Genomic DNA, 60009 nt, shown 5'->3' with positions numbered 1-60009 from the left:
ATTATGACATCATTATAGAACAAGAAAGTAATTATGACGTTCTAATGGAATACAGATCTAATTATGACGACAATGAGGACAAAACAAAAATGTCAGACTCTCATAATGATGGCACAAAGGTCTTAGAGTGAAGACATTAGGATCTCATGATGTGTCAATAATGACATCATAATGGAATAAGGATCGCATTATGAAATTCATAATGGAATAAGGAACTGATTTTCATATCATAATAGGATACGGAACTAATTAGGACATCATAATGGAATAAGGAAATTGCTATGACTTCATAATGGAATACAGATCTCATTATCACATCATAATACACTGAACAAAAATATAAACGCAACACTTGTGTTTTTGCTCCCATTTTTCATGAGCTGAACTCAAAGATCTAAAACATTTTCTATAAACACAAAAGACCATTTCCCTCAAATATTGTCCATAAATCTGTCTAAATCTGTGTTAGTGAGCACTTCTCCTTTGCAGAGATAATCCATCCCACATCACAGGTGTGGCATATCAAGATGCTGATTAGACAGCATGAATACTGTACAGGTGTGCCTTAGGCTGGCCACAATAAAATGCCACTCTGAAATGTGCAGTTTTGCTTTTCTGAGGGGGTCTGGGGGGGTCAGAAAACCAGTCAGTATCTGGTGTGACCACCATTTGCCTCACGCAGTGCAACACGTCTCCTTCGCATAGAGTTGATCAGGTTGTTGATTGTGGCCTGTGGAATGTTGGTCCACTCCTCTTCAATGGCTGTGCGAAGTTGCTGGATATTGGCAGGAACTGGAACACGCTGTCGTATAAGCTGATCCAGAGCATCCCAAACATGCTCAATGGGTAACATGTCCGGCGAGTATGCTGGCCATGCAAGAACTGGGATGTTTTCAGCTTCCAGGAATTGTGTACAGATCCTTGCAACATGGGGCTGTGCATTATCATGCTGTAACATGAGGTGTTGGTCGTGGATGAATGGCACAACAATGGGCCTCAGGATCTCGTCACGGTATCTCCGTGCATTCAAAATGCCATCAATAAAATGCACCTGTGTTCGTTGTCCATAACATACGCCTGCCCATACCATAACCCCACCGCCACCACGGGCCACTCGATCCACAACGTTGACATCAGCAAACCGCTCACCCACACGATGCCACACACGCTGTCTGCCATCTGCCCTGAACAGTGAAAACCGGGATTCATCCGTGAAGAGAACACCTCTCCAACGTGCCAGACGCCATCGAATGTGAGCATTTGCCCACTCAAGTCGGTTACGACGACCAACTGCAGTCAGGTCGAGACCCCGATGAGGACGACGAGTATGCAGATGAGCTTCCCTGAGACGGTTTCTGACAGTTTGTGCAGAAATTCTTTGGTTATGCAAACCGATTGTTGCAGCAGCTGTCCGGGTGGCTGGTCTCAGACGATCTTGGAGGTGAACATGCAATGCATGTGGCACCAGGACAGCCTAGGTCGCAGGTCAATGATTGACTTTGTAGTCGTATCATTTGACCTGCGGCCATATGATCTGGACACTCGGGTGAAGAGAACTGTCAACTGATCACCACCTGGTGGTGAGTTGGACCACCACCCCGGTCTGCCTCTGGAGTGGCAGACCGGGGTGGTGGTCCCCATCTTCAAGAAAGGGGACCAGAGAGTGTGTTCCAACTACAGGGAGATCACACTCCTCAGCCTACCAGGTAAGGTCTACTCCAGGGTGCTGGAGAAGAGGGTCCGGTCATGGTTGAACCTCAGATTGAGGAGCAATGTGGTTTTCGTCCCGGACGCGGAACCGTGGACCAGCTCTTTACCCTCACCAGGGTGCTGGAGGGGGCATGGGAGTTCACCCAACCAGTCCACATGTGTTTTGTGGATTTGGAGAGGGCTTACGACCGTGTCCCCAGGGGCATCCTGTAGGGGGTGCTCCGGGAGTATGGGGTTGGTGGCCCCTTGCTAAGGGCCATCCAATCCCTGTACGGAAGGAGCGTGAGTCTGGTTTGCGTGGCTGGCAGTAAGTCGGACCTTTTCTCGGTGAGAGTTGGACTCCGCCGGGGCTGCCCTTTGTCACCGGTTCTGTTCATAACTTTCATGGACAGAATTTCTAGGCACAGCCGGGTGGTGGAGGGTGTCAGGTTCGGTGACGGGAGGGTCTCGTCCCAGCTTTTTGCGGATGACGTGGTCCTCCTAGCCCCATCGAACAGTGACCTCCAGCTATTGCTGGGACGGTTCGCAGCCGAGTGTGCAGCGGCTGGGATGAGAATCAGCACCTCCAAGTCTGAGGCCATGGTCCTCAGCCGGAAAAGGGTGGATTGCCCACTCCAGGTCGGGGGGGAGGTCCTGCCTCAGGTGGAGGAGTTTAAGTATCTCAGGATCTTGTTCACGAGTGAGGGTAGGATGGAGCGGGAGATTGACAGGCGGATTGGGCTGGCATCAGCAGTGATGCAGGTGCTTAACCGGTCCATTGTGGTGAAGAGGGAGTTTAACCAGAAAGTGAAGCTCTCGATTTACCGGTCGATCTACGTTCCAACCCCACTGCTCCTCCACATCGAGAGGAGCCAGTTGAGGTGGTTCGGGCATCTGATAAGGATGCCTTCCAGACGCCTCCCTTGGGAGGTGTTTCGGGCATGTCCAACCGAGAGGAGACCTCGGGGCCGCCCCAGGACACGCTGGAGGGATTACATCGCCGACTGGCCTGGGAACGCCTCAGGGTTCCCTCGGAAGAGCTGACGGAAATGGCTGGGGAGAGGACTGTCTGGGCTTCTTTGCTGAGGCTACTGCCCCCGCGACCCGGACCCGGATAAGCGGAGGACGACAAGTATGAGTACGACGACGAGTATGAGTACGACGACGAGTATGAATTCATTGCAGTATGGACGTGACGTTGTGGGTTTTTCAACTGCTGAAAAAAAACCTGAAACTAAATGTGTTAAATAGTAATTGAAAGTTAGGCCTAATAAAATGCTACTTGAATTGTGTTGGCCAGAAATAATATTCAACCACATCATGATACAGAAATATGTATAAGTCAGAGGGACTGAAAATACATTTTATTAGGCTGTGCAGTGTAATGGAGGAAAAAAGGCTGAAAACAACAAAAGAACTTCTTTTAATGGAAGTAAATACCCAATTTATTGAGTTATAGTCCTGTCCATATTTATTTACAAACATTGAGGCCAACTGCTACTGAGATTAGACATTCACACACAGATGGCACATATATATTTTTGTACATAAAGAGAGATAAATGAGCCTTAATGATAATATGATACTAGACCGGCCTCTGGTGTCCCTACATCCAGTAGTGGGAGCACCATCGTTACTGCTAATCCCACCAGCAGTGGCAGGTTTGGGTTTCCTGTAGCAGACCTAAGAGGATGAACACCCTGAGCTGTCAACTCTGCTCTGTTTAGACTCCTTGTGCTGCCGTCTGTGGTAGCACCCAACCCTGCTGGAGCTGACCAGCCCAACCACAGAGCTCTTCTCTGAGGAAACCAAGAAACAGCTTGTGGAAGAGGAAGAAGCCCCAACTCGACCACCACAGCAGACCAATAAAAGACCAAGAAAACCAGCCCAGCTCTCATCATCCTGCCCCACCTCAGTCCCCACCTCAGTCCCCACCTCACAGCCTCCTACACCCCACACCGGAAGAGCTTTAAAGGAGCTATACGTAAGAAATCTAAAGCAAATAGTCGTAAAATCCTCCTAATATGTCACAGAGACTAAGGAATAATGTTCAGATAACATACTGATCTCACCGACAACAATAGCACAGCCAGAATAGTCACATTTTAAAAAAAAAATTTACAGTCCGCAAATCATGTTTATGTTTTGAATTTGTGTTTTGGCCTGTTGCGCCACCCACCGCCGTCTACCAGTCACACAGTCAGTAGAGTCTCAGCATCAGTTACAGTTACGACTGAGCTACAGCAGCACGGCAAGCAGCATTATCAGTGACCCAGTACATAGCATTAGCAGTCTCCTCAGCTGTATCCCGGCAGCAGCATTAGCAGTGTCCCGGTACATAGCATTAGCAGCCGGCTCCTCCTCAGCTGTATTCCGGCAGCAGCGTTAGCAGTGTCCCGGTACATAGCATTAGCAGCCGGCTCCTCCTCAGCTGTATCCCGGCAGCAGCGTTAGCAGTGTCCCGGTACATAGCATTAGCAGCCGGCTCCTCCTCAGCTGTATCCCGGCAGCAGCGTTAGCAGCAGAGAAGCCGGACTTGCTCGAACAGTCTGCTGGAAAACCAAAGATCAAGGACGCAGCGATGTGGCCCTGCCACGGCAGCCACCCATGGGCAAACAAATCAGTCTCCAGCATGCCGCTGTCCAGCAACCTCGAATCTGTAGGGGAGGGGGGGCGGACACGACTCGCGGCAGTATTTTGAATTTGAGTGCAGTAACCGTTTTGGCCACATTCTTACATACAGCACCTTTAACTGTCAGCAGAGCCCCCTCCCACAACAGCAGATGCCCTATGCTACTGCTTTGGCTAGACCAGCTCCTCAGCCTGCACCCCACATGTTTCAGAGCTGAAAGGAGATTAAGCAGATGCTACACACTCTGTGCAGCAGACTACTAGTAAGGGCCCTGACTCACAAGGCTGACATTGGTCAATGTTGGCCGTTGGTGAACATCTGCTGACCTAGTTTTTGTGGTGTGTCCTGCACCATTGGCACTAGTCAGCCTTTGTCAGCTTTTCTCGGCCGATTCAGCAGGTAGAAACACCATCGGAGATGGCAGAGCCCGTTAGTAAATAAAAAATCCCTCTGATTGGCAGTTCAGCTCAGGGCATGAGAAAGCAAACAGTGGCAGGTTTGGGCTGCCATTACATTGGTTAGATGCAGGACTGAGGGACCGTCCCCGGAGCCACTGCCGTCACAGTGAACGGTCAGTTCAACATGTGCCTGGTTACTTTGAGCTAACTTAGAAGCAGCAATTAACATCCAACTCTGAGCTGTTAAACAGTCCCAACAAACCAAACCGACAATGAAATGGCTCAACTCTGTCGTTAAACCCATTAACCGTTAGGTAGCGTTCACCTTGTGATGTTGTGAAACCTGTTAATAACCTTAAGGTAAAGTTAGCCTTGTGATGTCATTAAACCTGTAAATAACCGCTCAGTAACATTAACTTATACTAATAGTTAGCCCTGTCACTGTGCATGTGTGTATGCAGGCACACTGCTGGATCCACTACTATCTCATGATAAACAGAGAGGGAGAAACAATGAATCAATACACTGCTCTACAATAAAATCAGAGTTTACCCATTTTAAATAGTTAAAAAAAATGGCAGGTCAGTATTCACACTGTGGCAAGCTGTCAATTAAATCAATGTATGGGAAACACAAAGCCTATATATTTGTATTGAGGGATGCACTCACTTCATTTACTTGTGTATAACACATGTCTGGTATGACAGATTATGCCAAAACATTTCATTTGAAATTTTAGACAAAACACTTTGTAAAGCCAAAAAAAACAAAAAACAAAAACAGAAACCAGAAAGGAGAAATGTATATTCAATATTTTCTAATTTCATGATTTCACAAAGCCACCAAGATGGTACAATAACTCAACAGAATAATCAAATCAAAAGTTGCATAAAGCAGTAGCAGAGATGAAAAGGAACATTTTTAATATTTCTCAAAGATATTTTTCTGTCTTTTAATAATAAGAAACCATTACAGTACACTTCAAAAACATGTTGAAATTATTTTATTTTTGACTACAAAAAGGGATGACTAAATGTGATTTTAGGCTTTAAGGAGAACTGAATATCATGTTCAAAGATGGTGCCCCATTCATTCCTTTTTTTTTGTCTATCTGATTTTGTTGCGTTTGTTGTTATTTTGGCATTCTACTGTGCTATGTCTGTATTTCTTCACACTAACTGTAGCCAGCCACAAGTTTTTCATCTTTATTTTCTTATAGAAGATTCATCATTATCACACAGGAACAAGCATGCTCCATCCTCCCTTTCAGATTTATTGCCTTTCACAATGAGCATTCATTTATTTCAGTTTCAGAGCAACCATACATTGTTCTTAATTTGCTGGTGAATATGAAACACATCTATTCATCACAGCAAAGAAAATGACAACAGAAATTTCCCTCAAACATCTTACTATACGAAGACTCTCTCTGAAGTTTCTCCAGGATGTCCTTTCTTCATTTCTCTGTATATTTACTTTCTGATAATCTTGCTTCATTTTTGATTAAATAAACACATTTAAGTTATACATTACTCAGTTTCATTCAACAACATCCTATCAAAGGACTGCACTGAGATGCAGTCTGATATCTCTTGTCATTTGTAATAGCTAAGTGTGGACTCAAGTCCAAGTCATGTTACTCACAAATTTGATAACTTTAGACTCGACCTTAACACCAGTGACTTCTGACTTTATTTGGACTTGAACCTTTTGACTTGAAGATACCTGATGCGTTTCCCCAAGCCTAAGCTGAACAGAAACTTACAAAGTTCCTGCTGTGGTGGTACTGGTTCATAGTGCTGTATGCAGGGGCACTGCCAGGGATTTTGGGCCTGATGAAAAGATATCACATTGGGCCCTGCACTTACTGTACGATATTTACTAACAGTGAGTTGTGAAAATATGACACTGTGCAGACACACAAGCTACATTCTGCAAACAGTGGATTTCACTTCTTCATGTAAGACTGATACCTCTATAGAAAATATGCTAAAGTTAATCTCTTACAGTTTAATGATAATGATAAAACTCCTATGTGATTCACAATGTTACCACAATAAAATTAACATAAAATAGCTGGCCTGTTTCCTCACGGAGAAGTGAAAATCAATGAAGACTATTACTTTGCCACAGGCACCATCTAGTGGACGTACAGTACACACACTGTACTGCAAAAACTGCAGCCAGCCCCGGTGCCGCGGTGTATGGTGGGAAATATGGGATCAGGTAAGCTCCTCAGATGCGTCAATGCACGCGGACATAAGTGGACAAATGCAACAAGTAGTGACACTCTGCCTTCAGAATAAATGCGTTAATTTTTTTTTTTTTTTTATCTATTTGTATTGAGAAACGTGTTGAGTCCTACTGAAGTGAGACATACCTGTCAGATTATTGCACAAATGTTAAGTATTTCACAATTATTATTTTTTAATTAATTAATTATTATTATAATAATTATTATTATCATTGTTATTACCATTTATGTAGTTTTTGTTGTGCTATTGTCTCATATTATTGTTGCAACACAGTAGCACAAATTGCCAATTTACACATATGATTGAATTCAAAATATTGAAGCTTAAATAAAGAATATCTGATAGACTGGGTGTGCAGAACAGCCAGTGAGCCTTGAGTTGAAATAGGGTCACTAAACAGATTATCATATTCAAAATAAGTAAAAGTGGCCTATGTAAGAACTATCAGCAAATTGTTTTAATTGTACAGTGGAATGTTCTCTGTGAGTGTTTCACTATTATATCTGATGTTTTTGGATTAACTGCTGCATTAATGTGTATGTTGCATTTTACTACCATAGATGTTAAATGTTGTGCTTATTTTAACTTCATGTACTGTTGGTATGTTTAATCTACAGCAATGCATCCTCTTCTATAAGATCATCATACGTTTGTTGTGTGGCTGCCCTGTGAGAACCATGCATCTCTACAAAGTCAACGTTTCATGGTGTCAGAAAAACAGCCCTGTTTTCAGCTTTATAGGGTTTTGAAAGAGTTTATTTATCTAGTGAAGTAGAATTTTCTAAACACTTCATCTTTCAATTTATCAGAAAAAAATATCATTCAAAATCACCATATTTGGAGACTGGTTTGGTTGATTGGGTTAATACTGGACAGGAAGGGGATGGAAAATTATCATCTGAGAAGTAACTAAACCTGTCAGACAAATAGAGTAAAAAGTACAGTAGGCTATTTGCCTCTGAAGTACAGTACTAGTGCTCAGTTTCCACCACTGAAAATAGGAAATGACTCATAGGTGGTATATTATGCATGTAAACCATTCTTGGAACTTAAAATGTATGTATACTTTAACATACGTGGGTAGCGTTTGATAAGACCTTTACTTTGAAGGTGACAACCGGAAGTTGTGCGTGTTGCTATGGTAGCTTGATGCTCTCCGTGATGACAGGAGGAGCTAAGAGCCGAGGAGGCAGCAGGTGAATCATTTACAGAGCTCTACTTTTTTACCGTCCCACCTGTTCAACAGTAAATAAACTGAAACATACTGGGAGCGGAAATGTCCCCTTGTATATGACCGGCTCCGCTTTCCAAATAGAAATAATAATATTATCTCAGAGTGGACGAAAAGACGAAACCACGCCGCCGGAGCCTGGACTTAGCAGGTAGGCTATAAATAACTTTTTGTTGATGTGGATCTGAAATGAAGCTGGCCTGCGTGTTTTGTCTGTGTGTTAATATCGTGTTTCAGAGCATAATCGTCAATCGTATGTGTTGTACAGTACAGCCGGTGATGTTTTCACCAAAAGATAAACACAGATATCACGTAATGTGACGCAGTCGTCATTATACCAGCGAAAAGGTTCGTGTTGGATTTAAATTTGCATAAAACAGCATTATTCCTGCCATGCTGGTAAACTGACCCTGAGGCCTGATGCGCCGCCCACAGTAAACAAAGCACATGCAGACTGTGAGTGTCATCTATATGTGTGTTTTCATATGTTATTCGCGCATAATGTTTCCTTAGTTGCTTGAAAATATTGGAAAAGAGATAGCATTTTGTTTATTGTTCTTTGACTTAAACTCCTCAGCTTATATGTCATGTCACCGGATGGACAGGTGACATATGTTGTGTAAATTTGTATTTTTTCATCCTGCATGTCCGTTTTCCTCATTGATTTGAGTGTATTATGAATAATTAGACAATGTGTAGGTTGTTTGTGACAGAATAAAACCAAAGTAATTTAACAGTTTGGAATAGTGAACTGTTGGCATATTATGGATGTAACAATTGTGTTATATGCTCCTTTCAGATAAGAGGGAACTGAAAACCATCACATGTGTGTTGCTGACCATTTGGATTGTTTTCACTGTGTCGTTATTGTCACAGTCGTAATGTCTATAGGTCACTGTTACTGAATATTAGAGACAAAAGTGTTAAATGCCAATACTTGGACGCAAACCGTATCTTAAACATCTTTGTCCCATATCCTTACTTTCATAATGAACTCATGTCTCATGACTGAAATGAATTTAATGAGTGAAATGAACAATAAATCACAGCTGTCATTAACAACCCCGATTCAAAAAATGTTGCTGTGTAAAACATAAATAAAAATAGAATCCAGTGATTTGTGAATCTTTTTTGACCTATATTCAACTGAACATGGCACAGTGACAAGATATTTAATGTGTGATACACTATATTGTTTTTCTGTAAGTACACACTGATTGTGAATTTGATGCCTGAAACATGCTCCAAAAAAGTTAGTAAGTTTCTCAATGCACACTTGCAGGAATTTAGGGATTTCACAATCTACAGTCCCTATATCATCAAAAGATTTAGAGAATACAGAGAGATCTCTGCATATAAGGGCTCAGGAACACTTTGGAAAACCATTTTCAGTAAACATAGTTAGCTGCTGCATCTACAAATGCAAGGTAATACTCTACCATGCAAAGTGAAAGCCATGTATCAACAACATCCAGAAACACTGCTGACTTCTCTCAGCTCGAGCTCATCTGAGATGGACTGACAGAAAGTGAAAAAGTGTGCAGTGGTCTGACAAGTCCACATTTCACATTTTTTGTTTTTGGAAATCATAGACACTGTGTCCTCTGGGCTAAAAAGGGAAAAGGACCATCCAGATTGTGACCAGCTCAAAGTTCAAAGCCAGCATCTGTGATGGTATGGGAGAACGTAAGCGCTTATTCCATCATGGGTAACTTGTTCATCTGTGAAGGCTCCATTAACGCTGAATACAGGTTTTAGAGCAACATATGCTGCCATCCATATGACGTCTTTTTCAGGGACATCCCTGCTTATTCCAGCAAAACCACGTTCTGCACGTGTTACAACAGTGTGGCTTCATTGTAAATGAGTCTGGATGCTAGACTGGCCTGCCTGCAGTCCAGACCTGTCTCACGCTGAACATGTGTGGCATATTATGATGTGCAAAATATGGCATCCAAGATGCTGGACTATTGAGCCAGTTAAGTCAGAAATAATTTTATTTTCAACACTTTCCCAAACTCTTACTGAGTGTTGTTAAAAGAAAAGGTGGTGCAACACAGTAGTAAACATGCCCCTGTCCCCACTTATTGCAGGCATCAGATTCACAGTGTATATTTACAAAAAACAACAAAGTTTATCAGTTTGGACTTTAAATATCTTCTCTCTGTACTGTATTGAGGCTGCCATCACTACTGCTCTGCCATGACTTCCAGTACTACAACTGCTATTACTATTGCTACTTCTTCTTCTACCAGTATTTTATTACTACTACTATTTTTACTATTGCTCTAAAATATTCTACTTCTTCTTCTGATACCACAGTACTCACAGTGCTGTTACTGCAAGTCTTACTGCTACTATTTTCCACCAATTCTACTAGTAGTGTTTGTACTTTTGCTACTGCTTCTACTACTGTTAGACCACCACTACTACAAGTACTGCTATAAAGACTTCTTCTACCATTTATGTGTGCATTTTTGTGCTGTTCCCAGGTCAGTTGTTGTTACAGGAGGAACCTCAGAGTGGGAGCCATGTTGTCAGCGGAGGAGATTCTGTGCAACACGCAGCAGGTGATCGCCGGGCTGGAGGCGCTGAAAGGAGAGAACCGTGGCCTGCTTGAGAACCTGCAGGAGGCTATTGAGAGCCTGCCAGTGCCTGAGAGTGGCAGCGTGGAGCAGGAGAAGAGTGACATCATCCGCCAATCACTGGAGAGGATAGAGCTGGGGCTGAGCGAGGCGCAGGTACAAATAGAATAGAGGCAAAGCCATAATGACCTATTTGTGTGGTAACTAACTCTTCTGTAAGACTGTGGCAGGTTGTAGCAACTTTTAGCCCATTGTTTTGGTTTAACAGCCCATAACCTGACTGTTTTAGTTCACTCTTACTGCTCTCATAGACACATTTTTGCCACAGCAGGCAGCTGTTTTTAGAGAAAAAGCTTTAAAAACCCACTGTGCACTACCTGCTCAGCAGCAAACAGCAGACAGGAAAACTGTATTTTAGGCAGGCACATCAAGTTTTAAAGGACCAGTGTGTAGGATTTAGGGAGATATATTAACAGAAATGGAATATAATGTAATAAGTATGTTTTCTTTAGTGCATAATCACCTGAAAATAAGAATCAGTTTTTTTATACCTTAGAATGAGCTGTCTACATTTACAAAGGGGGCAGGTCATTGCCCACAGAGTCCAGAGTCATGTTGAAACGCCATGTTTCTACAGTAGCCCAGAACGGACAAGCCAAACACTGGCTCTAAAAAGGGCCATTCACGTTTTTGCATTTTTGTGTCAGCCACTCTAGTTAGCAGCCCCTCTGCAAAGAGCCAAATAGCATCTGAAAAACAGTGATTTTTAGTGTGAACCGGCTTTATTCTGTGTTTTTACAGGTTTTAATCACCTGGTCTGTTTGTTTTGGGGAAGAAGAGACCTCTGCGGATAATTTGGCTTCCACTAAAATCCCTCTTAACAATGAACACTGAAGGAATCCTAACCAGGAGTTAGGATTTCAGCCGGTTAAAATCTGCAATCCTCACTGCGATATGCTGCTTATTGCTATACACTGCTCCCTTAAAGTCAATTATCTTAATACTTTGATAAGTAAACACAATAATAAAATGGTTTAGAATAAAGGCTGACACGGTAATGATATTAAACTTTCTTAAAATTTATTAACTTAACTTATCGTAAAGGAAAGTTTTGTTTTGTCCCAAGCATTGTTCAAGCAAGTTAAAGTAGAATAAGGTACATTAAAAGCCACCTACAAAGAACAGATAAACAGTTTAAAGTGAAAGTTTGTGTTTAACATTAAAGGTGCATTTAAAAGAGTGCAGAAATGACAGTATGGACAAAATGCAGGATAGACTGTGGTGTTGTGCTGACAACAACAATCACTGCCAGGTAAACAACTGGCATTTGATATGAACTGGGGTGATATGTGAAATCAGCAAACTTGTTTATTTCTGTTGTCATTTTCAGCCATAACTGTAATGTTTAAAGATACATAGTTGAATATGGTGGTCCGACCTATCTGACGTGTCTGCTATGTTCTGTGTTGCTTTGCTAGTCTTTGATAAACCAAGTCAACTAGCACAGAAGCTAAGTAGTATACTGCCGTGGATGGGGTCACAGCAAAAGGTATTTTAGCCACCTAAAAATTCACTATCAGTTTAAGTGTGCACCATATTTAGAATATTTTCTCCACTTTACCTTACACATTAACTGATGGCAGCAGTAGACCAGCAAGGACTATGTTTGTCAGTGGAATCTGATGGCTTTTAGGTAACGACCTCAGTTTCCTATTGCAAAGAGCTGTCTGACAGCAAGATAAAGTGGTAAATATAGTGTACATTTACACTGATATTGATTTTTTTTAGAAGGGCCTTTTTTAGGTGGCTAAAAAGTAAGTAGTTGAGGCAGTGTTTGCTTGGCACTGTTTCAAATCATGTATGTAACACAGTTTTTTGTTTTTTTTCCCCTTGGAAATTATTGTAAACAAACATTGTTATTCACGTTTTTTGTCCCTCCAGGTGATGATGGCGTTGTCAGCTCACCTGGGTTCACTGGAGGCAGAAAAACAGAAGCTGCGCGCTCAGGTGAGTTTCTGCAGGATATGTTCATAAAAAAGAGAAAGATAAGTTGAGAGGTAATGAGTAGGTGGGAGGTTATCCGATGCCATGTATTCTTGAACTTTTTGGAAGTGTTTTATGAAATTAAACATAGAGGATTATTACTGACTCCACAATCCAACTGTTAAATCCTTTGTCGTGTTTTCTGTGGGGAGAGTTTGTAACATTTGTGCCGCTTGAAAATTTTGGGTTTTTCTGTTGGTCATTCCGCTCTTCTTTCCTCCTTCTTTGTCCTTCATTTTCTTGTCCTCCTCCACCTGTCCTTTCCCTCTTACCCCTCTTCTGCCATCAATCTTACCTTTCCTTAATCCTTTCTTCTTCTGTTTCTTCCCTTCACCCCCCCTTCCTTTCTGTGTCACCTTTGCTTTCTCTTTCATTGTGTGCTCCTTCTCAGGTGCGTCGTCTCTGTCAGGAGAACCAGTGGCTGAGGGACGAGCTGGCAGGTGCTCAGCAGCGGCTGCAGGACAGGGAGCAGGAGGTGGTCACCCTGGAGGAGCAGAATAGACACTTGCAATTCATGTCCTCCATACGCAAATACGACCTGGAGGAGCCGCAGCTGGTGAGGAGACTACAATCTCTAGTACAAAAGTGTGTGTGTGTGTGTCTGTGTGTTTGTGTGTGTGGATGTGTTCAGGAAGAGTTTGCTGTAAATACTTCACTGGCCAACTTGCTGTTCAAGTAACAAAGGATCAAATGTGGAGAAGTCTGCTCTTTATTTAACCCATTTTGGTGCATGGCTTTTATCTGGATGTTCTATGTGTATATTTAGGAAAACCAGGCTGGAAATATAAACTTGATCTGACTAAAACCTAAGAAAGGTTTTAATGAGTTTTTATAGGTGAAGTCAAGACAGACACATTTACAGTACATTTACAGTACATGCACAAAATATTACAGTTTTTCCAATTATTCGAAAAAGACAATATTCCAACTAAGCTGTTTACATGGCTCATGAAAAAATGAATAATTCCCAGGCATACGAAGATTAACCTGTCCTATTCAACCAGAATAGGACAGGTTTATCAGGTCTCTGATAACTTAAGAACCAGACGTTCAGGAGGTTTTTACCAGGAGCTGAATTATCTGCAGAGGTCCCTTCCTCTCCAAAACAAGCGAACCCAGTGATTTAAACTGGTAAAAACACTGAATAAAGCAGTGTCACATTAAAAAAAAACAGTATTTTACCGACGCTGTTCATTTTTGAGAGGCTGCTAACTATGGTGGCTGACATGAAAATGTGAATGGCCCTATCTAGAGCCAGTGTTTGGTTTGTCCATTCTGGACTGCTGTAGAAACATGGTGGTGCAACATGTGGACCAAGTCCCCACTCCATATGGAGATATAAATGGCTCATTCCAAGGTAACAAAAACATAACAATTCTTATTTTCAGGTGATTATACACAAAAAAAGAAATCTGCCAATTAATCCCCCTAAATCCCTCACACTGGACCTTTATGTCTGTTTGTGGTTTTGTTGCCTCACCGAAATATTTTCAAAAAAGCTCCATTAAGCTGCAGACTTGGTGATATTTCCCTGTAGGTTTGTCACTGTGAAACACTCGTTTTACATTACACACAGTTTGAATATTTGTTAGTATTGATAAGTTGGGATTTAATAATGGAGATTGTGTGTGTGTTTCTCACCTCAGGATGACAAAGACACGTCTTCCACCAAGGAGTCTCTGGATGACCTCTTTCCCACTGAGGACGAAGAACAGTCTCAGAGTAAGACTTTACAGTCGCTCTACAGTTTGCTTTTCAGTCATTCCCAGCCTAAATGTGAAATTCTCATGTTTGTCTAAAAACGAAGGAAGGTCAAATGTTAATGGGTTAGCATCATCACAAAATAATTTCCAGTCACTTTCTTTTTTCCAGGATGGTGTAAGAAGTATCTAAAGCTCAGAAAAATACAGAAATGTTCCTGGAATTTTGGTGAACTGATCCTTTTAATGCTACAATGAGCTCAACATCACGCATGTTGTTTGTGTGTAAATATATTACTTCAACAGAGGTGTGCAACTGATAAACAGTGTGACAGTCTTCATTCTCCATGGATAGTCTCAGAGTGTAACTGTCACTTCACATACAGCAGAGACATTTCAAGCTCTGATGTCAAATTTTAGTATCTACATCATCATGCAGTGATAATGAGTTTGCACATTAGGAATCTCTTCAGATTAAAGCATGATTTTTAAAATGATTTCCTCATTCAGCTCTATTTGTTTTTTAAAAGCAGGCAAAGAATTTATTTGTTAATCTTGTATGAAATCATCTTGTATAACAGCATCTTCTTTTTCTAAAAATGCAACATGAGTGCAGTCACACCATGACAACAAAGATGGCACTTTTTTTTATTGCAGCTAGTCAAGCAAGCAAGTCAATCTCTGACAGATCTTAAAAGGAATACTTCACCCACAAAATATAATTTGTGTATCAGTTACTCATCCCATGTTATGTTGAATTCATGAGGAAAACATTGTTTTTCTTGTCACCACAGTCAACGAAGAATCCAAAAACAGAGAAAATTCTTGCTGAATTAAAGTCATTGGTGATCACGTTTAACATCAGCAAAAATATCAAAACACCCGTTTACAAACTTTCACTCACATTTATCCAGTCAGTATTTCCCAAACACAAAATATCATGAAAACGTTACATCTAAAACCCTTCCACATAAACAGTCTCATGCATAGGCAAGTAATGCACCTGTGCTCTTTGCTATTTATATGGAAGTGGTTTAAATATCACGTATTTAGCAAAAAACATGTATTTGGGAAGTAGTAAGCATATGACTGGATAAATGAGACTTTGATTATACTGCACGAGTTGTGTGAGAGTTTGTAAACAGATGCTTTGATAAAGACTTGCTGTTGTTAAACATGGTCGCCTAAGACTTTAATTCATGAAGAAAGTTCACCTTTTTTGGATTCTTCATTTATTGTGGAGGTATGTGAGGAAAAACAAAGATTTCTTCCTGAATTCAACATAACACAGGCTGAGTAATCAATGTACAAATGATCCTATAAGATTCATTAAAAGAATATATGATAATTGTAAAACAATTTCAGTTAATGTATCCGATGTCATTAATTTAACTGCAACTCAAACTTGTAATTGATTGCTTATGTTCAGTCCAAGCTTGTACCAAATTCTCTTTTTCAGTTTTTTTTTATTTGTCTGTTTACTGCTGTTCAGTGTCCCAGCCTCACCACAGCAGTGCAGCAGCTGCAGCCCAGCAGGGCGGCTACGAGATTCCTGCCCGCCTTCGAACACTGCACAACCTGGTTATCCAGTATGCATCCCAGGGACGGTACGAAGTCGCTGTGCCACTTTGCAAACAGGTGAGAGGGGCGTTCACCTCTAACTGCTCCCCCCTGTATAGTATCTTGTAACTGGTGAGTTAAAAGTCCCCAAATCCAGTTTTCAACAGCCAGCCTGCTTCTCCAAAGATAACACACTGGACTGTTATGTCCTTGCAGGTGTTGTGCCCAAATAACAATTGAATTGCTCTCAGTCTGACTGCTCAGCTTGAGAGTTCAGAAATGAAAGGGGAAATGCAGTTTTTTAAAAATGTTAATCATTTTGTTCATATGCCTTAAAATGTCTTATTTTATGTCTCTACAGGCTTTGGAAGACCTGGAGAAGTCCTCAGGCCACACCCACCCAGATGTTGCCACCATGCTGAATATACTGGCGCTGGTGTACAGGTAAGACCAGTTACCATGGCAACAACAGTTAGATAAAGATTATCACCCCCAAAATTGATAATGCCCTCTATTCATACATATATATTTGATACCGATGACAGTATTACTCAGTAAATTATTTCTTACAACTTGTTGTAAGAAATTTTCTAAGAGGTTTTTAGGAGCTCTGACAGGTGTCCACTTTGTGTTTAAGTTGCTGATTAATGTATTGTATAACATTATTTTGCTGACATCTGCGTATTTATATGTCACCCTTTTCATCAGTACCAAAACTACAAACTTATTGGTTATACCTTTTCTAAACTCAAAGCTCTTTTATAGAATAAAATGAGCAGAAACAAAAAATAGTTATTCAACAAAGCGATGTTCCTGCACTTAGACCAAGAAACTCTATTTCCCACAACCAGGCGATTTTATATGAGAAGTTTATTTTGAGGTGACAAACAGTGTGACGTGATTATCTCCACAGAGACCAGAACAAATACAAAGAAGCAGCTAACCTGCTAAACGACGCATTGGCAATAAGAGAGAAAACTCTTGGAATGGACCACCCGGCTGTAAGTTAGCCTCCTTTAATAAACCAGTTGCAGTCTCAGACATCTTGAAATGAAACAGTTCACCACACACTGAATCCCACCTGGAATAAATTGTGTTTGTTTTTGCCTTTCGTTGTATTTATTTTGCTCGATTTTCAATCATTATTTTGTTTTATCAACTGAAATCATTTTTTGGCATCAGTGTTTAGTCCTTTAGTACTATTGTTTATGTCACCCAAAAATATCTGTATTTTTAAGTTTGTTTGATGTGGGACTTATGGAGTTGGTATGTAATGTACAATGTTTGTGCAGGTGGCAGCAACGCTCAACAACCTGGCGGTGCTTTATGGGAAAAGAGGAAAATACAAGGAAGCAGAGCCGCTGTGTAAGAGAGCTCTGGAGATCAGAGAAAAAGTAAGAAAACACACACATTTGTGTTATTACACTTAGGAGGACCCACAGCGTTTGTACAATTCCTAATGACTTTACTTTTACTTTTTTTTATGGCTTTCTATACTATGAGAAAGAAAAGAAAAAATAATATTTTTTTTGTCCTCACAGCATATTTTTTTATTTCCGAACACCCCCTCAGGTTCTTGGTATAGACCACCCAGATGTTGCCAAGCAGCTGAACAACCTGGCTCTACTGTGTCAGAATCAGGGGAAGTACCAGGAGGTGGAGCAGTATTATGAACGTGCTCTGCACATCTACCAGAGCAAACTGGGACCAGACGATGCCAATGTGGCCAAGACAAAGAACAACCTGGTGAGAGGAAACCTTCATGCACAGTAAAATGTGGCTGACATTCTGCGTTTTTACATTTTAGTGTGATATCTCAATGTTTCCATGTTATCCTCTCTGAGTTTATTTCAAATTTAAAAGAGTTTCAAGGCGATGAAAATTAGAAAATAAATTATGAATATTACTTTTGCACAAAATGAAGTGTGAACGCTGCTAGTGGAAGTATATCTAATTTTACAACATATTTTGCCTCTTTCTTGTCGCTCAAAACTTCTCTTTTACACTCATCCATGTCTTTGTTCTTTTTCAGGCATCATGCTATCTTAAGCAGGGGAAATACAGACAAGCTGAGGCTCTATACAAAGAGATCCTGACCAGAGCACATGAAAAGGAGTTTGGATCTGTAGAAGGTACAAAACAGCAGCAGTTATAATAATCTGTTGTGGACTTCTCTTTTAGTTTTATTACGTCTGCCACCACATGCTGCATTTTACACTGTTTTTAATGAGACCTGGGGAAAGTGATGTGTCCCCTTGTTATTTATTATGATGACAGTTGCAGTGAGTGCATGACCACAGGAGATCTGTTTTACCTTATTATCTAAAACCAGTACTTTGCTAGTGAAAACAGGCAAGCTAAATGCTGTTTGTATCACAGATACATTTCTAGTTCAACTTTTTGCGTCACAGTGGACGATTATGTGACCTGTGAAGATGCACTTTTCCTTATAGAGTCTCAGTAATGGCTTGAAGTGCAATTATTTCACTTTTGTCCACCAGCAGCCTCTGTGGCCACAGGTAACTACAGGATGATCATATATGCTAAAATACAGTGTGGCATGAGCAGAATAAAGTCATCAGGTTTACACACTGATGCAAATATACATAAACAGTATCTAAAGTTTGTAGACATTAGTCACATTAACCTAAAGACTTGGCAAGGCTTTAGCAACAAAACCTTGTGAGTACACTGAACTGAGCAAAGGTTCAATTGCTCATGAATTCAGCTTTTCATTTAGATGAGAAAAAGTCTCTCAAAAGTTACATAGTTAAGTAAAACATTCTGAAAAATAAAATCTAGGTTGTGAACACCTTAATTTTCATCAGTGACAGACAGAGAATAAGTTGATAATGTTAAAGTAATACTAGAGAAAACATTTGTGTTAGTCTTCAGGTGATGATCATACCCAAGTATGTGTACACAAATAAGGAAGTGCATTGCTCTAAATGTACTCACATAAATAGACATAACAGCTAGCAAGGACAACAAAGCTGGACAAAAAAAGGTAAAACATAAATAGGAATATTATGAACACAAGTATGTGAAAGAATAGGTGTTTTATATAGATATTATATGAATGTATATAAAAGCACTAATGACCAACAATACAAATAAATAAATGGTGAATGGACACACATGAACTGGATGATTATGTACAGTATGCAGATGAATGTATGTATGCGTAATCCTAAATACATGATTTAAGAAACAAAAACACCAACACAGAGAGCTTGTTTTTGCAAACTGCATATTCATACACTGGTTTGCTGCTGTTTGTCATTCTGTCTATCTGTCCATCCCCCAGGCGATGGTCGTCCCAGTTGGTCAGGTGCTGAGGACGGTGGCTCCGGACAGGACGGACTCAGTAACCTGAAGCGCAGCGGCTCCTTCACCAAACTCAGAGAGTCGATACGCAGAAGCAGTGAGAAACTGGTCCGCAAGCTGAGAGGAGTCGGAATGGAGGAAGCAACCCTGAGGAATGCTGGGTAATACTCTTTTAGAAAAGTGAAAATGCCACAGGAGTCTTACCTGTAGGTGAAACTGTGAACGTTTTTGGCTCATGGATGGGCTCTTGATTTTGTCATGGAGGTTTACTAATCAAAGAAACATCTCTATATTAATTAACAAACACAAGTGATGCTGGTGTGAATTGCCCAAAAATATATAATATAATAATGTTTTTTTAGAACACTTTTTAAGAGTTCATTATGATGTTGTGTCCTGTTTTCAGGATGAAGAGGGCAAACTCTCTGAATGTGTTGAATGTTGGAGCCAGAGAGAGTCAGGATGGCACCCAGGTGAGCAGACTGTTGGTGATTTGATCCGTTTAACAGTGATGTCCTGCTTATACTTTTAGTAGTAAATCAGCCAGGTTCTCAAAGTGTTGAACTGATTGATGTATTTGGTGGTAAATTCTTATCGTTGTGGTGTTTCTATCCTGTGCAATGTAGATTTACATCCTTGAAAATGCAGATCGTTATCAAAGACACAGACCATAAATATTACTAGTGGTGGAGGAAGTATTTAGGTCCTTTAGGCTCCATGTCCACCAAAGCCTTTTTTTTTCCAGTTAAAAATGACAAGCCCTCCTGAGGAAACACCCAGCTTGGAGAGCTTGAGAGCTATACTATGACTTTTTTTTTATGGCACATTATACTATGACATTTTCATGACATGCTATACTAACCCTTTTATGACATACTATTGCCTCATCTCGCTGTTACTATGCAGCGCTCCCAGTGCAGGAATTAAACAATACACTGGCCACAGGGGAAAAAAAAAAAGAAAAGAAAAAGAAAAAACACTGTACACTTTTATCAAAAGTACTAATGCCGCACTGTAAAATATTCCACAAAAAGTAAAAGTCTTTCATTGACAATGTTACATACAATTAGGAGAATGCACTTAAACAGAAAATGCACTGCAGGAATCCTGAAGTTATATTTAACATCTTTTATGAGACTCTTTTCGAACATTTTAAGACCTCGAGGTCTAACCGGATTGTAAGATAGCACAGTTAAACTGAATAGTTGTGATAATTCCCTCAATTCCCCTCCGTATCAATCCAACATAATTCAGATAGACAGGGTGGGAACAAAGCACAGGAGAATGAATTGAGTGACTAACCGAATGCAAAGTTCATCATACATTGTCAGTGCTGCATGTGTCCCAACAACTTTAACATAAATTACAGTTGTAGTCCTCATGAAATGATTAAAATGCCTTTGTCTTTGGTTGTACATCCAATCACAGAGATCTGCAACACTTAAATATCCATTGTGATTGTTTTGTTCCTCAGTCGAGCCGTTTGACAAATGTCCGAGGCCTGAGCTCCAGCACGCAGAGCCTGACAAGACGAGGTTCACTCGGTGGTACCAGCTAACACACACACACACACACACACACACACACACACACTTCCATACAGTACCACTCAACAGATAACAGATGTTGGTACATTTATCGCTCATATCAGATGTCTGACACCAAGTGGATTCCCCACTTTCAGTCCCCTGAAGAAAAAAATGGAGATAGCTGTCACAACTGAAGACGATGACGATAAAAGTCAAACAAATTTCTTAATCATGACTAATTTAAAAAACTAATGTCAAACAATATAACATGTTTGTCTCTGGTAATGACAAATGTGTCCAAAAAGTGTGGTCACATTTCGACTCCACCTTCACATATCAGCATTGCACTAAAATCTTTTCTTCCTGTTCACTTGAAGTTCAATATCATTCCTTCCTGGTTTTGGATTAGACACAAACTCAGCTTCCTGATTTCAAGTTACCTATAACCTTCAAAATTAAAGAAAAAACATAATTTAGACCACCAACATTTCACTGTTAGAAAAAGTTTTATGGAAGTTTTTACATTTCTGTATTTAAACCTGACCATGTCATTTGCAGGTTAACAAACATTAACAATAATACAATTAATTTTAAATTGGACATATTAGGTGTTTCCTTTTAGGTACATTTATTAACGTCACTGAAAAACCTATTAACTTTATTTATGTTTTTAATCTTACAGATAAACAGGCATGTTGACATAACAGATTATCTTTTATAAATCCTGTTGAGAAGCACAGGGATGTGAAGTTGTTTGCACAATGATCAAAACGTGATGTGTTTGTCAAAAAGTACATGTTACATTTGTTTTACGAGGGAGAAGTTAAGCTATGAAGTTTAAAATGTTGAAGAAGTTATTTAAATGTGTTTTGCCTTTACAATGTGCAGGTCATTCCAATTATATTGTTAAAGCTAATGAAAAAACAAATGTTTACTTCAGCTGTTTTGCGCCACAGTCCAGTTTTGTCATTCCATATTTTGAGAATAAGGACCAACTTTTTTAATTTAAAAAAAAGAAGAAGAAAAAAAAAACACCAGCTGTTCAAAATTAACACACGTATGTATATATTTTTAAAGATGGCTTTCCAAAAAGATGGATATTTTTGCACATTGTGAGTTATTATGTTTTCAATCAATCAAACTCTCAAACTGAAAATCAATCGACACTTCAGTTTTAATGGCACACACTTCAAAATTCAGCAGTTATGTGTTTGTTGTGAGCTTTTAATAGTCAGTTCAGAAAATAGATATAAGCTCTCTGGATACCCAAAGTTACTGCTGTGTGCCTGAGTCAGTGTTGATGACTCCCAACTGGCCTTGGAATAAAGTAGAACGGATGGTTTGGATTTTTTCAGTGGGGTTGTATAAGGTATTTATCCATAGTCAGTGTATTACCTATAGCAGATGGCGGTCTGCACACCCCTAATTTCGAGAAGAAGGCAGGAGTACCGACACAGATGCTAAGCAATGTACTGCTTTTCAATATCAGTTTAAGTGTACACTATATTTAGGATCTTTTCACTGCTTTACCTTGCTGTCAGACAGACCTTTCTGACAGAGAACTAAGGCAATTATATTCATCTGTGCTCTCTTCACAGCCATCAGATTCCTTTGACAAAAACAGAGCCACTAGCCTACCACTGCCTCAATCAGTTACTTTGTGTTATTGCGTGACTTTGGTATTTTCAAGGGTTAGTTTGGATTCACCAAAGTCACACAATAACACTAACTAAGTGAGTCTGGTGGCTTTGAAGAGAGTGATATACAGCTTCAGTTCCCTGTCAGAAAGTGTTGTCTGATGGAAAGGTGAAGTGGTGAAAATATTCGAAATATAGCGTATCCCGACTGTATTATTTAATTTAATTCAGCTAAAAATACAGAGGCTCACCTTATTATTGAACTTGTATGTAGTGCACATCACATGCCACCAGAGGTCAGTCTCTACTGGTAGGACTTTGTACTATAGGACTTTCAGAGAGACCACAGGAAAAACATCTAACTCCATGAAATAAGGGTTTATTTTGACCAAACCAGAGTTGTGCTGCACACAAATACTGGCAAAAACATGAATTCAGAAGGTGTATGGTTGAATTTCTCTGTTTCATAAGGGTAATATGTTTAAGAATATACCTTTCTTGACATTTTGTGAATTTATATTGTTTATTAGGCTGAAAAAGCTGAGAGAGCTTGTGAAATGTAGGGACCTCACTGGTTGGGGAATGGGGCTGGGGGTAGGCTGTGCCAAGCGCTTTCTACTAGAATGGGAATTCTTGGTTATGGTTAAAGAAAAGTCTTGGTCTGGGCTTGCTGGGACAATACCTATCAGGAGCACTTATCCCATGTGCTCATACAACCCCACCTCAAAAAATACCAACTATCCCTTAAAGTGACTCACTTGAACTAAGACAAAGCTGTTCCATTTACTCAAAGCTAGTCTTTTCGCACCCCACGGTCGTATCAAAGACGAAGTGGAAGACTACGTTATTTGACAGATGTTACAGCATGACTGGATACAAAAAGGCAAATTTGTGTCTGTGTAGGTTCAAAACGTTTTAGCAAACAAGCTTAGACAAGCCAAATAGACACAATCTGCCCCAAGACAAAAGCAGACATACAAAGGTTGGTGGGTAACCTGTGAAGACAGTCAAAACACCCATAAGCTAAAGTGCAAACCAGATATACAAGGGGTAAATGTTTCATTTCTATCTGCCCCATACTGGTAAACATAGCTTACTGTAGCATGACTGAACAATTTAGAGGCACAGATAGCTTCTCAAATATGTATATTTCATCTATGCTTATTCACTGAAATGCCTGAAATCCATAACTTACTGCAACTCACTATAATGAAGAGTAAGCTAGCTTTTAATAAGTCTTGCTTATTTCCTTGTGCTCTTTTTATGTGTTACAACAAGAATTACTTGAACTCGTTGCTGAGAACTTGGGATTTGGTGGCATGACTGTAACACTGCGTGAACAAATCATACATGGGTTCTTCCTTTTTATGTTGACCATCAAATTCATTTTACATACTCAATTAATCCTCAGGAATGTTTAAAGTGAGATACGGACGCTAAAAACTGAGTGCTGCTGGTAAATCTTGGCTCCCTGAAAATGATGTTACCAACTGACCCTCTTGAATTTTATTCCATAAAACTACTGAACTACTGATTGTACATCTTCTGTGGTAGGTGTCACTACTGTGTGATGTAAGGGCTGAAAATGTTAGTTACTGTAGAAACTACAGTCTGTTAATGAACTTTGGAAAAATGTTACATTTAAAATGAAAAAAAAAAAAAAATGTAGAAACTGGACTTTACATATATATGTATCTCCTGATGTTGTGTTTATTCTGATAAATATGAACATTTGTGTTTTTTATTTGCAAACTTGAGATGAAATAAATTACAATGAGATGTTTAATGGCCTTGTATATTTTTAGTGCGTGTTTTTGTTGTGTTGTTTTATGTCTTTTTGGGTGTGACAAGTACAATTTTTTTTAAAAAGGCTGCTTTAATTTCCTGCTTGAATAGCTACTGTAGAGTCAAACTGTTTCTGTAATAAGTTAGGATATTTGTCTCAGACTTGTCAGGATGAAAATCATCAAGATTGAAACACTCTAAGAAGAAAAACACAAGTCAACTGTTAAATACAAACATTTATATTCCAACTTCTTGGTTGAAAAACAGGTACACAAATATTCATGTCCAGTATAAAATGTGACTATGTACATTTACAGTAGCACAGGAAACTAACAGTAGTCTTGTCTGTATGACAGACACTATATAGATCAATGTAACACCCACTGATGGAAGAACGTTTCTGTAGTTAAAGCAACATGTTGACCCATTGATGAACTTATTTTCACACATCTGTTCCTCTTGTTTGAAATAACAGCATGCTTTTAAAACAGTGTTTATCACTTATGGTTTGAAAAGTAATAAATGTGTTTTTTTCCCTCACTACAGTACTGTGAAATGCTCTAAAATAGCACATCAGATTCAAGAGTTTAATGTCAAGTAAAGATTTTCTTTATTACTGTTGTTATTTCTGTTATATCATCTCACAGTGCATCTGTGAGTGATCTGTAACACTGACTGCATACACTGAATATGTTTACATGCACACTAATATTCCACAATTCTGAACCTAATAATATTCTGAATTTGATACGGGGCATGTAAACAGCATATTTTGTTTAGATATTCAAAATGTACCATTTTCAGATTGAGACGTGGGATATGCTGGTATTAGTTGGGTTTTAGGAGCATTCTTTGGACATGCATGCATCTCAATTGGGGATTTTACCACAGTTTGGGACACATGGCCTTGTGTCTGTTTATGGTGCTGTCATGGATACATTGTATGCAAATCAACCAACAGTTTGCAAGGCTGTGGGGTAGAGATGCATGCCCAAAAGATAAGCCCAGAATTCATGTCAGACGGAGAAACACACCTACTGTTAAACATTATGAAAGACTTGGGTACCAACATGTTTTTTGATATTTGCAAATATTATAACACCAACCTTTTCAAGAGGGTGGTTGAAGGAATGACAGAGGAAGGCTGTGTTTGCATAGTTGAACTAGTCCGCCATCACAAAGAAGCAAATGGCACAAGCGGCTCTAGTCATCCCACTATTCCATATTTTCGTATGATAAACGTCATGTTAGGGCACATTTTTTAGAGCATGCACTGCTGCAAATGGGAATATTAGTGGAATATTACTTTTTATTAGCCATGTAAACAGCTTCATGGGAAAATGGTCTTTTTTGGATTATGGGCAAAAATGAAATATTCTGTGCATGTCAACATAGTCACTGAGTGTACAAAATGTAGTAAAACCCAAACATCTTGTACAACAACTGGGATAAATGGAACTCCTTAGTTGCATCTGCTGTTTTGCCTAGTTGTAATGATGTCACTGTAACGGCTGCTGACCCTTCATGGACATTGCCTTCAGGTCTGATGAGCAATCTGAGCAATTTTCTGCAGCATCTCCTCCGATTCCAGCTGTTCAAGAGTCAACAGAGACAGACCCAACTGGTCCTCCTGGAGAGAGAGAGACAGGGACAATATTAGAGAGCAGGTAAAAAGTACAAGTACAGTGATCACAGTCTGTCTGGTCAACAATGTTCAGTGTCCTGCTAAACTAAGGACCTCTGGTTAATTATGCTGCTCACTATGCATCTCTGAGTTACTACTAAAATTAGGAGAAAGCTGCTACATGATATAAACAGGCTTTTGATTTGCTCGATTAGTGCTAACTTTTTTTCCTCTGAAAGTTTTTTACTCTTTTACACTGTTAGAAATTAACTTTTGACTAACCTACAGAACCTCTGAAAACTAAGAGGTATTTTTACCGGCCAAAGTAATAAATTTAGCCCTTTCATGAAAATATCAAGTTCAGTACTGAATGGGGGTCAAAATACTTTTTTGTACATGCACTGATGCTTCCAACTTTTACAATTAATGCACCACTTTTTTTTTATTAACAACACCTGAAGTTTTGTTAACTGCACCATTTGGTGTATTTGTCCCTTTTTCTCTGCACTTCCTCCCTAACCAGTTTCGACCAAAAGAAATCCGACACCGACCGCTGCAACATTTTCTTTGTAAATGTAATGTAATTTGAGCTGAATTTCCCTTTAATTTTCTCACAAACAGCACAGGGAAGTAAGTTCAAATTTTACATGATCATAGTCATAGTCACATAGAGTGGTACTGAAAAAAATTACATTGAAAAGTAGTTAAAGTGACAGTGACAGTGGAAAAAAAGCAAAAGCCAACCCCAGATTCACTCGTTTAGTTTTCCTCTTACTATTTTTGCATTTTTTTCGGCACTGTATCTCAGGGATGCCTGCCTGTTATAGTCTGGCACCTGGTCCCTACCTTGTTATAAAGCCCCGACCTCACCTAATACTGTGGGGGTACACGGCAAAAAACATCTGGAGCACAGACAATAAGAAGACAGAGGCAGAGGGCAGAGTCTCTGCAGAAAAATACACTGCAACATACTTCTAGAGGGCCATAAGTGAAGCTTGAGATAGATAATCTTTTTAGGAAAATCCTGCACAGTATATTTTTCATTTCTGAAGGAAAACAGTTATAGAATTCATATGTGAGTTTAAAAATGAGGACTTTTTCAATGTGTTACAACAAAATTTGAACAGACTTACTTCAAGTTATATACAGTCATGGAAACATTTTTTAGTAGTAATCCCTTATGCTTCTCCGCAAACCTTATATGGAATCGTTTTTTTTAACCATATTAGATCTGACGAGATATGATGTGTAATAAATTATTGCTGTAATGCGAGTCTTTCTTTGCCCTTTCTAACTGCTCCAAGTACCAGTACCGTAACAGCATGAACAGATGTCCTTCAAAATACATGTAGCAGCTGGACTGACCAGGCCTGCACTGTGCAGCTGTGCGGCTCTGTCTTGTCTGCCCGTGCACTGTCCCTGTCCTCTTTTAGTGTCAGGACATTATCAGTTATAAATTTGTTTTTAACCGACAATGACTCGGCAGCCCTGCACAACATATTTTCTGAACCAAGTTACATCCACCAGTGCATGTCGAGCTGAGAATTAAGTGCCCAGCTCATATTTTAGGTGCACTACGATGAATATGTGCACGGTATTTCGAGCCCAAACTGTACATGCTCTAATTGTTAAACTGTTCTAATTGTAGAAAAAAGAATATGATTCTGGCGATTATTAAATTATTTTGTGAATTAAGATGAAAGATCATGAAATTATTCAGTTGTGGTGAGTTTAATTCAAACATCTTCATCCATGTCTCCTCCAGCCTCACAAAAAAATGTAAAAGAGTTTTAACTAATTGTGTTTGCAATCAGTATTTTTGTCTTGGTCTGTTTATGTTTTCACTTTTAAGCTTCCATTTGTTAACTACCCATGAGCCAGGTTTTACTCTTGTCTAGTGCTTGGCTGGTGTGAGTCATACCTGTCTAAAAGGCTGAGCCATTTGGCGCAGGAAGTGCTTGGAAAGCTGGATGGCCTCGTCCACGGTGAGGTTCAGACTGCCGTCATTGATGTGCTCTTGAATCCAGCGAGGAAGCTTACCACGTTTGTCTGCTCGGGCGTAACGCTGCGAACAGGAGACGCACTCATCACAAACTGATTGACCTTTACTTAAAGGGAAAAACTGCTCCAATTGAGCTACTTTAACACTAAAATCAGAACAGTGTGGTTGTGTTCACAGCAGTGAATGTGAAGCAGGGTGATGCTAACAAACAGTGTACTGTAACTAGGTTTAAAATAGACTGGGCAGAATCACCACACACCTTGTCAGCAAATATCATAAGTCCGTAGTCAGTCTTGCCTCTGATGGCTCTGCCTACACACTGGGCCGCATGACGCATGGCATCAAATGTCAGGAAGTCATTCTCTCTGATCTGAAATTGATCCCGCAGGTACTCCAGACGAGCCTGAAACGTGAATCAGTGAGGAATTCAGTGTCACGCTATGAAGAAAGCCATGACTGTAGTCAGACTGTGTCCAGACAGCTGTGTCCAAAATCACTCCCGTATTCACTCAACCACTATTTCCTTTGTAAAAGACACTCAATAGTTTATTTTGTAGCGAGCAGCAAACTGAGATTTCCGACATTATTAAATCATCATCACTTTGTGTCATTGCTGACAGAGCGAGAATTGCACATTGGTAATTTTGTCATCTATAAAATGTGATACATTTCGTTGTGGGACTGTTGGCAGAAAGTAGAATGTACACCACAAACAGGATTTTTTTTATTCAATTGTGGGAATTTTTGAGGGCAATGCTACAGAGAAAATTTCACACACAATTCAGACATTCAAAAAATAAACTGTCAGAGGGTAAATGTAGTGGGTTTTACAGTAAGAGTGAGTAGTTTCAGACATAGCCAGAGCAACGCTGTTAGTTCTGACCTTTAGGATGCGGCTCTGTGTGTAAACATAAGGCACTCCAAACATGATGACTGCCCGGCCAAAGTGGTGCACTGAACAGAAAACAGAACAAGATTCGTAGTTACAAAGCTGAAAACCTGAACTCAAAATACATCCAAATTCAGGTGAAATGTTTACATTTTTCTTATCTTGTGTGTAACTATGAAGAACACGTTGCATACCAAAATCTATTCCCTCGGACACCTTTCCCCTGGCCACAGACAAGAGGATGGCTCCTCTGCCATTCTCACATGCCTAGGGAGCAGACACAGACAAAAAAAAAAGGTCAGAGGTCAAAAGTCTGCCTGCCACCAGGAAATCAGGAAGATACAATATCACTGAGTTTGCTTTGATCATTTACAGCACAGCTATGCTAAATGAATCAATCAAAGGCATTTTGTCTTCTGCTTTTACCAACTTGATCTGCTATTAACATTTTGGCAGCTGTAAACTACAAATATTTGTGAGTCTTTTAATTACAATACACCAAAAGAAAGATGACAGGTGTCTCTCTGACCTCCTGGTATTTCTCCAGGGCCATGCTGGTCTCTGCAGCATCTGGAGTCTCAATGAAGATCAGCTTGTTTCTCTGGATATTCTCTAAGATACCCTGCAAACACACATGTACAAAAACATTCTGCTTTAACAGAACAACATATACTTAAAGATGGGGTAGGCAGTTTAATCTTGGCGTCACTGTGCAAAAATCCAATATTAAACTTTAAGGAAACTGTAATTCAAGTGGACTGAGAGAAAACTAGACTTTTGCACCTCTGCTTGTATCCATTTTCAGGCTTTGGAAAATCTACGCTATTACCTGAGACTGTGGCCAATCACAGGTCATTTCAGAAAGAGGACGTTGCTACTGACTGTTGTACAAATGCAGATACACATGCAGGGCCCTTCAGTGAAAGCCTGATTTAATGGCAGAGAGTCCTGCAGAGAAAGTTGCTATTCCAGCATTGGCAACAACTGCCTACACTGCAGAGCAACCGAAAAACGGAAGACGGACTTGCCAAAAAGAGAGTCTGACGATAAAAGAAATAAAACACGTGTCAATATCTGCAAAGAATCTCAGATATGATGAGAAAATGCTAATTGTTTAGGCTTCAGCTAATTGTAGCCAAAGGCTGACGCAGTGCATTTGCTCAGTCCCTCCTTGCCCCACCGAATTCAGCTGTCAACCTTTTTTACTTCTTCTTTTTTTTTTTTTTTTTACTATAATAAAAAACTAATATGAACATATGTTATATGAAATGGTCTATAAAAGATGTCAATCAAGTGAGCAACCCAAAAAAGGAAGACAGACTTATAAAAGAGTCAAAAAGAGAGTCTGACAATAAACACAATAAAACATGTTAATACTGGCAAAGTGTTTCAGAGATGATGAGATAATGTTGCTAATAGCTTATAGCTATCTTAGCTAATAGCTAACTAGAGTCAAAGGCTCACGGCTGCAGCTTCAAGTTCACAATTATGTAGCTGATATTGCCTACAGAACTCAAAATCACAGCGGCCTCTCTGCCTCACTACCTGCAGCTACAGACCACCACACCAGGAGGAGAGCTGGCAGCAGCTCCAAAGACAGACCTCCAATCAGTGGCTGCAACAACATGAATACAACCAGTGCAAACCCCAGCTCCAGCCCCGACTTGCCCAAGCTAAAAAGTAAGACATAGTGCTGCCGCTGGCCACCAGCCCCCTGTAACACCTGATGCTGAGGGGTTTGTGCTGGCCAAATAAGAGCCGCTACAGCTACCGACCAAAGGTCCGTTGTGAGCTGCTGCCTACTCTTCACCTGGGAAGCACCCCACAGAGTTGTGGAGAGCAAGGCGGAGGGATGGTGGGGTGGCTAACACTAGCTTGTTAATTCTTGTCTCATTTGTGGTCTGATAAACAAAGAGGGAGCAGGGCAAAAGGGGCTGAAAGGTTGACTGTGCTGTGTGCAACTCTACAACAAAATAAATCAATGTATAAGAAACACTGGGTTACTGTAAGGAGCGTGTGCATATGCCTGTGGTCGTCAGATGGAATAGGCCTAGAACAGAGAGTGGGGAGCTGCAGGAGAATGGGGTATTCTCAAATTCTGCCTTTTTTCCCTCCTTATCTAGGTTCCTGTCTACCCCAGCTTTAAGCATTACTGACACGATAACTCCTCTATTTCAATGATGCAAATGTTTTAAATATTATTATTAGTAGTAGTAGTATTACTACTACTACTACTACTACTACTACTACTACTACTACTACTACTACTACTACTACTACTGTTTTAAGGAAGAGGATAAATCAGGATCCATATTAACAAAAACCAGCACAGTCTCTCAGGTGTGTGTGCTGTCTCTCTCCACACACTGACCTGTTCATACCAAGACGCCACTATATTCTCCATGTACACGTAGCTGGTGAAAAATGCCACGATGCCATCGGGAACGACTGCAGACATCTCTAGAAGTAGGTTGCCATAGTTACGAATCACAGCTGGAAACAAAATAAAAAAAGAAAAGCAATTTTATTTGAACAAAGAATGATATGTTTTGTGTTTAGAACAGTTCAAGATATTATGTTCTGAAAAAGAAAGAAAAATGTGTACGTATTTATGTCATAGCTGCAATTTTCATCAAATAGATATTTTATTGTTAAGGTGATATCATTACTGTATGTCAATCTCTCTTTAGAACATGATGCTTAGAGACATTTCTACTAACCAAAATCTTCTCTGGTCTCAAACTTTGAGCTCAGGGCCACCTGATCATTTCCCCTACCAACAATCTATAAGAGAAAACAAAGGAAGAAAAAGAACGACAGTTCAGTAATACAATTTTCCTTGTTGAAATGATGTGATTAAATGTTTGAACATGGTCAAGAATGTAGTGGTTTTATGACACAATCTGTCCACGTCAGTTGTTCACCAATACACCAGAGCTGCCACAGTGAGTGTGATTTTGAATGTGTGTGTCCCCGAGTGCAGTTACACACCAGAGGACAGAGGCAGGTCCGTGCCAGGGTCATGGTGAAGGATGCCATGGTAACTGGGCGGAAGTCGAGGATTCGGGGATAGATGTCCAGTGGAGAGAGAGTCTGAAGTGATCAAACAGAAGGAGAGGAGAGTCAAAATAAGAGCTGGAATTTTTTTTGTCAGTACACATCTACAAACATCGTGACTGCACGCGGGAACAAAAAATCAAACAACTTTCCAGAATGAATCAAGGTACGAAGACATAAATTAAAACAACTAGGCCAACTTTCCCCCTGTAGCGTTTCCAAGTGGTACTGTTGGCGCAGCTGTGGCAAAGACAACCAAATCATTTTCTGTTTTCCTCAGAGCCCAGCAGCTACCAAAATACAGGACACACGGCATTTTGTTTTCTACAGTGATTTCACTTGTTCCACCACCCAATTTTTTAGCTACTGGGGATATTGACTGCAAAACACTTTGAGGTAACTGAAGATAGCTAAGCAATAGCTACCAAGGAAAACAAATGTGCCTATCCTTCTCCTCCTTTGCTTGATACCCTTCTAATGTGCTGTAAATCAATCCTTTGTTTTCCTGAGACATCGTACCTGATGATGCACAGAATTGCATGTTAAAAGTAAGGTTTACAGGGAACTAATCTAAACACCAATGGTGGTATTATTCTACAGCCATTTTTGTTGTGCAATCGACATTCACTTGAAAAGAATTGTATTAACTAGCTTGTACTGTGAAAACGATTTCCACTTTAACAAAAAGGCAACAGGGAAATTCAATAAAGCATTACATTAAATAAACTGCAGGATTATCTTTTAAGAAGCAAGATGATATGGTAAGTGTCAAGAGGTCAATGGAATGGTGTTTTCATCCGATAAAGAATGAAGGGAGAAGAAATGGAGCAGATATTTAAAGAATGTTAAAACAGACAAAGAAAACGCAGCCTGACTCACAGGAATTCGAAGACAGACACATGTTCCATTTTTTTCCAGCCATAAGGCAAAAGTCTGGTAAATTACAGGGCTCGGATGATTGTAAACTGAGCAGACAAGAAAGAGACAGAGTGGTAACTAACTTACCCCTGAGGTGATGACGACTGACTGAAATCTTTGAAAAACAGGTTTGATGGCAATTGAAGGGTCCATACAGCTGAGAGAGGAGCAGAGACAGATAACAGTCAAAGTCAACCTAATGTTTCACTATTTACAACACACAGACTTAGCCCTGCATCACATCACATGTTTGACCTACTATAACCTGCAAATACTTAAAAAGAGGTTAGATTTGGCAGAAACTTCATATATACAGTACAGGCCAAAAGTTTGGACACACCTTCTCATTCAATGCGTTTTCTTTATTTTCATGACTATTTACATTGTAGATTCTCACTGAAGGCATCAAAACTCTGAATGAACACATGTGGAGTTATGTACTTAACAAAAAAAGGTGAAATAACTGAAAACATGTTTTATATTCTAGTTTCTTCAAAATAGCCACCCTTTGCTCTGATTACTGCTTTGCACACTCTTGGCATTCTCTCCATGAGCTTCAAGAGGTAGTCACCTGAAATGGTTTCCACTTCACAGGTGTGCCTTATCAGGGTTAATTAGTGGAATTTCTTGCTTTATCAATGGGGTTGGGACCATCAGTTGTGTTGTGCAGAAGTCAGGTTAATACACAGCCGACAGCCCTATTGGACAACTGTTAAAATTCATATTATGGCAAGAACCAATCAGCTAACTAAAGAAAAACGAGTGGCCATCATTACTTTAAGAAATGAAGGTCAGTCAGTCCGGAAAATTGCCTTCAGTGAGAATCTACAATGTAAATAGTCATGAAAATAAAGAAAACGCATTGAATGAGAAGGTGTGTCCAAACTTTTGGCCTGTACTGTATATATAGTCAAGACACCTTCTGTCCTAGGACCCTTGATTTAGATACAAAAAACAGTCCAAAGAAACATTTAATGAGTAAAAAATGGAAGAAACCTCAGGAAGAGCACCTCAGGAGGAGATCCCTCTCCAAGGATGGACAGACAATAAGAAAAAAATGAGCAAATACAAAATAATAACATAATTGTGTATAAAAGTGTAATAAGAACAGTTGATTTTTTTGTCCTTCGGAATAAGACTTCTGAGTCATTGTAACTAAACTCTTGAAACACTTGCTGGCTGCTAACAGCACAGTGAGCAGCTGAAAATGAGGAGGTAAAAATTTTTTAGTAGGTAAATGGCAGAAACAACTTTTATCCCAAAATGTCTGCCTCCTCACCTTGCCACGTGTTCTGAATCTACACAGCTGAAACCCACTATTATTGTGAAAATGGTAAATACATAACTGTAACTGTCAGTCATATAAGTCACTGGATAAACTGTTGTACATGATCTGATTTAAGGGTCAACTGTAGAGCTTTGCATGGGCCTCCCTTGGGTCAGGGCCATGGCCAGGGCCATTGTACCCTTTGACCCCCCAATAGCGAGTCTGCATGCATGCATTTTAAATGCTAAACATGCTGATGATATTTTAGATAATGTTTGATAATTTTAGATGTTTTCTTAAAACAAAGTCCTCGCCAAACGTTCAAATGGCAAAATCTACAAATATCTGTACTATTCACAATTACCAGTGGATTTGCTTGTGTTGCCACAAAGACACCAACATATCAAAGTAGACATAAATCTGTAATGATTCTATTCCATCCCACCTGAAGTGCAGCACAGGGTTGGCGATGGTTGGTGTTCTGTCTTCAAAGGGCTCAATGATTATGGTGAAACCTTAAAACAGAAAAAGAAAATATGCTAAATCAAGTTAAAAAAAAACAAAAAAGCAGTGATTAGAGTAAACAGCAACATCTGTCTCACTAAATCTGACTTCTACCACACATCTTACTGCAACTACACAGTCTGCAAAAGCAATATTTTTGATGACAGTGTCTGGTTAAAGTACTTATAGATGTACAGAAATGTTTAAGTACCTTGGCTGTAGGTGCTGACCAGGGTAGCAAAGTTAGAGATAAGAGTAACAGCTGAGAAGTCAGCAATGTCAGCAATCTCCAGAGTTCGTAGCAACGACTGTAACCGCTCTGCACAAAACCTGAAGAGACGCAGAGGGATGGGTAACAGATTAGGAGAAAATGTTTCCAAACAAGAGTTTGAAGAAAATAAATTATAAGGATGTCACTAAATAAGTAAACAAGAAAATGTCTACTATAAATAAAGTGTTTTATATTTTTTTCCTGTATACTTTTACTTGTCAATAAATACACAAAATACTGAGGAGGAGAGGGAGAGTGTGACAGAGCAAGAAACTGACTATGTAAAGCTTGTGTCTGTCTGGAGGATTCAAGCAGAAATTAGTTTATAAAAAGAGTGGAGACTTAAGTGATTACAGTTTCAATGAGTTGCTGTAGCCAACACTGACCTGAGAGGCTTGCGGTCGATGCAGACTTTGTCGAAGATGTCTTTGAGGAACTGCGGGGCACTCTCCTGTACGACATGTTGGACCCTCAGACGGGACTTCAGATACTCCAAGAAACGTTTCAAGAAACCAACAAAGTGCTCTGCTGTGCGAATAGTACCAGGGACTGCCTCTGGGGGAGGGAGGGAGGGAGGGAGGGAGAGAGAGAGAGAGAGGGAGGGAGCAGAAAACAGCAATGTTATCATTTTGTGCTTTTGTCTTAACCGTCAGTGCAATGAAAGGATGAAGGATGCAACCAAGTAAAATTACTCCCTTGGGTTTTTATGCCTCCACCAACCAGTCAAGTTACAGTTTACATCCATATCTGTCCAGAATCTATGTAACCATGACAGCAGACAATGCTTTAAATATGGATGTTGCTGCAAAGAAGCTACATATTCTCAGACATGGATACTTCACACATATCTTCAACCCGGCAGCACTGAAGATCTATACAATCAGCACAGTTTCAACATGGACACCCAAGATTATAATAACCAATTCAGTGTCTGAACAAATGTCTCCCCTTCTGTTCCTGAGTTATGGCGTTGAATAATGGCCAGAAAAGTGTTTTGCAAAACATTATGATGTCACAACAAAGTTGACCTTTGACCTTTTGGATAATAAAATGTCATCTCTTCATCATTTTATTCAATGAGACATTTGCGTGGAATTTTGTCACAATTAGCGTATGAATTCCATAGTTATGACCAAAAACCTGTTTTGTGAGGTCACAGTGACCTGTGACCACCAAAATCTAATCAGTTCATCTTTAAGTCGAAGTGGATGTTCGTGTCAAATTTGTGGAAATTACCTCAAGGTGTTCTTGAGATATTTCGTTCACAAGGATGATACAGAAAGGGTCACAGTGACCTTGACTTTTGACCGCCATATTCTAATCAGTTCATCGCTGTTTTCTGGAATTTCTTTTTCACACATGTAACACAAAACAGGAGACAGTCCGTATCAGAAGCGTTCTCACCTACTAGAAAAACTATGTTGGGTTTAAGCGAGAGATGGCACCTCAGCAGAGTGTGCAGGAGATGATGCCGACTGCACTGCGGTCAAGTAGCTAGTTCATGATGTGGTCACAAACAACAGAGTCTCTTGCAGTTCCTTGAATCTGTCCAACAATATCTGTTTATGCCCGGAACGTAGTCTCTCTAGTTGGACATTTTCATTGCCGTCTTTCTGTAAATTACCCTTCTCCTTCACCCATGGATTTTCGTTTTCTTTCAGTTTCTTCCGAGCCTCATGATAGAAACTAGCTGTGAATTCTTAGCACAATTACCTGCTTCCTCCCACATGGGCTCAGTAGGACATTACACAGACTTTGTACTAGGGAGCTGGCACGGTAAAGTCTGTTTAAGGTCTGATCCAAATGATTCAGACATTTTCATTTCTCACATACAGATTAGTGCATGTGTAAAAGGGGCTAAGTGGACATTTGCGTTAAATTTGAGTTTTGATGTGCAATGCTGCCGACAGCTGTACCTTGAAGAATTTCATCTGGTAACACAGGATTTGCGAGGTAGACATCTGTTTCCCTGGCAACATTGGCTTCCTTCAGCCCCTCCACCAGTCGCCTGTACTCCTGCTTCAGTTTGGCAGCATCTGTCTCCTTTATCCTATCAGACAGCAGGGGAAGCAGGGCAGAGACAGGAAGTTGGTGCACTACAAGAAGCAATGACGGATACATCACAATTTCATCATGTGATCATTCTTTCCTGATCAAGGATACGGTTCTGAGAAAAAAAAAAAAGGATTTCTGAGTTGTGTTACCTGTGGCTCTGATTAACAAAGGAAACAAAATTACTTCACTTATCAGAATGACTTTCTTTTCATGAACCTCTGACAATCATGGAATTTTGGTATTGACTTTAAATTTCTGGTATGGTCACATGCCCAGTACAAACTGTGGTGGGACTTACCTATGAAAAAAGTTAGGTACAGCACACAGTTTAAATGCAGGAGTCGGGACAAAACTGTCCATTTTAAGAGGAATGAGTAATGTAGACCAATTTAACATTGTGTTGTGTCATGTTACGAGCCACTGGCTGAATTCACTGTGCCTCTTATATTTTTTTTTAGATTATATGTGAGCAAGTAAAAGCCACCAAACACTACAGAGATGTTAAAGAAAAAGACGTCTCTTTTCTCTTCAAATGTTGTTTCCTTAGGAGACGAGGGGACTAAAACATGAGGAAACAATACAAGTAATATAACTGAGATGCACTTAATGAGTTGAATGTTTCAGGACACTTTCTGCAGGCAGCCTCTTACTTGTGTATGGTGTTCTGAAGAGTGTCCACATTGGTCTGGCAGCGGTCAAGTGTTCGTCTGGTGATGTTCACGCTCATGGAGTCAATGCACACATTGTCTGAGGGAAAGGGAAAGACACAAAGAGGTGGCAAAGAGGTGTGGGAAGAAAAGATGGGACGAATTAAAGTTTAACATTAAGCAGCCCCTCCTGGACATTACAACCTATCTCTGTGAATTCTGCACAATGCTGTAATTTTGTCCAATCACTGCAGCTTTTGACTCATTTGACTGAATCATCGTAGTCTGCCATGAGTTTCACCAATCATAGCAGTCCCCCGTATAATGTCACCAAACTCACCTCTTTGTTTGTGGTTGTGTATATGGAGACGTGTGACACAAACGTCCCAAATTTACCAACAAAAGTTACTGCTAAAGACTGTGCTAGGCAATTCCCTGATATTCTGCACGAAAGCGAAGGTAAACAGTTTTGCACGGCATGCAGCATTGTGGTGAAACTCGCCACTGAGTCATCCCCACATTAGCCGATCTTAAGATTATGGTAAAATTAGCAGAACTACAAAAATAATGTCACATTTTTGTGATTGTTAGACCATGTGACGGCAATAAATCTTAATATGAAACTGAGTTTATGTCCTCACCTATATTATGAGCTTCGTCAAACACCACTACAGACTTCTTGGCCAGCTCTTTGGACACCAAGTCAGCTATCTTAGGATCCAGCAGGTAGTGGTAACTGTACACCACAATGTTAGCATGCAGGATCTGAGAGGAGATAAAGACAGCAGACAGTAAACGTGACAAACTAAGAGACACGACACCAACCTTTGTGGAACAGCGTCAAATATGACATTATTTCAGTAAGGAGTAACTGTTTCAGATTATCTTCATATTTGTATGCCACCAAATGTTCCTCTTGATAAGAAACTTTTGGGTTTTTTTAACATTTCACACCAGGCTACACATTTCATGTGTGCAAAAGTCTATAGAGCAACATACTGAGTAGCGCGCCAGATAGTAGGGACACCAGCCTTTTCTCCTGCCATAGTCCTTCAGGTCGTCAAGGTTGTAGATGCCAGCAGGAAGAGGCACCTGTCTGCCAACTGAATCAAACTCCTACAGATAAAAAGCAGAACAATGGGGGCGTTTAAGGAAACAAGAGACAGATTCATGCACATTCTCTAAAACTGACTACAAAGTGAATAAATCACATTGATTAAAGGGACTATAGGTTGAAAATTCTGAATTTCTGTAAACATGAAAGTAAAATTTCACAAATAGTAACACCCTTACACTCTTCAGACACTTATTTACATTGTTAAGTATCATCTGAGTGATGTTATTTTGTGAGGAGATATTATCATTAATGATTTTTTAATACAAATTGTCTACTTCCACTTTAGTTGAAAAATACCAGCTGGTCAGAACTGGATAAATTCAGGTGACTTCTTACCTCATAGAAGCGACATACAGGCACGCTGGGGTCACTGTGGCGTTGTGCGCGAATGTACGATGCTGTCAGACTGTGGCACTTCCCATCAACCTCCTTACCAAAGCGCAGAGCGCTCACCTGGATAGAAGCAGACGAGGCATTTACTGGTGCTACATGACAGAAGAAACAAAAGGTACAGGGCTGTGGCATTTAATTTTGCTCAAGAGGTGATAAAACCTACAGCTACTCGAAAGCTGCACTAGACCAATAAACACTCCCGCTGGTGGTTGACGTAATGTGAGCTTGGCCGTTTTGACACAGGAAACAATGTCGCAGCCAACTGATAACAAACAATCTTGAATTACAGTTAAACTGTAAGCTAAAATATGGTTCTGGAAAAAATGTAAGCGTGACAAAGGCAATGCAGTAACAGAATCCTGGTTCATATTTGATCAGCACTGCTTAGTTTTATTGTTTGATCTCAGTATTTTCACTCTGTTTCTGCAATACAGGAAACAGTAAGGTGCCTGCTTCTCATTCACAAATTCTCCTATTACAGCCAAACACTGTACTAAAATATGTTTCTGAAGACATTTAGGCGAAAAAAATTAGGTAATACAGTTACAGAATCTTGATTTATATTTTTTAATGCCAGTTTTACCATTAAATCTGAATTTGAGAGAAAGAGAGATAGGGGCATGTCTCTCTCTCTCTCAATCTGCTGCCATACACCTTGTGTCTGTGGTGGCAGGCATATGAAAATGTGCAAGTACAATCTGTAGTTCGAGCAACAGCTCTAGAGCCAGCGGATTTGCGCTGAGATGAGCAGGAACATCTGTGCCCTGGTAAGATGGAGGGAGATTTACCATAGTTCATTTACACATACTACCGTAACTGTTATGATACAAACTGGCTGACAATTTCCTATATCAACATCCCTTTATTCATTTAGACATATAGCAGAAACAAAGAAGAACAGAAAGCTCTGATCAGTATCTAAAAGAAATTATCATTCAGCTTTAAATATGCATGTTAGTGTGTTCATGCTTTGCTCATGTTGTTTGAGGTCCTGATCTGTCCTGTGCAACAGCTGATCGTACCTCAGGGTGGATGCAGAGGTTTTTTCTGGAGGAAAGGGCCAGAGCCAGGAAATTGTTGCTCTCTCCAGTTTCCTTGGAATAAAACTCCATCAACTTCCTCAGCTCCTCCACGACCTGATCAGACAGCAGATCAAATATAACACACAAGTTAAAGCATCTTCTTAATACTGTTTCATTTGTTTTTTTATGTTTACTGTGCTATCTTACCTTTTAACACTTCTGAGGAGTAGGGATGCTGGGCTTAAACCTATATGTCTCATGAATTACTCTTTCCACTTTCCGCTGAATGTGATTTTATTTGACACTGACTCACCTTCTCGATCTCTGGAACTGTTCTGGAGCAGTATATTAGCTTGGTCACTTCCAAAGGAAAGGCCTGAGAGAGACAGAGAGAGCAGAACATTTTAAGGTGCTCATGTGGCATTGGCTGGTGGGAAGCTACAGTGGAGCACAACTCCTGAGCGCACAAGTCACATGAACACACACACACAAACACACACACACACACACACACACACACACACACACACACACAGGCACAAAGTTCACCTTTTGGTAGGCAACAATGAGAGACAGCAGAGAGATGGTCTTCCCTGTTCCTGATGGCATCTCCAGGACTCCATGACCCTGAACATAAACAGCATGAGATGACAAGTAAACACACACACAAAGTTAACACTGTCTAGCTGTCCTCCCATTGATGCAGTGGAAAAGAAAAACTGATGATAGTTTAAACTTCACCCATGACTCGTGTTTATTCAGTCATTAAGAGCCAAACTGTGTAAACTATGTCCCAATCTTTTCAGGACAAAATAGCCTCTCTTTGTTTACCCGGAGCAGTAACACAACAGCGGTAAAACAAAACAGTGATAAAGGAATTATTCAGATCCTTACTTATTTTCACCACACTGTGAAAAAATACTCCATTACCAGTAAAAGTCCTGCATTCAAAACTTACTTAAGTAAGAGTGTATCAGTATTATCAGCAAAATGTAGTTAAAGTACTTAAAGTATAAGTACTCATTGTGCAGTAAGATGTTCCCTGTCAGTGTTATACTATTATATATATGTGACGTTTTTTTAATAATATTACTGCTGCATTAATGTGTATGTTGCATTTAACTACTGCAGATGTTTAAGGCTGTGCTCATGTTAACTCCTTTATATAGTTTTTCGTAATTTCATCTACAGCAACGCATCATATTCCATAAGCTCATTGTATGTTTGTAGCCAGACTGTCCTGTGAGAACCATGTAGCTTCAAAGAGTCAACTTTATATGTTGTCAGAAATACAGCCCTGTTTTCAGCTTTATAATGACACGTTTTCCAGCTGATCCAAGGTGTTTTTTAAATAGTTTATTTGGCTTAAGAAGTAGGGAAATTTTCTAACCACATAGAGGAACACTTCATCTTTCAATTAATCATAAACATAGAACATCAAAATCGCCAAATTTGGTGATAAGTGTGTAGTTTTACTTTCAATAGAGTATTTCTACAATGTTTTTTTTTTTTTACTCAAGCACAATATCTGAGTAAGTTACGTCCTCCACCGCTACATAAGCAAATTTCTGTGTAAAGATAAACACTTGCTATCATTCCTAAGTCTGACCATTTGTTATTGTGTTTTGTTCTATGTTTATAATGCACTCACCTGTCCAGATACCACATTGTTTTTAATCCGACTAAATATATTGCATCCAGTGAAATGAATAAACATCACCAACCTTGGCATCCAGAGTCCTCTTCAGCTCCAGCATGTAGGAGTACTGCTCAGGATATATGTAGTCATATGGAAAATACACCAACAGACCCTCGATGTTGAGCCTGGAATAAAACAACAGTAACTGGCTCCTTACATGCTGCAGATTCTGTGTAAACCCACCACAACCGTACTGGCAGCTACAGAGTTAACTTACGAGACATGTGAATCAAGCTAAGCAAAAGTGAATGAAGCTAAGCTAATGCGTACGCTGGCTCTATATCTCACAGTTAATTACACGAATACAAAGACTGACTTTCAGAGGATAACCTGACTAAACTGCAGCTGTCAGTACCATGTTTAATGTTACCTTAGCTAAATTATATCAGTTAACTTAGCTAACGTTAGCTAACGTTTCTTACACTTGATACAATGGAGCTAGCATTATCTGCAAGGATCGTATTTCTTTTTCTGTCTTTGAAGAAACACTCACTTCATTTTTGGTAGACGTGTGGCAGCCTCTCCTCGTCTCTGTCAGTTACTGTCGCTATTTTGTGGTTGTCATTTATAACTTTAGTGTCTGTAAAAACACTAAACACACTGTGACGAAGCGGACTCTTCTTCTTCTTCTTCTTCTTCTTCTTCTTCTACTGCTGCTGCTTCTTCTTCTTTAGTTTTGCCGACGGGCTACAAACCCAAGTTAAAGGTGCATATCGCCACCTACTGTACTGGAGGCAAACATGCTAACCCTAGGTCAGCAAATTAATTGTCATATAATTGTCATTATTCAAAATTTCCTGCCAAGATGTCATAATTCAGTGATTAATAACTGATTTTGTTTCTGTCCTCCCAAAAACAAATTTATAAAATATCATTATCACTTTTGTTTAATGGACTTGCAAGTTCATCTGCAAACTAATTCCCCTCTTCTTCTTCTGCTGCTGCTGCTGCTGCTGTTTCCTCTTTTTCTATGAGTTCTGGCAGTTTGAACATTCTCGTGGGCATGGGTTCTGTCTATCTATCTATCTATCTATCTATCTATGCTCGGAGAAGATGACCAAGATAGATAGATAGATAGATAGATAGATAGATCAGCCACAACCTCAATACTTTCTCCATTAATAACCATATGCTGGTGGGTGTAGCTCCGTCCGTTATTATTTCCTTTGTTTTCTTTGTGTTTAAAAGAAGACAGCTGGACCTACACCAGTCTGCAAACTGGTCTGCCCAGGCCCTATGGTGGTTCTCATCATTATCCAGTATTAACCCCGCTATTGCTGTATCATCAGCAAATTTGATTGTGACATGCTCAGGTGTGTTTCTTTTGCCCTCGTTTGTGTAGAGGGTAAATAATACTGGTGAGATTACGCTCCCCTGTGGGGCTCCAGTATTATACTATAACCAGTATCAGTTATAATAGGGGAGGACAGAGCTGCAGTCACACCATGGACTTAAATGCATTTCATTTTCACTACTACTCACACATGTACTTAATGTATCTAGTGAAAATGTGTTGTATATTTTTTCTTTTACTCTTTTGTTGTTGTTTTTTTCAGATCAGCTTCAATAGCCAAGTAGGCAATGTGTTAACATACAAGGAATTTGACCTTGTTTATTGTTTTTTGTTTCTTGATGTAATTGTACACACACAAAGACATACAGCTAATAACAAGAACAGCAAAGCTGAACAAGGTGGACAAAAATATTTGAATCAGATATAAATAAGTGGCAGGAGTGAAAATTAGTCATCCTTAACATTTGTTGTGTTATGGTTTCACAATGATAAAGACAGGTGAAGAAAAATTAGATGTAGGTTCTTCAAGATGATTTTGTCCATGGTAACTATCGTGTTCTTCCCAAATGATGTACAGATTTTTAGTCATTCTGTTAACTCAGATGGCTTGAAAATAGAGCATATAGCTGCTGAAAATGGGGGAAAAAAATCTCCCAAAGGAAGCACACTATTTGGACTCCCCTAGGTCTGGCTCCGCCCCTGCAGGTACCTCAAAATTTTAGTTTTGTGTAAATGTAATTAGTTACACTCCACCACTTCTCTTAACAAATAAAGTTGTTTTTATTTTATATGATTATTAATTACTATCAGGCACAATTATGTCAGTGATTATGTTTATGTGTGAAAAAATTTCCATGAATCCTCAATTTTCTTTATAGAAACCTTTTATTCTTGCATTTACAGTGATATATATATATATACAGCATAAATGACATTTGAATAATAGGCTAACATGATAATGCAGACAGTGAATGTTCAAGAGGCCGACAGTAAGCCACAAAATGGAAGAAGAGTGTTTTTGAAAAGACCAATATTTGAAAAATGATCTATAAAGCAGCACATCTCTTACACTTACAGCTTTATATTGCCTACAGAATTAGCTTCTTCAGTTTCCCTCTGATCAAAAGAAAGACACTGAAATGTCTAGAGACCATTTTAAAGGAGCAGTGTGTAGGATTTGGTGGCATCTAATGGTGAGGATTGTGAATTGCAACCAGCTGCAACTTTCCATGTGCCAATCGTGGACTCCCAGCTGGATTCCGTCAGTGTTCCCTCTTCAGGAGGTTTTTATCAGGAGTCAAATTATCCGCAGAGATGTAGATATAAATGGCTCATCCCAAAAAAATTAAACACAACTATTCTTATTACCAGGTGATTATACTCTAAAGAAACCATACTTACTATATTATATTCAATTTCCCCTTAAATCCTACACACTGGACCTTTAACTTAAATCTTCATCTTTTACAGAAGTACAGTAAAATCAGAATTATTCACATTTCATCTGGCATTGAATCAATACAGTAAACTGGTGAATATATTAATATTGAGTCTTCTGAAAATGTTCTGGCAGCCAAGATGAATTAGGAAAGAATATGCCCTTCAGGATAAAACTACGTGTGTTTGCAGTTCAGTTCAGCCTGACCGAGCATGTGTAATTTGAACCTCTGAAGTTGTAAGACATTATTTATCAGCAGCTGTGGTTTCCATAGTGGATAAGTGAGTCCTGCTGCTCCTGAATTTTGTTCACAGCTGCTGATTTCTTCCAGAGTCCATCTCGACACATTTATGTCTGACTCAGCTGGCAATTCTTAACCACTGACAAGCAGTGAAATTCTCCTCGTAAGTCAGATTAAGAGACAGTACAATGTGGGTTGTAGCTGTTATTTTGTCCAACGAAAAGGGGAATGTGTTTGTGATAACATGGTGATGTGTTAATGAGGTTCAGCTTAGATAAAGGCTCCTCAGGACCAGCCTGTTGCCTTGGCTGTTGTCATGTCAGGGAGCAGCATCCCATTGTCCAACTGCTTCTCACCTTTCTTAAATCTTTCAGTGACTTTTGAACTCAGCTGTCGAGTCTTCGTCCTCCATTCCTCCATCCTTTGTGCTCCTTTCAAATATTTACAAAGTCTTTAAGGATTTATTAAACAATGTATAAAAAACAATATCGGTACATCGCAACTATCTTTCTTCATAGCTCACAACGGTTGTCCTCACTCTTGTAGCGGTCCATGATACTCAGGACGTCCTCCATGATAGATGGGCCCAGATCTAGGTCTAACCCTGCCATAGAGTCTGATCGCGACACCCCAGATGAGACTGTGAGACTGGCTGGGTGGAAGGCAGTGCAAGGCGAATCACTGCGTTCACTCCTCAGATCCTCGTTGCTCAGGCCAGCATCAGAGTCCAAGCTGAGGCCCCGGCGAACGTCCAGGGGCCCACAGGTTTCTGACATGGAGTCCTCAGAGGAGACCTCTGAGAAGGAGCCAGAGGAGGGGACGAGCCTGCGGATGGCGGGGGAGAGGGAGATGTCACGGCAGGGCTCTGATGCCAAACGGCCCACTACGCCATTCTCAAAGAGCTGGCTGTGGCTGTCTGTGTGACCATTGGCCTGTTTGTGGCTTGTGTCCGTGGGCTGCCGATGGAGGTGGAAGTGGTTTTGCTGGGAAGGCAAAGAAGATGGGGAGGGGTCGTCCAGGTGGAGGCGTGGGGGTTTGGGTGGAGCCTGTTCATGGGCGATGAACACAGGCATGGAGATGGTGGTCTTCAGCAGGCCGTCAGCGGTGTGCTGATAGTGGTAACCATTGAAGGCATAGTTGTGTGAGTCCTGTCTTGCGGCAAAGCTGTCGTCCAGCCGTCTCTCCACGCTGTGAGACCGCCCGTCCTGCATCCGACTCAGAGTCGGCAACATGTCCATCTTACCCTGCAGGAAACCAACGTCTCCAAACATGTCACCCTCCCCCTCGGGCCCCACGTGGGCGCTGTGACGTACGTCGCCCAGAGGGGGGCTGATCATATCACCTGAAAGGACGTCACGAAGCCTCAGCCTCTTTCCCTTCTTTGGAGTTGTAGTTTTTAAGTACATTGGTGTCTTTGCCGGCATTTTGCTTCTGGCAGGTTGACGTGAGATGATTCAGAGAAAATTCTTTATGTGAGAGGAGAAGTGTCCTTGGGTACACTCACTGAGTTGCAGTCAGTTTCTCAGGGTGATTAACACCAGCAGGAGAAATGAAGCTGAATGTAAACGAACAGCTCGTAAAGCAAGAAGCTCTTCTAGCTCCCTCTGCTCCCAACTGAGAGATCCAGTCTGTGCTGCTTCTCTGACTGAGTATACAAGTATTTAGGTCGGTCAGTGTAGCGATAGCAACCCCGGGGATTGTGCCTCACGCTGTCATGTGACTCCGGGGGAGAGGAGGAGGAAGGCCTTGACCTCAGATCAGTTCTCTGTGTCTTTCTCTCATACACAGAAAAGCCATATCCAAGCAAACACCAGATCCTCTTCAAAACACACACACTCTTTATCCCTCCTCAGACAGAAGGCATGAAGGGATGAAGTTTATGATCTCCGGCAAGCCTTGTTGTCTGCCGTCGGGTCAGCTTTCTGGGTTCTTCAAAAAACTTCAGGAATGTGACATCAAAACACTGGAGATCTGTGAGGAGAAACAAGACAGAAAAGAGCGTCAGAAAGACATGAAGACAGAGGGAGGAAAGACGAAGGGGAGATAGATGGGGCGAAGGGAGGAGGTAGGAGCTGGGGGAGAGAGGAATAAAAGCGGGAGGAGATTTATAATCTCCTTTTCAGTGAGGACATATGATGGAAAACACTCCGAGAATCCCGAGTGTTTGCTAAGAGGGGTCCGCCTGCCCCATAATTGTGTGAAAATGTGTGACTTGAGGTCTTGAGGCTGCTCTAACAGTGAGTTAGTCCATGAATCAGTGCAGAAAATTGGTCACGCATTCCCAAAGGACCCCTCAGCTTAGTTAGTGGAAACACAAATTACAGCATGGAAATTGTTGGTTTTAAAAAGCTTTTGGCCTCTGCAACAACCCGCCTGTTGTCAGTGAAACATCTTTAAGTCTCTTTTCCTGAGACCAACACTGTGAATTATGGGATGACGATCAGGTCTTGCCAGAGGGGCTCTGTGATCTTGTGAGCCCATCACCATCCGAAATATTCCTTTGGTATTTAACTCTTTAAAGAAGGGCTCTGTTTTATGTTCAGAGGTTTTGTCATAAAATTTAAAAAATGTAATGTCTGCCTTCCAGGGCCACCTCTGGCCATTTGGGGACTCTAAGCACAATAGCTTTGTCTATGTCTATGGCTCCCAAATATTTATGTGATTTTTTTTCTCTTATATGAAGTAAGCCAAAGAAATACATCTATTTATATTATCAGCAACCGTAGGCTTTATATTACACCATAGAACGGACTACAGGACAAGCAAATTCTCATACACATATGTTTGTGCAATCTTCTTCAATAAAATGAATGGAAGAATAAGAGGACAGAGCTTTAAAAAAAAACAGTGTGTAATGATGTGACAGCCTGACTTTAGGCTCACAGGCCCACTTAGTGTTTACTCAGGAGATGCAGTGAGGTATGTGTGGACTGCTACTTGGATCCTTAAACCATAAAAGTATGACACATACAGCATTTGTCCTATTTGTCTCTGGATGTCTGTTTTATCTAAAAAAATCACAGCAATGTGGGTTTTTCAGCTCAGGTTCAGGATTTGAAAGATCTTCAAGGTTCAGTTTTTTACTTGACTATTCAAACAATTTCTTAATAAAAATCAATGAAAATTGAGTTTTCAAATGACAGCAACAAACTATTTTTGTCTTCGTCGCATCATCATCACAGAGGCAACTGAAATAGTGCCGTGAATGTTCACACAGGGTCCACATTTAGGTTACTACGAACTTCACACAGATAAACATGTGTTGTAAAGTACAGTGGTGGAAGAAGTATCCAGAGTAAAAGTAGTAATACCACAGTGCAGGAATATTTTGTTAAAGTACAGGAAGGTTAGTTAAAAATGAAAATAGAGTCTGGGATTAATAAGATTGAATCATAATCAGTAGTTGTTATTTTGAACTGAATGAACATGAATTTGATCCCAGCTTTGATTATTTCCAGCTCATCTGAAAATCCTTTATCTTCCTATGGTTGTGTTCTGGGACAAACTCTCATCAGCTGCAGTTGATAACACCGTTTTTTTGCAGCTCCTTCACAGGGAGCTCTCTGGAAACCAAACACAACACAAACTGTCAGCGACCCAAAGCAATACATCATTTTTGGTGGAGTCTTTTCCTTTTGCAATATGTAGAGCTCAACAGAATTTCATGTGTAGCCCCTGAATGACGTTAGCTGCCCCGTGAGGACATGCTCCCAAAACTAGCTATCAGATTTTCTTTAAATGTTGCTCAAAACTGATTTCAGGACACATGCTGAAATCACTTCAGTCCAGTTGTTCATGTTGCAAAGCTTTCAGTGGAAGTGGGACTAATTGAGTATTAGTCTAATTTACACAGACAAAAGCATTACCGTTACATAAAAAGACCAGAAAGCTCATGACTGGAATAATCCTGATTGTCAGGGCAGCAATGATTGCATGAAACTAGATCTTCATATTATCCAAAAGTTGACTTTAATTACTTTATAGTTAAGTGCAGTGTTTATAGCAGACGATAAGGTTTATATTCACCAAAGACTGAGTGAAAACGAATGACTAATACAGAAGTGATTACTATGATGTTAACATTTACACTTCAGATACTTTTGATGTTTTTAACCAAACTGGCTTCATTGTGGACACAAATGTTTAAAATAAATACTAGATTAACAACATTACTGCTTAAAAAGACATTTATGCACTTCTAGTTAGGAACTGAGCTAAATCTGGTTGAAAAGTCAAAGTTTCTTAGATGTCTAGGTTACATAAAACTGTTTCAGCAGTATTTTAATTCCTATATCTCAACATTTGGTTAGAATCTGCTTACTTGAGATCTATTCATTTAAATATTATGGAAAAACTGTTAACTGTAACCAAATGATTGTAAATGACAGAGACTCAAAGTTCTGAATAACCGTCCCCACAGGAGTGGCTCCAGAGGAGGGAGTGAGGCGTCAGATCAGCTAGTACGTCTCAACAACTACTCGATAGACTGTCAGAAAATTTAGTTCAAAAATTTGTGGTTCGCAGAGGGTGTTTCCTATTCCGTGTGGTGTCCCCACTATTTCCTCAAGTGCAACCAGCTGGTCAATATTTCACTTCATTTAATATGTGGTTTCTGACCAAATACCTGTAGAATTAGTAATATTCCTGTCAGCCTCAACTGTACTTTGTGTTTAGTAAGTTTTGTAAATGTAAGCACGCTAACAAGCTTACATATTGGTCAACATTATAACTCTAACATCAGCATATTAGCATTGTCACTGTCAGCATGCAGATGTTAGCATCTTGCTCAGTGCACCATTTGCATGGCTGTAGACCAAGGAGGAGTTATCTCCAGTTCTAAAAAAAAGTGGAGCCGATGCCAAAGTGCCTTAAACCTGAGTTCTTTCTAATGGCCAGCAGGAGCCGACTAAACTGGTTACAAAAAGAAGTCTGATTGTATTAGGTTGTTCCCGTACGCTGTTTGTACATTGTCCTATGAAAAGTAATCCACCAAAATAATCCCATATCCTATGTAATCATGAACCTGTAATCTGTGTATAACTCCCGTATTTGGGAAGGTTGTGATCACGTCATCAATGCGCTAACAAGAGTAAAGAATAAAACGGGAAGCAGTCTCATTAGGAGACAGGTCGCAGTGATTGATGGGTCACATAACTCAGGACAGTGTTCAGAACCATGTGAACTTTGAGTCATTTTGAGGTACGTAAACCTAAAAACAGTAATTTAACTTAGCTAAACCTAACATTCATAACTTTACATTAGGTACGTAACTTTGAATTAAGTAGGCCTACATAAAGCCATTTGTGGGGTGCTAATTTGAAGGTTATCATAAAAACCATTGTGTGAGAACGTAATGATTGTACAGAAACCAATGAGAAAATGACCCTACTTCTCACGTCACTTATTACCTCAGTAATCATTTTATGGTCTCAATCGCTAGTTTGAAGTCTTCTTCAATACAACATGACACTCTCTTTGTAAATTATGGTCCCATTTAGATTAAAATAGATGATAAAGCAGGGTATGCCTTAGGGCACAGCAACCTTGTGATCGACAAGTCAGAACAGTGCATAGTGTTCTTGGGTTCTCAGTCAGATCCACCCCTCGCTCTTCCACAGCTCCACTCTTTCATCCAAATATGGTCACTTCTGGTTCCAAAGACCAAGATGGCGATAGCCCAAATGCCAAACTCAAGCCTTCAGAAAGGTAGACCACAAACCAATGGGTGATGTCACAATAGCTACATCCATTATTTTATACAGTCTATGTTGCAGTCTTCATATTCATCTTACTCATAGAGGAAAGTGGAAAAACAAAGATGACCCTCACATAAACTGTTTTTTTTTTGTGATGAGTGGGTAATCTGAAACAATGCAGCATATTACATAACTAATCACGTTTAAGTTGTGAAATCTTAATGTGGAAAGTAACCAGTAACTATTAACATCAGATAAATGTAGTGAAGTAAAAAATACAATGTTTTCTGAATAATACAGTACTAATGTTTTTCCCACAAGACACAGTATTTAAATGTGAATATTTGGGTTAGGGAAATTTTACATGGTCAAGTTTAGGTAAAAAGCTGTTTGGTGAAGACTATAGATGGTTGGGTTTAATTATGGGATCAATGTGGAAAAGCTGAAGGCAAGAAGGAGGGTGTGACTTCCTTCTTTGTGCCTGGTGGGATCCATTAAATACACACACACACACACACACATACAGGGGTTAAAGGAATCCAATCTGAGTTACGTCTCACAGAACATCACAGATAGTCAATTAAAAACTGTGCTGAGGGCAGATTAGTTCTCACTCTAATGCTTTTATTGCCACAGATATATTAGAGATGAGATCTTAAACAGTTTAGTCTAATTTAAGCATTAACTTGTCAGCAGGAGGACATGCACTGTCAGCTCCATTAAAGGCCACAAAAACAACCAGAAGACAAAACCACAACAGTGCAAATACACATAAAAATAATACCAGTGAAGAACTAAACCAGTCAGAACTGGTTCAAAGGAGTGGAGCAAGTCCTTCTGAGCTGTCGAAGAGACTGTTTCTGTTGTATTTTGAAGATATTTCCCCAAGGGGAATTATTCTGTTTGACTCAGAGGGTGACCTGCCCTTCAGCTGTTCATTTAAAGGAATAGTTCATCCAAATAAGGAAAATTGCGTCATAAATCTGTCTGTTGAAACTGCATACTGTCATCATGAAACTACTTAGGCCACATGCAGTGCATCACAAAAAAGTCTGGCACTGAATCATATGTTACATCTCACTTAACAAGAAGCCAAACATGTTGAAATGGTGTCTGTCTTGCAGCCACTGGTGTTGGCAGATTCGAAAATATTCAAAACGAAAACAAATTGTATGAGCTGTGTGATTTGGGAGAAGTGGAAAGGGAGTCCCTTTTGATGTACTGTAAGAACAAGAGCTGAAGTGTGTAAGATTTGGGGGTATACAGTGGCATCTAGCGATGAGGATTGCAGATTGCAACCAGCTGAAAATTCTCCAGGTTAGGATTCCTTCAGTGTTCATTGTACAGGTTTTTACTGGGAGCCGAATTAATTGCAAAGTTCTCTTCCTCTCAAAAACAGACTGGTAAAAACGCTGAATAAAGCAGTGTCACAATACAAAACAGTGTTTTCCAAACAAAGTTCAGCTTGTTGCGGAGAGGCTGCTAACTACAGTGGCAGATGTGAAAAAGCAAATAGGCCTATCTAGAACTAGTGTTTGGTTTGTCCGTTCTGGGCCACTATAGAAACATGGCAGTGCAACATGCCAATCTCCATAAACACAGATCCGCTCCCTCTGTAGATATAAACTTAACTGCTACGGTAACAAAAACACAACGATTCCTATTTTCAGGTGATTATACACTAAAGAAAACATACTTATCATATTACATTTCTGCAAATAGATCCCCCTAAATCCTACACACTGGACCTTTGAATACATGCAATCAGATACTTACACACACAATCCATGTGTACATACATAGCCTCATTCTGAGCTTTCAAGCTCAGTGCAGAGAGGAATGTTTGTTTGTCCTACAGTTCAGCCATTACGGTTCCCAGGCAGGTCTAATCTGTCTGTCAATCCTGCACACACACACGCACACACACACACACACACACACGTTTGTACTGTAATCTGTACTATATTCCCTTTAGCCCCACCCTAAATTAAGTGACCCTAAAACCAAGTCTGAGCCCTCAAACTGCCCTTTGAAGAATTGAGAAGCCAAAAAAAATATATCCTCACTTTCTATACAACCCAACATATTTCTTCTTTAGGTGAGCATTCCTTAAATACTGTTTGAAATTAGTTCAGAAAGCTAGTTGGTGTTTCTTTCCTCCACGCTTCACCTTTTTTCTGGGACGCAGCTGATGATGCAATCAGCCACAGAGGAGGCTGATCTGACATCTGTTTCTGCTCTCAGGCTCCATTTGCTGCCTGTGTCCCCTACAGCAGGACAGACGGTGAACAGTGAACCACTAGGCTGCTAGTGAGCCCTGTCATCTTCTAGGACAAACACACACGTACGAAGCACGCCGCTCCTTTCATTGTTGTTATCCTCCGCAGTCTCTTGCGTCATGCGTAATTGCGCACAGCGGGCGATTGCTGACCAAAAAAAGGCCTTTTGGTTGTCTGCTAATCCGTTTGTTTTTACCATAAAAAGTAAAGCTGATTTCGTCTGTCATCTAGTTGATCAACACTGTATTATACCATATGCCTGTGAGTTTTTAAAAAAAGGTCTCATTTCCGTCCCATAGAACATCACACTGTTAACTATCAGTAAAACTGTGAATGAGTTAATACTCATGTAAAACCCCAGTGACGCAGTGTATACTCACTGAGTCATCTGAAGTTGTGATTGACCACTCTGAGGGCGGTGAAAATAACTTAAACACCTCTCCCCTTTTCTTCATTATAATGTAAATCAACCAGAAATCAAAAACAAAACAAAACGTGTAAAATGATAGTTCGAGGATAAACTCCAGTAAACTCCCTCCCTCTCTCTCTCTCTCTCTCTCTTCCCCCCAGTTATGTAACTGCAGCCTCCGAGATCATCGCCGTCCTCCTGAAGACTCTCTCCGGCTGACTGATTGGCACAAGTGGAACAAATCTGTTTCATTCTAGTCTCTAATCCAGTCACAGATAGAGCAGCGCTATTTCCAATCAGGCTAATATAAGTGAATGCTGAGGTTGAAACGCTCAATATTGACCCTCAAAAGCCTCCTCTCACCCTACGTGTTCACCACGTTGCTTGACTAGGAACTGTTCTTGAATACAATCAAACCTAAAGGTCCAAGTGTGCAGCAGAGCACTTAACATTGTGTCAGATAGCAGCGGGACTTTGGCTGCCTGCCGACTGCGGTGACCTCCTGTCTTTGGCAACAGTGATGAGGAGTTTATTCCTGGAGCACTGCAGGTAGGCTGAGTCACTGGGTGCGTTTTAAAATTGTGTAATATTTCCCCCTCATCACTGATTTCCCACGGGAACAGCAGATCTACCTGCTTCTGTAACTCCTACTTTTTAGAAATTAGATAATCATAACCCGGATTGTTAGACTGAACTACACTGTTGTGATGTATGACAAATATATAACGGCAGAAAACATAGGCCTACTAAAAAACGTCCATGTTACGTCAGGCTTCAACGGATGTCTAAAAAGTGGAGTAAAGTGAAATAAATGTGTATATTTAGGTTTTTTTCTCCATAATAAATCCACGAGAAACTGCGCACATTGAACCCAAAGGGAGTGTCACGCGTGGTGAAGCCGAGGCTATTATGTTAACAAATAAAATGTTACACCGGTCAGTTTTTCCTCTTTTTGTCATTCACATAATAGAAAACAGTGAGTCTATTCAACAGGTAAAGGCAGCGGCCATAGACCATCCTCTGACCACGTTTAAACCCCTGAAAAAAAGTGACACAAATCCCCCAAATAAACTGGTATTTACCTCCAGGATGAAATGTCGCTCCGTTTTTCGTGTGGAAATAAAATCAGTGGAGTTTATTCGTACAATCCTCCGACACAGACCTCAGCTTCAGGGCAGGTAAACCTCTTACTGGCGGGGTATTAGTGTCTCTGGAGCACTCTGGACGGAGAAAGTAAAGATCCGCTCCTCACACAGCACAAGGCGCGACGTCAGAGCAGCTAGAGTGAGCACAAACAACATCCGGTTAGGAATTTCAAAATAAGATTTTCATCTGAGAACCTCACAATCGCTGCTTTTCTCTCTGCTTTGTTTTGGGGGGGGGGGGGGGGGTTATACTTGAAATATTATGACTAAGTCTATGTGATCACCTTTAGTGTAAACGTGAGAATCTTCCACATCATGAGAAACCAGAGAGAGTATCTTATAGCCTTTAGGTCACCTTTTATAATTACATTAAAGGTCCAGTTTGTAGGATTTAAGTGCACTTCTTGCCAGAAATAGCATATAATATTTCCAGCTATGTTTTCTTTAGTGTATAATCACCTTAAACTAAAAATATATGTGTTTTGGTTACCTTAGAATGAGCTGTTTAAATCTACAGAGTGGGTTCACATCCAAAAACTCTGTCATGTTGTTTCTACAGTAACCCAGACTGGACAAATCAAACACAGGCTCTAGACAGGGCATTTTGTGTTTTCACATCGGCCACCCTAGCTACACACTCTGCACACTGGAGAAGTTTCAGGTTTGTAACCTCACTGTTAGATGCCACTTAATCCTACACTGCATCACCGCCTGGTATGGCAGTTACACTGTCCTCAACTGTAAAGCATCACAGAGGGTGGTGAAAACTGCACAGCACATCACCAGGACAGTACTGCCATCCATAGAGGACCTCTACACCCAGCGGTGCAGGAAGACTCACATCACCCCTGTCACATACTGTTCTGCCTGCTGCTGTTTGGCAGACGGTACCGCAGCATCCGATCCACACCACCAGGCTGAGGGACAGCTTTTTGGTTCTTTAAACCAAACTATATGCACCTCTGTAAATACATATTAATGTACAGTCTTGCCAAGCACATTTTACCACAGCACTTTACTGTTACATTCTCTGTATTCTTGTTTTTACTGATTTATATCACTTACTTAATATTTTATCATATTTTATCCTTTATTATAAGTTGCACTATTATATATCCTTACATTAATATTCTCTTTTTGTTTATACTTGTGTGATTATATCATTATTATTATTGTTATTATAATTATTATTATCTTTTTTTTAATTTAGCCTACTTAAATTGTATTGTTGGCTGGAGCCTGTGACCCAAGTTTTCAATGACAGTGACTGTTTGTGTGAATGTTGTTCATTTGACAATAAAGAACTCTGAACAAATACAAGACATAAGTACCATTTTGAGGTACTTGTTCTTTACTCGAGAATTACATTTTCTACTTTCTCCGTTGTACTCCACAGCATTTTGCAGGTAAACGGCTATTTTTTATTCCACTACATTATTTAATAACTTTAGTTACTTTGTATATTTGGATTATTTTTACAAAATATAATCAACTAATTAATTACGATATATTTTTAAACATTACGTTACCCAGCAGTAAAAAGTAATTAAATCAAGTTCTACCTTTACCATCTGCAACTTTAAGGTGATGAACACATGGATACATTAATGATTATAATACAATAATATGATAGATTAAATTGGGTCATTCTGTACAGTGGGTACATTTAGTACTATATTTTGATGCTAATACTTGCACTTTTCCTAAGTCGTGTTTTGAATGCAGGGCTCTTACTTGTAACAAAGTAGTTTCACAGTGTATTATTGCTACATTTACTTAAGTAAAATATTTAAATACTTCTGCCATTATTTGTCTTAACTGAAAAAAAGCACATGTATGAACTTCCAAATATGAACAAGATGTGTGTTGATTTATTTTGAAAGGAAGAAATCCATAGCTTCCGGTATGACTTGTGGTGACACTCACTGATTTCACACGGTAGAGGTGATGACAAATAACCCATTAAAGGACTCTTAAAATCAATTTGTGCTAATTCACCAACAGAACTGCTCTGACAAAGAGAGCCAGGAGGGATGAGGCAGTGTTACTGATCAAAACGTCATACTGCTGACAGACTGGTGATGGAGTAGCTCTTTGATCAACAGGTGTGTTAAGCCATGAAAGGTCAAAGGTGAAATAGTAATCAGAATGAAGCCAAGGCAAGGGCTGCTGGAATGAGTCTCATGAAGTTCTCTCTTTTAGGAAAGCCTATGATTTATTCACTGCAGAGTTAACCTGTTTATATTTATGACAGCCAGATTAACTTTCCAAATGTCATTGTTGAAGTCACATTACGCCCATTGCTGCTGCTGTATGACCTGTTTTTCTTAACTGCTCTGCAAGTGAAACTGATAAGTCATGGTTTTCTGACCACCTGTCCACCTGTCATCCAGCCAATCAGAGAGCTGTCTTACTGTTGACCTCTCGCTGTGACAGACGGTGTAGAGATGATGAAGACGCTGTTCTTTAATTTGATTAACAGTGGGCGAGCAGAAACCACAGTCCAACAGCCAAACAAACCTGATTTAAAAAAACAGGAGCTGTCACAGGTCTCGCAGCAGGCTTGTGCACTCAGTTGACTTTTACTCAGTTGATTAATTGTCAGGCTGCTTTAGAAAAGTCAGCTTTGCACACTTTCTTCTGTGGGGTGATATGGTTGGTGGATGTAGTTCGGTAAAAAGAAAACAGAAACTGCTCACAAGGTCTGTGGATTACCTTGAGTAACTGTGTCATGATTTCTGGAAAGAGACATTGCTGTGAAGTTTTTCAAATTTATTTTTTGGCACCTTGAGCACCACAAGTCCAGTGCTATTTTGTTCCATTATATATGAGAGAAGGCAGACATCTCTATGGCCGATATCTCCAGCACTCAGCAACTCACATCAAACCTAGACTGATAAGTAGCGCTAATGGTGAAAGGGGGGAAAAAAGTATTTTCGAATCAGGGGCGAACTGTCCTTTTATATATTTGTAAACATGTTCTATTTGTGTGCGGTTGAAGGGACTACAAATTAATTTCATTTTGCAGCCCTACACTGTAAAATGACAAATAGATAAATGAACCTTGTAACCTCCACAGCAGCAGTATCTGGATCAGCCAAACACAACATTTAGCTTGTTTTCTCCACAGAGTTATAAAGTCTGTGCAATGTTGGGAATAATTAGACATTTAAATGGGCCTTCAAATTTTTACTGCTGGCTCAGTGGAGACCTGCTGGTGCATTAAGTTTGGAGACTCATTCTGGTGGCCCCAAAAGGGTTGGCTGTGAGCTCAGTAACAGCGAGGTAATGAGGATTTAACCAATGGAGAATGCAGACGTTTGCTGTTGGTAGGTCAGACTGCAGACACATCTTGTTTACAGCTCCTGTGGGATGCCTGCAAGGCAAATTAAACCCATTCCCTCTTCACTCATCCACTGGTGTGTGTTTTTGCTTGTCTGCAAAGAAAGGTGGGCGTCTTTTCCGCTGAAGCAGCATCACACAATAAAACTGCAACATGTTACTTTTGGGGTGTGGGGTTTCGGAGTTGGGGTCTCTGGCATCACTTCACCCACCACTAATGTGCATGGAGAAGGAAAAAAGTCTAAAAGGGTAAAACTGCAGCAATATTTGTAATATGACAAGTTTATTGTCAGACCAACGTGTTTCGGATTGTGGCCTTCATAAGGTACTTAGGTAGTATTATTTCCATTCAACTCCATCGTCACAAAGCTGAAAACAGGACTGTTTTCTGACACCATGAAAAGCTGACTTTTCAGAGATACGTGGTTCTCACAGGACAGTCATGTAACAAACATATAGCGATCTTACAGAATATGATGCATGGCTGTAAATCAAACTACCAAACAGTGTATAAAAGAGATAAATGAGCACAACGTTAAACATCTGCAGCAGTAAAATGCAACATACACATTAATGCAGCAGTAATATTAATCCAAAAACATCATATAGAGTAGGAAAACACTGACAAGGAACTATTTACTGCACAATTAATACTTTTACTTAAATGAGCAGTGTGTCTAATTTAGTGGCATCTGGTGGTGAGGATTGCAGATTGCAACATGCTGAAACTTCTGCCCAGTGTGAACTCCCAGTTAGAACTCCTTTGATGTTCATTGTTCAGGAGGTTCCTCCTTCCGTTTACCAGGAGCTGAATCATCGGCACAGGTCTCTTCCTCCCCAAAACAAATGGACCAGGTGACTGGAACCAGTAAAAACACAGAATAAAGCACTTTCATTATACAAATCAATGTTTTTCCAACACTGTTTGGCATATCGGACACGGGCACTACCTACCATACCCTACCCTCTACCCTAGCACCTGCTAATGTGTGCTCACCTTTTTTTCTTAAGATCCAGATGTTAAAAAGCCAAAATATCCACAAAGGTCTCTTCCTCTCCAAAACAAACGGATGTGATTTAAACCTGCAGTTTTAAAATCAGTGTTTTTCTGATGCTCTTCAACTCATTACAGGGCTGCGAACCTACGGTGGCCAACGCGAAAACTGTGTAGGTATAAATGGCTCATTCTAAGGTAATGAAAACACAACAATTCTTATTTTCAGGTGATTATACACTAAATAAAACATATGTATTATAATATGGTCCATTTTTTACAATATATCGCCTTAAATGCTACACACTGGTCCTTTAAGTAAGGTTTTGAATTAGTGGAGTATTTTTTCAGTACTTTTACTCAAGTAAAGGAACTGAATACTTCTCTCACAACAGTTGTGCTGTATGTGCATGTTTGTCTCACAATGAAGTTGTTCTTTCTACAAGTATTGTTGGAGTTTTGACCTCTCAAGCGTTTTTGGTTTCTTCAGCAGACTTTCTTAAAACAAGACAAATATAAAGAGAACACAGACTTGTTATCTCTCTTGCTCACAGTAACACTCTCACTCTATGAGTGTTTGAAGCCAACTGGAATGTGTAAACCAGATAAGCAGCTAATTCTACTGAGTCTCTGATAGATGTGGTTATATCACACAGCAGAGCCTGACGCACACACAGATATGACATCACCTAAGTAAATCAAGATGTAATCAGTGCAGTATGGGGTGGGTCCACATGAGGATCTCTCTCTCTTTCCAGGCCCCACAGCGAGGCTCCAGCCCCCCAAGGTGTCTCCCCATGCTGGGACCCCCTGAGAGGTTGGCGTTTGTCCAGCTCTGAGAGACAACATGGGGGGTTGAGGGTTCTGTGATAGAGTTTAACCTCGGGCAAGTTGTATGTGAACAAAGAAAAGAATAAAAGGAAAGGTGGAGGATAGTTCTTTCAGTTCGTCTATCGAAGGAACAGAATTACAGGAAGAAGGAAAGAGATTGTCCGCTCTTTGTAACACTGCACCATGTTGGTCCTGCAAACCGACCCTGGCAGGCAGGACCACAGCCAGAGTCAATCTGTCCTCTCTCATTGTAAGTTATTATGCAACAGGCTCACTCGGCCAGGTGGAATTAAGTCGCCCGCATGAGACATGCAGCCTCATAGATTTCACAATGAAAGAGTCAAGATTAAGAAAAAATCCCGCTCTTGAATCACCTCCAATCTCTTTCCCAGAAAGTTTACTGACCTGCTGCTGCTTAAAACTTGTACAACTCGTTTGTTTATTTACTGTATGATGCTGTTTCACAGCATATGACAACATCTCATGTGTGTATATTCTGTATAT

The 60009-nt window shown here is 40.1% G+C and overlaps 3 protein-coding genes across 3 annotated transcripts; 1 reads left to right on the top strand and 2 right to left on the bottom strand.

Annotated features, from left to right (window-relative positions):
• Positions 1-8140: 8140 nt before the first annotated feature.
• klc3 (kinesin light chain 3) lies at positions 8141-21768 on the top strand. The gene is made up of 14 exons (XM_033631470.2): positions 8141-8356; positions 10698-10946; positions 12732-12797; positions 13225-13389; positions 14480-14555; positions 16026-16171; positions 16455-16537; positions 17007-17094; positions 17386-17487; positions 17666-17839; positions 18126-18225; positions 19401-19581; positions 19827-19893; positions 20895-21768. The coding sequence occupies exons 2-14, from the start codon at positions 10737-10739 to the stop codon at positions 20976-20978; spliced, it is 1542 nt and encodes a 513-aa protein (XP_033487361.1). The 5' UTR covers positions 8141-8356; positions 10698-10736; the 3' UTR covers positions 20979-21768.
• A 2826-nt stretch (positions 21769-24594) lies between these two features.
• ercc2 (excision repair cross-complementation group 2) lies at positions 24595-42488 on the bottom strand. The gene is made up of 23 exons (XM_033631469.2): positions 42330-42488; positions 41862-41961; positions 40687-40764; positions 40451-40513; positions 40138-40251; positions 39059-39175; positions 38605-38721; positions 38247-38370; positions 37609-37705; positions 36820-36953; positions 35290-35458; positions 34844-34962; positions 34574-34643; positions 32949-33018; positions 31878-31979; positions 31607-31670; positions 31258-31379; positions 29416-29508; positions 29081-29153; positions 28881-28951; positions 28257-28400; positions 27917-28060; positions 24595-26001 (listed from the first exon to the last, which is right to left on the bottom strand). Exons 1-23 carry the CDS (start codon positions 42332-42334, stop codon positions 25909-25911), a joined length of 2283 nt encoding a protein of 760 aa, XP_033487360.1. The 5' UTR covers positions 42335-42488; the 3' UTR covers positions 24595-25908.
• Positions 42489-43996: 1508 nt separating this feature from the next.
• Positions 43997-54439, bottom strand: LOC117260276 (cdc42 effector protein 3). The gene is made up of 2 exons (XM_033632234.2): positions 54276-54439; positions 43997-46780 (listed from the first exon to the last, which is right to left on the bottom strand). Exon 2 carries the CDS (start codon positions 46231-46233, stop codon positions 45322-45324), a length of 912 nt encoding a protein of 303 aa, XP_033488125.1. The 5' UTR covers positions 46234-46780; positions 54276-54439; the 3' UTR covers positions 43997-45321.
• Positions 54440-60009: the final 5570 nt, after the last annotated feature.

Source organism: Epinephelus lanceolatus, chromosome 4 (genome assembly GCF_041903045.1).
Source record: "Epinephelus lanceolatus isolate andai-2023 chromosome 4, ASM4190304v1, whole genome shotgun sequence".
Classification (NCBI taxonomy): Eukaryota; Metazoa; Chordata; class Actinopteri; order Perciformes; family Serranidae; genus Epinephelus; species Epinephelus lanceolatus.
This window is presented reverse-complemented; position numbering and strand designations above follow the sequence as displayed.

Excerpts from the sequence above, each read along its gene's own strand:
- ercc2 (XM_033631469.2), bottom strand. Across the intron at positions 38,722-39,058 it reads CTGTATGTCGCTTCTATGAG|GAGTTTGATTCAGTTGGCAG; the intron begins GTAAGAAGTCAC and ends TTTTATCTGTAG. Across the intron at positions 29,509-31,257 it reads TGGCGTCTTGGTATGAACAG|GGTATCTTAGAGAATATCCA; the intron begins GTCAGTGTGTGG and ends GTGTGTTTGCAG.
- LOC117260276 (XM_033632234.2), bottom strand. The coding sequence starts at position 46,233 with ATGCCGGCAAAGACACCAATGTACTTAAAAACTACAACTCCAAAGAAG.
- klc3 (XM_033631470.2), top strand. The coding sequence starts at position 10,737 with ATGTTGTCAGCGGAGGAGATTCTGTGCAACACGCAGCAGGTGATCGCC. Across the intron at positions 16,538-17,006 it reads ATACTGGCGCTGGTGTACAG|AGACCAGAACAAATACAAAG; the intron begins GTAAGACCAGTT and ends TTATCTCCACAG. Across the intron at positions 17,095-17,385 it reads TTGGAATGGACCACCCGGCT|GTGGCAGCAACGCTCAACAA; the intron begins GTAAGTTAGCCT and ends ATGTTTGTGCAG.